At 35.2% G+C, this 72,089-nt stretch overlaps 3 protein-coding genes, 1 long non-coding RNA gene and 1 pseudogene across 4 annotated transcripts; 2 read left to right on the forward strand and 3 right to left on the reverse strand.

Annotated features, from left to right (window-relative positions):
• Positions 1–16,305: 16,305 nt before the first annotated feature.
• On the reverse strand, positions 16,306–17,511 carry LOC131597860 (uncharacterized; annotated as a pseudogene).
• Positions 17,512–21,786: 4,275 nt separating this feature from the next.
• Positions 21,787–29,476, forward strand: LOC131595212 (protein pleiotropic regulatory locus 1). Its single transcript, XM_058867511.1, has 18 exons — positions 21,787–21,936; positions 22,286–22,548; positions 22,638–22,662; positions 22,822–22,924; positions 23,687–23,765; positions 24,346–24,408; positions 24,575–24,659; positions 25,656–25,748; positions 26,229–26,292; positions 26,375–26,460; positions 26,568–26,669; positions 26,819–26,902; positions 27,199–27,259; positions 27,375–27,441; positions 27,576–27,653; positions 28,667–28,731; positions 28,881–28,958; positions 29,085–29,476. Exons 2-18 carry the CDS (start codon positions 22,430–22,432, stop codon positions 29,255–29,257), a joined length of 1,425 nt encoding a protein of 474 aa, XP_058723494.1. The 5' UTR covers positions 21,787–21,936; positions 22,286–22,429; the 3' UTR covers positions 29,258–29,476.
• A 64-nt stretch (positions 29,477–29,540) lies between these two features.
• On the reverse strand, positions 29,541–30,890 carry LOC131597861 (probable 3-ketoacyl-CoA synthase 21). Its single transcript, XM_058870523.1, has one exon. The coding sequence runs from the start codon at positions 30,888–30,890 to the stop codon at positions 29,541–29,543; it is 1,350 nt and encodes a 449-aa protein (XP_058726506.1).
• Positions 30,891–34,342: 3,452 nt separating this feature from the next.
• On the reverse strand, positions 34,343–36,537 carry LOC131599663 (pentatricopeptide repeat-containing protein At5g50990). The gene has a single exon (XM_058871948.1). The coding sequence runs from the start codon at positions 36,268–36,270 to the stop codon at positions 34,759–34,761; it is 1,512 nt and encodes a 503-aa protein (XP_058727931.1). The 5' UTR covers positions 36,271–36,537; the 3' UTR covers positions 34,343–34,758.
• A 7,802-nt stretch (positions 36,538–44,339) lies between these two features.
• LOC131599664 (uncharacterized) lies at positions 44,340–46,133 on the forward strand. The gene is made up of 2 exons (XR_009282879.1): positions 44,340–44,557; positions 45,902–46,133. It is a non-coding gene; the product is annotated as an uncharacterized LOC131599664 (long non-coding RNA).
• Positions 46,134–72,089: the final 25,956 nt, after the last annotated feature.

Below are 72,089 nucleotides of genomic sequence, written 5' to 3' on the forward strand. Positions count from 1 at the left end.
TTAAAAAAATTAATCAACTTTACCATCTAAATAAGAATAGAAATAAACTCTTAAATCTATAACAAACAAGTAATCATGAAAATACAATATTTGAAAAAAGTAAAATTAGAATGATAAAAAAGATTAAGAAAAAATCTAACAAATGAGAAAGATGAAAAAAAATTTGTTAAAGATTATAATAAAATAAATATTATAAATATAAAAATATATTATAATATTTTAAATTCATACAAAAATATGGTGGTAATATAAATTCTTTGAAATTTAAAACTGAAAAAAATCTTAATAGAAAACAATTATTTTTAAAAGTCAATTAATTCAATATAATTCTAAAAAGTCTTAAAATTTTAAAATTTGTTGTTGTTGTTAAAATAAGTTTTTTAAAATTTAAATCCAATACATAACAATTTACCATTCAATTCAACGGTAGATTTTATTATACGGATATCCCTTAAAGAGTTATCGAACGTGTGATATAATTAAGTTTGACACTTTGGTGTCATGTAATTAAGTTTGACACCTTTGTGTCATTTGATCATGAACCATATATAAAAATTATTTATAATAGAGAAGAAATAAAAAATATAAAAAACAATTTATATATATATATATATATATATATATATATATATATATATATATATATATATATATATTTATCATTTCTAAAATATAATTTAAAAAATCTCTCTCTTCCACATTTCAAATTTAAATAATAAATTTATATTTATATTTTAAATTATAATTTAAATATTAAGTTTAATATAGTTTCAGTAATTAGATTTTTATATTCATAAAATTATGTGATAAGATCCTTTATATAAATAATTTATAATAGAGAAGAAATTAAAAAAATTAAAAAATAAACAAATTATGCTAATTATAAATCTATTTCAAAAACTTTTCAATGTCTTTAATTCATGGAAGTTATGTAATAAAAAGATTACTAGGCTATTAAGTTCTTGGAAGTTACCCAATAAATGAATTATAAGAAACTTTTTAAAATTAAATGAATATAATTTTAAAAATATACTAAATATAAATTCATTTAAAAACTCTTCAATACTCATGGAAGTTACAAATAAAAATATTACTAGACTATTAATTTTTCTGCACCTTACATGATAAATGAGTTCTAAGTTTTTTAAAATTTAATAAATATAATTTCATAGTTAAATCTTTCTTTAGTATTTAATAATATTCTTTAGTTAATTAATCTTCCTTTTCTTTAATTTATATATTTTATATTATCATAATAATTTTTTTCTAATTTATGGTCCTTCATATTATAATTGCAAACATAATCTAAATGCCCTACAAGATAATTTTATATGTAAATAAAAAAATTAAATATAAATTATTATAAAAAATATAATTTTATATCTAACATACCGTGCGAAGCACGGGTAGACGATCTAGTATATATAAATCCAAGGTTGTCATGATGGCAACCCTAGCCACATGTCACCTTAGTAGTATCTCTAACCAAAATTTGGCCACATGTCACTTTCATAATAAATTTAAACAAAAATCAAATTTATCAAATAGATACTATATTAATAATTAATAATAATATAACTAAAAACAATATAATTTTATATCTACATTTTATATAATATAATATTTTATACAATTCATTATATAAATAAAAAATGTCAAATAATTTTTTATCTATTTTTTATTTTAAAAATTAGTAATAATATAATATTTAGATACGACTATTAAAAATAATTATAATAATACATATATTGTACAATTCTAAAATTTATGAAATTCTATATTTTAAATATTATAACTCATGTTATCATTAAATATTATAAAATTCTAAAATACTTTTTCTCTTTTATAAATTAGTAGTATTAATTATATAGTGTTCAACTACCACTTTTTTAAAAAATAAAATAATAATAATAAATTATACATCAATTATTGATAATAATAAGATTTTATACAATTATATATTCACCTTCCAATTTTTTTCTATAGTAATAGCTCAATATCATATTATTATTTTTCTAGATGTATAAAAAATATAACTAAAAACAATATAATTTTATATCTACATTTTATATAATATAATATTTTATACAATTCATTATATAAATAAAAAATGTCAAATAATTTTTTATCTATTTTTTTATTTTAAAAATTAGTAACAATATTAATAATATAATATTTAGACACGACTATTAAAAATAATTATAATAATACATATATTGTACAATTCTAAAATTTATGAAATTCTATATTTTAAATATTATAACTCATATTATCATTAAATATTATAAAATTCTAAAATACCCTTTTTCTAAAATACCGAGTTCGATTCCTCGCAGAAACAACGCTTGGCCAGTGCACGTGCCTCCGTAGCACGAGCCGGATTAGTCGATCTACTATGTAGGTCGGAACCGGTGCGAAAGCAAAAAAAAAATTAGTAGTATTAATTATATAATGTTCAACTACCACTTTTTTAAAAAATAAAATAAGAATAGTAAATTATACATCAATTATTGATAATAATAAGATTTTATACAATTATATATTCACCTTCCAATTTTTTTTATAGTAATAGCTCAATATCATATTATTATTTTTCTAGATGTATAAAAAAATTGGAAAGTGAATATAATGTATACAATGGAAACGCTTCAAAGTTTTTTGTTTTCATAACAATTATTACATTAAAATCTCTTCATTGTATTCATTTGAATGTAGACCTTTATATATATCCTAAACATTAACATGTAATTAAAATTGAATTTTAATATTATTAAAGAATTAATTTGCTTTAAATTAAAATTTGAGCGTTATGAAATTAAATTTTTTAATAAACTTTGAGCGTTATGAAATTAATTTTTTTAATAAACTATCTTTATGATATATTTATTCAGCATTTGTTTTTTATTCATTTCATAAGAATGTTTTCTTCAATCCCTAATTGTAGAAATATCGCGTTTATATGAAAAAAATAATATTTCATTCCATAAGAATGTTTTCCTCAACCCCTAATATTGCATTGATATGAAAAAAATAAACTTTGAAGCGTTTTCGGTGCTAGAAAAGTTATAGAGCAGTGATTAGTGCTTGAAACAACCTATTCTATAATTTATCACTACCGCCTGTGTCGGTTCATTTCCAAAAGACCGGCTAGAAGTCATTGTTTCAACATTGTATATTATGTAAGAAGAATTTCAACCATATTCTCTATCAATGTCTCACCCCTGTCATTCTCATGTGATGCTGTTATTTGATTCTACTATGTAAGAAGAATTTTAGCTCCATTCATCGTCAACATCTCACCGCGGTTGCCTTCATTCTCATGTGATGTGGCTCTTTGATTCCAATATGTTGGAAGAATTTAAACATCATTCGTCATCATCGTCATCATCGTCTCACCGTCGTCGCCGTCATTCTCATGTGATGCTGCAATTTGATTCCACTATATAGGAAGAATTTAATCCCATTCGCCGTCATCATCTCTCATTGTGGTCGTTGTCATTCTCATGTGATGTTGCTCTTTGATTCCCCTATGTAAGAAGAATTTTGAAAAAAGTATAATTGTTTTATTTCTAATGAGTAAATTATATTCATTCATTACCATCCAAACTTCCTCAAACCTGAGATGATTACTTTATGTCTTGCAAGCTTCACCATATTTGAATATTTTGATTTTTGTTGTACAATATTTTATTTTTTTTTGGCATTATTAGGTATTGAAATTTTACAATAATTTAAATATGAATTTAGTTCTATGACACCACAATAAAATATAATTACATTCAATTTTTTTATTTTAAAAAATAATTGGTTTTTCAGAGAGTGTAGTAAATTTGGTTCTAAATTTAAGTGCCACTAAACTATTAGTAATACTTAATTTGTTTTTTAATATTTCATATGATGTTTAAAAATCTATAAAGGTAGGGATTCAATGTAAATTGAGTTTAGAGGTGCATTTTTTTTTTTGTTGGTATTGTTACTAATGTTTGGTACATTTATTATTGATTATTTTGTTGGTATTCTATTATAAATAAATTGGTAGATGAATTTTTGGCATACTATATGATGAACAAGTACGTAGCAAAATAAAAAATGCCAGAAATATTTTTAAAAGAAGACAATTATAACTTTGTATTGTTGTTCTAAGATTAATAGATGATAAAAAGTTATCATTTTCTCTACTAAAATTTTGTTAATTTATAATAAAAGTAAAAGTCTTGGAATTAAGAATAAAAAACTCTTTTCACCAACATTATTCAATAATCTCATAGAATACATTGTTCCATATAAACATATTTTTATTTTATTCTCAAAGAATATTTTAATCCCCGCGCATCGCGCGGGTCACGTTCTAGTTTAATCAAATTGGACACTCGTTCATATACTCATCAATTAAATGTTTCATTTCTTAGCCAACATATCCACGTACCAATTGGTTTCTCTAAAAATATGCTCGATTCTAATTTCCTCAAAACCATTTTCAACTTCACGAATTTTCCTTATCAGATTAGTCATTAGGCTATTCGCCTTGTTTTGATCTTGAATATCGACCATCACCCTCTTTTTCAAGGTCGACCGTGGGCCAAGGCAAGCAGGCCCACAATCCAGGACCTCAAAAAAAATGGAGGCCTAAATTTTGGGGGTATAGTTAAAAAATTATAATACTGAAATTTTAAAATATATATTATTCAACGAAAATAATTAATGAATGGTTGGATGTAGCCTAGTGGTCAATCTTTGACAGCTTTCTAACTTTTTTACAAAAGAAGCACCAACCACATAAAATTTTAGAGACTATTTATAAATAATAATAATAAAATATATTTAAAATTTTAACATACAATCAACTCATCTACTATCAAATTTTTACGACGAAATCTAATCTATTAAATTTTTATAATGAAATCTAATCTATTATCATTTGTATATTGATTTATTATTTTTCTTTTGATTATAGAGAAGTATATTGCTAAAATTTATTTTATAACAATATATCAAAATTAAATAGATAATAAAAAATGAGTATATGTGAATTTCTTAATCGACCTAAGATGATTGTTTATGTATATTCCTCATTTATAAAAAGATATATTATCATATGTTATTTTATAATAATGTATTAAAAATTAACATTATAAGTATTATTTATAACTAAATGTTTTGATTAATTTTTCAATTTTTTGTTAGGTTTTTTTTTCGTCAGAGACCTCTAAAAAGTCAGGACCGACCTTGCTCTTGTTGTTAGTTTGGACAACAATCAGTATCTTCTATCACGCGCCATAGTAAAATTTATCCACACATTAATTTTGTGTGCTAAAACTAATATGTGTTTTAAGAGCTAAAACTAGTAACAAACCTGTGTGTTCGTACGTGTTCTGATTCGGAACGCGCATTTGTTTCAGATGTATATTTTTTAATAGAAAAAATGTATATTAAAAGTAATTAACATTTTGTGAAAAAAATAAGAATAATTAAGATTAAATTGTGTCTAAAAAAATATTTTGCTCAGTAACTTCGTTCCCGTTAATTTCAAAATATTTTGATTAGTAACTTCATGTTCTCGTTAATATTCAATATTTTAATCAATAACTTCAGGTTCCCGTTAATATTCAATATTGTAATTAGTAACTTCAGATTCACGTTAATATTCACTATTTTGATCAGCAACTTCATGTTCCCGTTAATATTCAATATTTTAATCAGTAACTTCAGGTTCCCGTTAATATTCAATATTGTGATCAGTAACTTCATGTTCCCGTTAATATTCAATATTTTAATCAATAACTTTAGATTCCCGTTAATATTCAATATTGTGATCAGTAACTTCATGTTCCCGTTAATATTCACTATTTTGTTCAGTAACTTCATGTTCCCGTTAATATTTAATATTTTGATCATTAACTTCATGTTTCCGTTAATATTCAATATTTTGATTAGTATTTCATGTTCCCGTTAATATTCAATATTTTAATCACTAACTTTAAGTTTCTGTTAATATTCAATATTATTGTACTATCATATCTATTCAACCACAACAATTCTAGTCATTTGATTGTCCTAGTGTAATATCATTGTGACCTAGTTAAAAAGAAAATGTCAAAAATTGTAAATTTGAACTTTCCCCAATAAATTGAATGCTTTTATTTTTTCAAAAGATCTGACCATTAACACTTGATACAATAAAATTAATGTTATAAATTATCATTAAATATATAGAATATTACCATTAATATGTCATTAAATATCCATTAATCTCAAATTTTTAATACTATTTTCTTATGAATTCAAAAGACATAGCCATCCTGCAAAAATAAAAGAAAGAATATATCAGTAAGAAAAAATAGATCAGAAAAAAATGAAGAAGTGAGAAGATCGGTGACCAGACCCATCCTTTAGAAGATATGTGACTTGACCCGTCTTTGAGAAGAAGTGAGAAGATCTGTAACTAGACCATCTTTGAGACTTGTTACTTGAATTCATAAAAACAGATATGTGACTTGATGTATGATTTCGTCACCTATTAAAATAAAATAAAAAACTGCAGTAACAATTTATGAGTATGGAAGAATATGCAAAAGAATATATGTCATATAAAATCAAATATTTGTTTAGAAATACATCGTTATACTTAATGTGTAATTTTTGTTTGGACCGAATCAACACATAATCCATAGATTAATTTGTTAATATTAATTTAAGAAGACTCATTTAGACTAAAATCAATATTAGAAATCAAACGAAAATGATGTTTTGTCTATGATGTATTTCATCAAATAGTTCAATCGATGTCATTGATACTCAATGATGTGAAATATTTTCATTTTTTTACTAATCACAAAAGTGGCAATTAAGATCTGGAGGTTTCGATTACAGATCTGTTGGTTTTGATTTTAGATCTGGTGATTTTGGTGGTTGTAATTTTAGATCTGGTGGTCTCGTCGAAAGTCATTTTAGATCCGAAAGATGAATAAGAAGAGAAATCTTTGGTGAAAAGTAATGAATAGCAACTGAAAATTAGAAAACGAAAAACTCAGTTAGTTAATCAAACATGCAAAATAAATAAAGGTTTAAATAAGAAACTTTACCCCATTGATGTTGAATGAACTGGTGAAGAAGATGATGTCTCCGTGTAATATCCCATATCGTCTAAGAATGTATATTTATACACTATGAAGGACAAAGAGAAGTTTGTAGAATTAAAGAGATATAGTTAGATTGGAACTACATGGCAAACCGGTAATTTTCATATAGTTGAGGGGTAATATGGTCATTGATCATGACATGAACCACTTAAGGGCTTGTTTGGATACAAACCTCATTCTTATGTGATGCAAAATCAGAATTTTAGAAGAGAGAAAGGAAGAGGAAACGTGAATCTTGGAGAAGAGGAGAGAAGTTCATCATCTTCATCAAGCTCTTGCATGTGTGGGAAGCTTTAACAACCATGGAAGAAGGACCATGATCAAGTGGTAGAGTCATCTTCTTCATCCTTCCAAACTCAGAATCAGTATCATCATCATCTCCATTATTCTACCATGCAAACCAGAATCTCCATGGCATGAGGTGAGTTCTATTAGATAGGAACTTTGGGTAGGAAATTGGGATTTTTGCATGTCAAGGGTTTAGTTGAGATAAACTTGTTGCATGAATAATCAATTGGTGTAAAATGTGTTCTTTTGGTGTCCTTGCATGTTCTGGTATGTCATTACATGTTAGGGTTTCAATTGGGGTGATTTGGGATGCAAAAAGTGGAGTAAAGAACCCAAATTCGTATTCTGCACTGTCAGGTTCGCTACAGCGAACTCTGTGTTCGCTGCAGCGAATGTCTGCAGACTGCACTTTTGTGTTTCACTAAAACGACCATAACTTGAGTTCTACAACTCGAAACGGAATGCCGTCAGAAGCGTTGGAAAGGTCTTTCAGTTCTCTATGTGATATTTCTTAGATAACATGACTTTGATGCATATATAAATTATGGCATATGATTAGGTGTTGCTTGGTTTTAGAATATGCACAATTTAGCCTTGAGTTTATGTCAATGAGATGTTATCCTTGGGTTGAACTTAGACTAGGATGTTACCCTAACTATTAGGTTGTATAATGTTATCCTAAATGAGTGTATGCATGTTTACTATAGCTTATTATTCGATCGTCAATGGCTGCATGTAGAAATTTGGGGCTTGGGGACCCCAAATGCGTTTCTGCATTTTGCTGATTTTGCAGAGTTCGCTGCAGCGAACTTTCATTCGCTGTAGCGAATGGTTCGCTGTAGCGAATGGTGTAGCGAATAAACCTGGGAGTTGAATTGATTTATTCGCTGTAGCGAACTTTCCTTCGCTGTAGCGAATCGGGGCTTCGCTGGAAGTTCGCTGTAGCGAACTAACCTGGATTGAAATAAGTTTGCTTCTGTTTGAGTTCGCTGTAGCGAACAGAAGTTCGCTGTAGCGAACTAGTTTGATGCAGAATTGATATTTCTCCCATTTGAGTGCAGTTTCGTTTCGTATCGGGAACGAAGGCCTGTTATGACTTGTATGGCATTCTAATATGTGTTTTAAGTGTATAAGACCATGATATGACTGAAATCCTTTGGATATGCTTGTATGTTGTGAAATACAAATTGTATGGATTATGTTGTGGCATAATTATTGATGTTTCCACTTGTTCCGGTTGAACACTTGGATGTGATTTCCTATGTGATGGTTGATACTGTGCTGTGTGATCTTGGTGATGTGTGTATGCTTGAATCGGAGTAAGCTTAAGCTACTAGGTGGTAAGGCCTGTTTATGGACTTAGTCCATCATTTACCGTTGCGGTGTGAAGGTGAGGGTCTTGAATGGCGTTTCCCACCTTGATGTGACACACATGCGTGCTCGGTATGTTTATGCACCTGAGCTACCATTGCAATATGAAGGTGAGGGTCTTGAAAGGCGTTTCCCACCTTGATGTAACATATTGGCGTGCTTGGTATGGTGGGGTCGTGATGCCATGTAGGCTACATCACTTCGGACTCACCTCTCGTGGTGCCACGTAGGCAATGCCACTAGGCTTTCGCCCGGTGGGCTTGTACTGTCATGTAGGCGTCTTCGCATTTGGATAACCACCTGCGTATATACATGATTGATGGGGTAGTGACACCACTTAGGAAGTCACTGCGGTAACTCATCACAGATGAGATTGTGTAGCCAAGTAGGTGTAATTCACATGGGATTCATCTGACTCATAGTGCGGTGGTCTTGTGCGAGTCTCTTGACGCGATGTACAGGAGTAACTCACCGAGGGTGTGGTTTGGCAACCTAGGTAGACAGGCAGATTCTACTCCTGGATTCCTCGTACATGGGTACGGGTCTGCATACTTGTTTGTGATGGCGTTGAGCTTGTTGTTGTTGCCTCATTGGATAGTTATGGGACTTCCAATGGTGGTGTTACCTTGTTTGTACTTGTACCCAGCCGTGAGGAAAACCCGGATTCTCGGTGAATCCGTTTGATTGCATGAACCTTGTAGAACTGAGTGAACCCATAAGATAGGGGAACTCACTGAGATTTAGTAATCTCACTCCAATTATATTAATATTTTTCAGGAACAGGTTAGAAGTAAACTGATTGCTTGAAAGATTGCTTTGAAGACTATGGACAAGCAAATGGCAGGAAGACCTCGTCAGATGTTATCTTTCTGCTGTGTATTATTGAAGACAAGTTGATTATATACATTTAGTAGGAAACTTGAATTGTATATGATTTTATATTCTTGTCTTTTTTCGCTTATGTATGTTTCTTGTACCATTTATAACATCACTGCATATTATTCTAGACATATATGTATGAGGTGTTACAGTTGGTATCAGAGCAGGTCGATTCTTGTCCCTGCCATGAGACATCACTAGCAATTCTCTTTTCCCTCACATGTGTGTGTTGCTAGCCCGATTTTTACTATCGTAGTATTCATTCGTTGAGCCTGGCCAGCTCACTGACTGTATATGCGATAGATAAGATCGTGGTAGAGCCACTACGAGGATGCGTAAGATCCGAAACGACTCGAGTTGAAGCAGTCAAAGCCAGTTGAGTAGAAGGGATGATGAGATTGTCCTCCATAAGAGGAGTGTTTGTCGAGGAACCTTGGACAACCCAACTATCGTAGTAAGGTTTGAGATGATTGGAAGTTCTAAGATTTTGATTGGACGGAGTGGACCTTCTCTGGATTCTTGTAGTGATGGGGGCAATTCACGTAGCGACTGAGTAGGAATGGAGTAAGTGAATTCTTTGATAAAGCTCAACTTATAAATTTGTTGCTCGATCATGGTGTCAGTAGCATACATGGACGGAGAAACGATTGAAGGGATGATGAGATTGTCCTCCATAAGAGGAGTGTTTGTCGAGGAACCTTGGACAACCCAACTATCGTAGTAAGGTTTGAGATGATTGGAAGTTCTAAGATTTTGATTGGACGGAGTGGACCTTCTCCGGATTCTTGTAGTGATGGGGGCAATTCACGTAGCGACTGAGTAGGAATGGAGTAAGTGAATTCTTTGATAAAGCTCAACTTATAAATTTGTTGCTCGATCATGGTGTCAGTAGCATACATGGATGGAGAAACGATTGAATGGAAGACTTTTGGGAGTTTGGACAGAGATGTTGGATCTTTTAGTTACTCTGTCCTAGGCAGTACTGGGATGGATAAGGTGCTACACTCTGACTCGTTCTGGTGTAACCCAAGTAGTAGGTACTTACCCATTGAAGGACTGATCGAACAAGTGGAAGTGGTGACCTCCAATTGGGAAAATTTCTTAGATGTCTGTTTTGGTGGAAGGAGATATTGCATCTCTATGCTCATTCTGAAATGCGTGAGTCCTAGAACTACGCTAGGTGTTGGGTACTTAGATGGATTGAACTAGTGGTTATCTGCAACATCGGCGGGTTGAACACATTTTGTGATTGTTGTTGTAGCCATGATATTCTGATATGGTGGGAGTTATCTGTAGAAATATTGTGTGTGTCCTGTGTGACTGAGTGCACACCTGGCATAAACCCGAACTGGAATCTTATTAAGTCAGATATAGCTTGTTACGTCTAGAGGAGGTTAACCCTGAACGTGTAACACTCTTAGGTTTCAGCATCCTAAGGAGTGTGACTAGAAGGACTCGAGGAGCAATTACCCCAGTGGGAGACCTGTCCAAGAATTGTCGACCGTGGCGATAGGATACGAATGGAGATCGTTATACACTACTGGGTAAGTTACTTGATTGCATGACCTCGGAGTTGGACCACCATGTTAGTACTACCAGACAAGTATAACGCCACAGTGTCGCTGTCGCGCACAGGATGCGTGAGTCATCTTTTCCATAGATATGGGGCAATGTTAATCTGAAACTCGAGGTAGGATCTTGATTTGGTACTCGTAAGCCACGAACCCGAAACTCTCATAAGGTAGGTGGGATAAGGATCCATATGTCGTGCTCAATGATTCAGGATTATGCGAGCGGATGATAATGAGGTGGATTTGATTCTAATGCTACGCTTATGAGGAGACCTTGGGTGGTCGTGGTCACGTGAGAATTTTAGGTTTCTACATTGTGGATGAAGTGTATCTTGGATTAGCTCGATGTGGGGGTATACCTAGAGGATTATCTGTAGATCCTCAGTGATGTGGACAATGCCGAACTTGGATAAGTAGAGGTACATCGGTTTTGGGAGCGTCGTGGAATTTTAAACAGGAATGTCTGAGGCACGGAGTATGATCTCTTGTTTTGTGACTAAACATTTGCAGTTAGAAATGTTGCATTGGGATAGCGCAACCAAAGAAGTCAGCTTTGTGTTAGCTTTAGAGACAAAAAGGCTTTAGACGACTACGTGATTGAATTGCGACTAAGAAGAGGTTATTACATAAATCAAGTCGCGTGAGTTATTAGAAGTATTGTCACACCAACAGTATGAAGTCGTATGGTTGGGAAGAGTTACCGTGGCAGCTGTGAGGTTTGGATATCGGTAAGATAAGGAAAACTCGTACTCAGAGAAAATATTTGGATTTGAGAGTTCTTGAACCAAGGCATGTTGACCGGGTTGTGTTCGAATGAACCTAATCCAGAATAATGGAAGATTTGGTGACTTGATTTTTGGGATCACTCAACCTTAGGGAGTAGTGGGCGATGGGTGTGTTTAAGATTCTGGCGTGTGGTGTATTTTGACGAGTGCCGAGGAGGAACTGTTGCTACTAAGAGACTAAGTATGGTGTAATAAAGGAACCAAGTGGACGATGGACAAAGTGTAAGTCAGAGGATTGTAAGAAGTGTATGACAGGTGGAGATCAGAGTAGCGCAACAGATAGGAAAGACCAGGTGATTATGTAGTGGGTATGGACGAACTACTTGTAGGATTTGTGTTGGGATAGAGATATCTTCCTAAGAGAATTCACTAGAGTAATGTTTTGGTTTGTTTCTATCTCTCAGTGATCTGCCACAATCTTGAGAGGTAATGTTGATGGATCGACTTAGAGGAGGCTTCATGATTGATGTGTGATCAGATGTTCCCCTGGTCGACGATCTGACTTGTGAGTATTGTGACCATTGAAATGATGAAGCCAAGTAAAGGATGCCACTTGACGGAGACTCGTTGGGGATATGTCTTTTGCACTTATGAGCGTGCGTGAAAACTTGGATGATGGTTGTAGGACTGCTGTTAGAGTTTACCCCTTTGTCAGTGGAACTTTATGGGAAATTGTCGGATATCAAGGTTGTAGTTGCAGGATTGTACACCCTTGTGGCTTGCAGTTGCAGTCGTGTCGTCTAAGGTTGAACCAAGGATTGAAGTAAAAAATTTGTCGTACCGAGACAGTAGACTTAGAGCAAGTCAATTTGAGCATCTGGGAATTAGAATTCGGGAATAAGGAACTCAACAAGTACTACGTGACACCTTATGGATTCGTTTGGAAGTGAATCTAGAATGTCGTCATTAGAAAGAGACAATATTGCAGGAATGTATGGACTCGAGATGATGAATGAGGCTAAGGGAAGGAAGTGTAAATTTTGTGACTTAAGTTGAGTAGGATTGGGCTTAGCAGACATTTCAGATGAGAATTGTCCAACTGGATGAATTACCAAGAATCTTAAAGCTACGCAGACTCGGTGCGAGAAGTAAGGTTGTGAACCTTGGAGGGATCATTCTGAAGTATGTTGATGCGGGGTATCATAAGAGATATGTTGTATGTGGGCTACAGTCCCAGTCAAGAGTGTTTGGACACAAGTGTATAGATGAGTTGTGTTTCTTGGGTGGAATGACTTTCAATGGAAGTCGTGAGGTTTATCCAAGGGAGGAATATGTAAGGAACGTTCATCCCCTCGTTGAAAGAAGATGGGAGAAGCTTGTTATCATGGTGATTGGAAGGAATTCGAGGGCGAATTCTATTTAAGGGGGGGAGAATGTAATATCCCATATCGTCTAAGAATGTATATTTATACACTATGAAGGACAAAGAGAAGTTTGTAGAATTAAAGAGATATAGTTAGATTGGAACTACATGGCAAACCGGTAATTTTCATATAGTTGAGGGGTAATATGGTCATTGATCATGACATGAACCACTTAAGGGCTTGTTTGGATACAAACCTCATTCTTATGTGATGCAAAATCAGAATTTTAGAAGAGAGAAAGGAAGAGGAAACGTGAATCTTGGAGAAGAGGAGAGAAGTTCATCATCTTCATCAAGCTCTTGCATGTGTGGGAAGCTTTAACAACCATGGAAGAAGGACCATGATCAAGTGGTAGAGTCATCTTCTTCATCCTTCCAAACTCAGAATCAGTATCATCATCATCTCCATTATTCTACCATGCAAACCAGAATCTCCATGGCATGAGGTGAGTTCCATTAGATAGGAACTTTGGGTAGGAAATTGGGATTTTTGCATGTCAAGGGTTTAGTTGAGATAAACTTGTTGCATGAATAATCAATTGGTGTAAAATGTGTTCTTTTGGTGTCCTTGCATGTTCTGGTATGTCATTACATGTTAGGGTTTCAATTGGGGTGATTTGGGATGCAAAAAGTGGAGTAAAGAACCCAAATTCGTATTCTGCACTGTCAGGTTCGCTACAGCGAACTCTGTGTTCGCTGCAGCGAATGTCTGCAGACTGCACTTTTGTGTTTCACTAAAACGACCATAACTTGAGTTCTACAACTCGAAACGGAATGCCGTCAGAAGCGTTGGAAAGGTCTTTCAGTTCTCTATGTGATATTGCTTAGATAACATGACTTTGATGCATATATAAATTATGGCATATGATTAGGTGTTGCTTGGTTTTAGAATATGCACAATTTAGCCTTGAGTTTATGTCAATGAGATGTTATCCTTGGGTTGAACTTAGACTAGGATGTTACCCTAACTATTAGGTTGTATAATGTTATCCTAAATGAGTGTATGCATATTTACTATAGCTTATTATTCGATCGTCAATGGCTGCATGTAGAAATTTGGGGCTTGGGGACCCCAAATGCGTTTCTGCATTTTGCTGATTTTGCAGAGTTCGCTGTAGCGAATGGTTCGCTGTAGCGAATGGTGTAGCGAATAAACCTGGGAGTTGAATTGATTTATTCGCTGTAGCGATCTTTCCTTCGCTGTAGCGAATCGGGGCTTCGCTGGAAGTTCGCTGTAGCGAACTAACCTGGATTGAAATAAGTTTGCTTCTGTTTGAGTTCGCTGTAGCGAACAGAAGTTCGCTGTAGCGAACTAGTCTGATGCAGAATTGATATTTCTCCCATTTGAGTGCAGTTTCGTTTCGTATCGGGAACGAAGGCCTGTTATGACTTGTATGGCATTCTAATATGTGTTTTAAGTGTATAAGACCATGATATGACTGAAATCCTTTGGATATGCTTGTATGTTGTGAAATACAAATTGTATGGATTATATTGTGGCATAATTATTGATGTTTCCACTTGTTCCGGTTGAACACTTGGATGTGATTTCCTATGTGATGGTTGATACTGTGCTGTGTGATCTTGGTGATGTGTGTATGCTTGAATCGGAGTAAGCTTAAGCTACTAGGTGGTAAGGCCTGTTTATGGACTTAGTCCATCATTTACCGTTGCGGTGTGAAGGTGAGGGTCTTGAATGGCGTTTCCCACCTTGATGTGACACACATGCGTGCTCGGTATGTTTATGCACCTGAGCTACCATTGCAATATGAAGGTGAGGGTCTTGAAAGGCGTTTCCCACCTTGATGTAACATATTGGCGTGCTTGGTATGGTGGGGTCGTGATGTCATGTAGGCTACATCACTTCGGACTCACCTCTCGTGGTGCCACGTAGGCAATGCCACTAGGCTTTCGCCCGGTGGGCTTGTACTGTCATGTAGGCGTCTTCGCATTTGGATAACCACCTGCGTATATACATGATTGATGGGGTAGTGACACCACTTAGGAAGTCACTGCGGTAACTCATCACAGATGAGATTGTGTAGCCAAGTAGGTGTAATTCACATGGGATTCATCTGACTCATAGTGCGGTGGTCTTGTGCGAGTCTCTTGACGCGATGTACAGGAGTAACTCACCGAGGGTGTGGTTTGGCAACCTAGGTAGACAGGCAGATTCTACTCCTGGATTCCTCGTACATGGGTACGGGTCTGCATACTTGTTTGTGATGGCGTTGAGCTTGTTGTTGTTGCCTCATTGGATAGTTATGGGACTTCCAATGGTGGTGTTACCTTGTTTGTACTTGTACCCAGCCGTGAGGAAAACCCGGATTCTCGGTGAATCCGTTTGATTGCATGAACCTTGTAGAACTGAGTGAACCCATAAGATAGGGGAACTCACTGAGATTTAGTAATCTCACTCCAATTATATTAATATTTTTCAGGAACAGGTTAGAAGTAAACTGATTGCTTGAAAGATTGCTTTGAAGACTATGGACAAGCAAATGGCAGGAAGACCTCGTCAGATGTTATCTTTCCGCTGTGTATTATTGAAGACAAGTTGATTATATACATTTAGTAGGAAACTTGAATTGTATATGATTTTATATTCTTGTCTTTTTTCGCTTATGTATGTTTCTTGTACCATTTATAACATCACTGCATATTATTCTAGACATATATGTATGAGGTGTTACAGTTGGTATCAGAGCAGGTCGATTCTTGTCCCTGCCATGAGACATCACTAGCAATTCTCTTTTCCCTCACATGTGTGTGTTGCTAGCCCGATTTTTACTATCGTAGTATTCATTCGTTGAGCCTGGCCAGCTCACTGACTGTATATGCGATAGATAAGATCGTGGTAGAGCCACTACGAGGATGCGTAAGATCCGAAACGACTCGAGTTGAAACAGTCAAAGCCAGTTGAGTAGAAGGGATGATGAGATTGTCCTCCATAAGAGGAGTGTTTGTCGAGGAACCTTGGACAACCCAACTATCGTAGTAAGGTTTGAGATGATTGGAAGTTCTAAGATTTTGATTGGACGGAGTGGACCTTCTCTGGATTCTTGTAGTGATGGGGGCAATTCACGTAGCGACTGAGTAGGAATGGAGTAAGTGAATTCTTTGATAAAGCTCAACTTATAAATTTGTTCCACATCCTTTCTAGCTGATTCTTGGTGTTGTGCAAATAGTTTTCTCTTTTCTCCTTGCGGCATTGAAATGGTCTTGACAAATGTAGCCCACTCAGGATATATACCATCCGCTAAATAATACCCCATATTATATGGAGTTCCATTGATTGTATATTGCACATCAGCAACACGTCCTTCCAAAATATCGTTAAACACATTGGATTGGTTTAGCATATTAATGTCATTGCTTAAACCTGCAATACCAAAAAATGCATGCCAAATCCATAAGTCTTGTGATGCCACTGCTTCAAGCATGATCGTGGGTTTACCATGATCACCTCGACAAAACTGTCCTTTCCATGCAACAAGATAATTATTCCATTCCCAATGCATACAATCAATGGAACCTAGCATGCTTGGAAATCCACGTGACTCCCCCATTTGTAAAAGATGCTCAACATAATTGTTATTAGGCCTTCTCAAATACTCGGCCCCAAATACCTCATTCACGCCCCTTACGAGTCTCAATAAGCACTTAATTGCAATGATTTCACCAATTCGAACATATTCGTCTACATTGTCAGCGGAAGATCCATATGCCAACATACGAATAGCAGAAGTACACTTCTGCAATGGTGAAAGACCCATTTTACCAGTTGCATCGACCCTCATTTGAAAATATTCATCATGATTTCCAAGGGTTTCTACAATTCAAAGAAACAAATGCCTATGCATTCTAAACCTTCTACGGAATTGGGCATCTGTGTATACTGGATTTTCTGAGAAGTAGTCATTGAATAATCGTATATTCCCTTCTTCACGATTCCAATGTATCACTAATCTTCTTTTTTTCTTTGAAGAATTTCCATATTGACGTTCCTTCTCGAGCATTGACAACAATAGTTCTTTATCTGTGTTGTCCATAAGTTCTTCTTCAATCACCTCCCAAAATAGTTTGTTGAGGTTGTATGAATTGTTTGAATCCATTGAAGTGAGAGAAAAGTGATAGAAAAATGATTGAAGAATGAGAGAAGGGTGATAGAAAAAATGATAGAAGAATGAGAGATGGTGGTAGAAAAGTGAGAAAAGAATGAAAGTATATATAAGGCTAGTTTGAATAACGGCTAGTTTGAATAACGGCTAGTTTGAATAACGGCTACTTTGAATAACGGCTAGTTTGAATAACGGCTAGTTTGAATAACGGATAATTTGAATAACGGCTAGTTTGAATAACAACTAGTTTAAATAATATTTAAATACAATAAATACTAGAACGTTGCATCTTATTACAATAGTTGTTGATACATAACAAGTACTACATAATTTTTAAATATAATAAATACTAGAATGTTGCATCTTATTACAATAGGTGTTGATACTACATAATATTTAAATATAATAAATACTAGAACATTGCATATTATTACCATCCATATTTTTCTTTTAGGTTATTACAACGTTTTTCATGAAATTCACGTTGACTATCGTTCACCTTAGAAGTGTCTAACATTATGAATTGCATTGCTTCAAACTCCATCTTTTCCTTGACTAATTTGTTTTCTTCCTCCTTAAGTCGTGCTTCAAACTCCATATTTTCCTTGACTAGTTTGTTTTCTTCCTCCTTAAGTCGTGCTAGGTTTTCCAGTATCAGAAATAACAATAGAAGGAGGTTCAGTTGCATTTGCATTTTCCTTTGCCTTAACTTTTCGTTTTGCCGCCTTTTGTCCCATTGGACCCTCCATTGGAGATGATGAGTTAAACTCATAACTTGAAGGTGTCTCTGAGTATGGCGATGCCGTGTATGCACCGCTAACAGAATTCTTTGTTCTCTTTGAAGAATTTTCGGTGGATGCTCCCATCCATTTAGGTTCATCTTTTAAAAGCCGCCATGCATACTCAAGATTGAATGGTGCACCTTCATCTTGTTCAAAAAAAGCATGTGCATTGACTAAGATATCTTTCTCTGATGCCCCACTTTTTTTTCACGAACAACTTGTTTGTAACACCCAACAAATTTTTGAACAAGGCCATTTATTCGATGCCATCGAGATTTTAATTGGCCTTGTAGCTTTTCTCGTGACTGCCCACGATATTGGTTATAATTATCGGTGATTCTTAACCAAAAGCTATCGACTTTTTGATCAACTCCCACAATTGGATCCTTTGAAATATTGATCCATGATTGCATAAGAAGTGTATCCTCTTCCCTTGTGAATACCTCTCGAGTTTTTTTTTAATAGTACGCCTTTGTTCTTTTTCAATTGTAATATTTTTAATACCAACTTGAGTTGAAAATTGTGGAACTTGGCGTTCAGACATAAACCCATTTGGTGTTTCGGGTTCATGATGAGAAAAATTCATCCCATGAGTATTTATCGTTGGTCTAAAATAAATATTTGGGTTGTTTGGTGGCGGAAAAAATACGGTAGAGTTTGTTGACGGTGAGGGAAATTGAAAATTTTGAGGATTAGAATTTTGCTGATTTTGCATGAGATGGAACATAGATTGTTGAAAATTATATTGATTAGGGTCCATTTGACCTTAACAATAATGATTTGAACAAAGAAGATGAAAAATTTGGTAAAATATATGCTCAATTGAAGGCTAATAAGATGAAATTGTGAGAGAAAAATTTAAAATACTAGGAGTAAGGAATAAATTTGTGTGATAAAATTTGACTAACATTTGCTTCTATTTATAACCAAATAAATTATTAAAATAAAAAAAATTAAAAAAAAAGCCAAAGAGGCGTTGCATAGCACATTATTAAAATTAAAAAAAAAGCAAAAGAGTCGTTGCATAGCACAGTTTCCAACTAATATTAATATTTTACTGTTTCCAACTTATATTAATATTTTATTTAAAATTACCGTTGCGATGCATTTGAACGTTGGCATGCGTGGTGGAACTTTAATTTTACCATTTGCTTCCAGCTGGCGTACGAAACGACAATTGTTTGCCGTTGGAGATGGCCTAAGTTTCTCACTATAATATGTTGTCATCATCTTCATCACTAGAGATGTCAATCGTGATAGAGAATGTTCGAAGGATTCTTTCTTATTCTCCATTTATCCGTCCAATCTTTCCGTCCTCATCCCCGATTTTCATTACAAAAAAAATATTTTTTTCTATCGCCATCCTCACAATTTCCATATAGATCCACAAAGATTAAATCTTCAAAAAATTTATATAATTTTTAGTTAAAACTATGACAATAGTATTTCGTTATATTTTCTTTAAAAAATTCACATATATTTTGCATATTTCTTTTTTAAAAAATAAAAATACATCTTACATTAATAACAAAAAAAAAAACATAAACATTGGTAATTGTTAATATCATTTTCTATATAAAAAAAATTCAACAAAACATGTTGCTATCACGCATAAACATATATTAATTAATCTTAATTTTTAATGTATTAAATTCTTTATTAAAAAAACATATAAAATTATATAATTAAATATTATATATATTGAAAAAACTTAGATATAATTTTTTAGGTGTGGTTTATACTTTTTTTTTAATAAAAATATGACAAGTGAATAATTTTCTCCTACACATATGCAATTTTCTCCTATATTTACTCTTTAAAGTATATTTAAATACATTTGTCATATTTTTATATGAGAATATGAAAATGAATCTGAACCATTAGATTTTAAAATAAATGATGGAGATTATGTGATTAATCTGCGGGGCGGATGATACTTTCTCAATCCTCGCTTCAAAGTGTCATCGGAGGACCTTTTCCCTCCAGTCTCATCCGCGCGGGAGAAAATTTCCTTACTTCAAATCTCCTTACTTCAAAGCTCTAAACAGATAATCTCCATACTTCAAAAAAATCTGGTGCATTTATACCGTGTTTGTTTAAAAATCTATTTTATTTACAGAATTTTTGGAAAATCCGGCAAAATTTTCGGATATATTAAAAGAAGTAGGAAATAATTGAATTTCTTAAAATTTTCGTATAACAAATTTTTAGCCCATTTTGTAAATTTTGGCAGTTCATTCAATATGTTTTCTTTGTGCGCTCATAAGGTGGATGGTTCCTCTATAGATTTTACATTGATTATGGATTGTGAGAGGAGGAAACTACAAGAAGAAGAATTCCTCTAAAAAACTTTTAGTATGAAAGTTAAATATATATATTTAAGCCGAGATTTGTGCCAAGTGATAGCGGTTGGAAGGTGATAGTTAGGAGTGGAATTCACAATCATGAACTAACTACGAATTTAGGTGATCATGACATGTTAGGTCGTTTAAAACATAATGAAATATAGTTTGTGAATGACATGACAAAATACAACACGACTCCAAAGTACATAGTTAATGCTTTTAAAGATAGAGATCTAAAAAATCTAACGAGTGTTACACATGTGTATAAGGCAAGATCTACATACAAAACGAGCAAGAGAGGTCCATTGACTGAAATGCAACATTTGTTGAGTCTAATTCATAATGAGAGATATATGTATTATACCAAAAACACTGACAAATCAAATGTTATTCATATATCTTTTGGACACATCACGTTTAAGTGAAGTTGTTGAACATGTTTCAATTAACGCTGATTTTTTATTATACATACAAAACAAAAAGGTCATAGTTTCCTAATTTCCCCCCCTTTATTTACATTGATGAATGCCATGGAAGTTGTGTTCCTATTATAAAATATTTGCACATACATATATATTTGCATACATTTGTTATTTCGTCAATTTTATTATTTAATGGTTGTATTATTGTATGAATATATTTTTATATGTACGTATATTTTTGTATGAATATTTTACAAAATATTTATTGATTTTATGATATAAAATGATAAATTTAAAATTTAAATATAGAAAACTCTATTTTACAACTAATTACATTTTTAAAATACATCACATTTTAAAAAAAAAGTTTCACTAAGTCACATATATTTTCTTGGAAGAATTTAACCTGTGATCTAAAATTAAAACTTGGTATCCAATATGTTACTTATTTTTTCTAAAGAATTTTTGATATCGGTTTGAGAGATTTAAAATTTGCATTTTGTGTGAATAAATTTTGAAAATGATAGAAACTTTGAGTAAGTTAAAGTCTCTTTTCTTCTATACCCAATTTTTGCTAGTCCATTTTGTGAAACTAATTGGGCTTATGTTCCAAAACTCGGCCCATTAAAACAAAAAGAGTTATTAGGGTTTGGGATTTATAATAGCTTTGTAATATCTACTACGTTAAATTTTGATTCAGGTTTGTCTCGCTTTTTTCATTCTCTTTCAAACTCAAAATACGTTTCTAATATCTACTACGTTATATTTTGATTCAGGTTTGTCTCGCTTTTTTCAAGGCTATTTCACAACAAACCTCAAGATGCAGAACGATGAAGGACAAATCACCGAGCTCTACATTCCTAGGAAGTGGTATATACACTTTGATCATTTTTAGTTCAGTTTTGAAATTTTAGGGTTAGTTTCGTTATTTGTTGTTAGGGTTAGGTTCGTTATTTGTTGTTAGGGTCATGGATTTTGAATCGTGTTTGTGGGCGGTTTAGCAGAAACCTATACTCAACTCAATTGAATTTCTTTGTTTTCGATTGGATTTTAAATAATAAAGAAAAAATGGTACTAATTTGTGTTTTAAGAAAATGCTAAAATAAAAAATACTAATAATTAAATAAAATAATATTTATATTTTTGGGAAACTAAATGCATATGTGTTTAAAAATATATCTTTAAAAGGGAAACTAATAAGGGCCTTATTCACAAACAGAAGCGGAAGATACGCAGCGTTCCGGTTGTAATTGTAACCATCGGAACCAAAACGCAGCGTTTTATTCCATTCCCATTATCACTTCACTGAATCAGCGAGTGTGAAAAAAACCCTAAACCAGAACACATCTTAAACGTCGTCGTAATGGAGGTAGAACCAGTAGAACCACAATCACTGAAGAAGCTAAGCTTCAAATCCCTCAAACGCGCCCTCGACCTCTTCTCCCCCGTTCACCAACAACTCGTTCCTCCCGATCTCCAAAGGTACTTTTTCTCCTCTTCTTTTATCAATTCTCCATCTTTTTATGCATCGTCTAGTTCACTTATGTTTTTCTGTCTTTGTTATCATGCAGCAAGCAAATTCGAATCAGTTACAAGGTTAGTTTCATATTTAGTTTAGTAATCTTAGAGCCATTGATTAAGCGTAGATGTGAATTGTGTACATTTTGGATTTGTATTAGGGTTATCAAGTTTTTTTGTTTGTGGGGTAATTATGAATAGATGCGGTTATGCTAACGTGGTTTGTGATTAAATTAGGTAAATGCTGAGTATGGTGGAATTAAAAACACTACTCAACCTCCCCAGCAGACAAAGGATAGCTCTCAACAAGCAGGGTCTTCTAACGCACTTGCTCTAGCAGGTATGAATATGAATATGATACTTATAATAATAGTTATCGTCTCGGTTTATTGATATGAATTATCTAGCTAGTGGTATAATGATGAATTGACTTGTGGGTTGATATGATACATTGCCGTTATTTTATTGTATCATTATGAGTGTAATATTGAGATAATATTAAGAAAGATCTCGAGATTAACGATTTGGATAAAAGCATGGTCTTCAATAGAACATTATGGTGAAAGTTAATCCATGTAGTCGACTCCACTTAGTAGTATAAAGCTTGTTTGTTGTTGGTTGTTGTTGTATGTAGCCGACCCCACTTAGTAGTATAAAGCTTGTTTGTTGTTGGTTGTTGTTGTATTATGAGTGTAATATTGGTTTTTTGTTGTTTATGGCATCAATGGTTTTTGGCAATAATTTTTGAGAATGCTAACTCTTGTTGTATGTTCCTTTTTTAGATAACTATTGAATTTTGAACTTATATTTTTCTTTTAATATACTATGATGTTATAAGAAAAACGGATTTGGATTTGGGTTTTTGATGTGTCGCCTTGTGGATTATGCCTTTCCTTGTAATTGTTTGTTTTAGGTTGGTTGATTTGATTCTCTTTGAAGTCCTGTCCTATCCCAAGTTTTTTCTCCCTTTTATTTGGAGTTTTGACATGGTATCTTATTTAGTATTTTTCATGTAATTATTCTTTAGAAATTAAGAAGACCTGGGTGTTTGTGCCTAAAATGTTGCTATTGTTTCTTATGCATTAGTGTATTAATATTGTAGGTCCTGGAAATCCAGATCTTCAGAAAGGAGAGCCCCAAAAAGCTTTGGTTGTTGGTCCAGCCATGCCATCCACTTCAACGTAAGAATATATATATATTTTTAAACTTTGTGCATATATGTTGGCTAGTGACAATTTTTACTTGCCAGTAATCTGTTTGAGTCATTGTTGTCAAATATTTGCTTCTTAATTCGACAATTATTATGTTTAAATTCTGATACATTAGCTTCTATAACAGTTAGGATTTGTATCATATGTTGTGCTTGCGAATGAATCACGTGGTGTTCAGCATTCTAAAATATTTTTATGACGAGTGTCTTTGGGTTTCATTATTTTATGAAACTGTTTATGACAAAATTAACAATTGCTAAAGTTGATGGAAGTTTGTGCCATTTTATTTGCAAAAGAAGAAAATAAAAGGATTCCATGCCTTGGGAAGTATTCTGTTGGATTTAACTTTTCTCGTGTTCTGATATTTTTTTCTGTATATTCTTAAATTTTACTACAGTATCTTGAAATTGATTTTCATTACTATTCCGTGCCGTTGTAGAAAGGAAAGCCATAGTTTCGGAATGAAACATAGATTCTGTCACACACATCATGCAATTTTTTTGAAAGGCTGTTAAATACTATTGGTTCTTATGTTTTTGTTTCTTTACAGGAATGGTCTCGGTTCTCAGGGAAAAAGTACAGTAGTTATTCCTTCCTCTGGCTCATCCGAAAGGTTCTGGCTTTCTCTCGATGCCTTTATCTTTTAAGAGCTTATCTCGATCCTCATTAACTTGGTTCTGCACACTGTTTTCTATGATCACTCAACATGAATGTATACAGGATGGATATTCTGTTGGTTTGACCTTTTTGACTAAACTGTTGTAGTTTCTGTATTACAGGAATTTCTCCACATCTGCTTTGATGGAAAGAATGCCAAGTAAATGGCCACGACCTGTGTGGCATGCACCATGGAAAAACTACAGGGTGAGAACTACTTGACCACTTTTTTTAACTACTTAATGATAGAGGGGGGCATTTGGGTTTGTTCTTTTTCACTCTCAGATTCTCTGACCCTAAACAAATGTAGCTGGAGATATCTGGTTCTCTAGCTTGTTGTTTAGCCAAGGAACCTGTTTTTACATTACACAAGGGTTTGTTCTGTTAATCACCAAAATTTTGTGCTCGATAATAACGAAAGATGTCTGTGTTGGTGTCCACTGTGCTGTTAAAAATATATATTTTTTGAAATCTATTTAAAGCAATAGTAGTGCTTTACAGCAAAGAAGAGTGCAACAGACCTCTCTTTGAGAGAGTAGTCGATAGCGGCGCTAACCCACTATAGCGAAGCTGAGGCTGGCCGCTATGGGAAGAGCCTTAGCCATATAGCGGCCCCAATTGGGTAAATAGCGTGTAGCGGGAGCAGAGCGGTTCTTGGTCCACAGCGGTTTTTGTCCCGCTATTCTTTTCCCCTCTGAAAAATCAAAATTACCCCTAATTTTAAACATTAAGGGTAATTTTGGGTTTTTCAATTAAATTTGAGTTGAGACTCAACCCTAACCTTCCTTCACCGACGTTTCTGCACTTCATCCGTTCAAAAGAAAAATCACAAATTCCTCCCTTACCTCTCTCACTTTGTATGTTTATAATTATTATTAATGTAATTTATCCAAAAAATGATCAAATAGCGGCCATACCACTATACTGTCCCTCTATCCCATTTTTGGGGTCGGCTGCTCTGGCTGCTCTCCGGGTTTGACTACTCTGCTGACAGTATGGTTCTACACCATTTCAACTGAAAACTTGGGTATTCATATGCTGATATGATATTGTATCCAGAATAATTGGTTTTTATGTTTGCAAATGTCTTAAAATTTTCATTCTAATCAGGCCTGGCGGACATAATTTTTCTGAAAACCCTTCAAATTATAATACTACTGACAACTTTAGCTGAGAAGTTTAACAATGATTTATTTTCTGTAGGTCATCAGTGGTCACTTAGGATGGGTGAGATCTGTTGCAGTTGATCCCAGTAATACATGGTTTGCCACTGGTTCTGCAGATCGAACTATCAAGGTATTTGATCACAAAATGCATGTCATAGTTGATTGTTATGAAAAGGCATGTTGGTAAAACGGAGAACTTGGTGACCCATGTTGATCTGTTTATTCTGTGGGTTACTTTATTTATTTGTAATTCAATCTAAAACCATTGTCTTTGTAAGTTGTAACTAGTACAGCAATCTGTGCCATACACGGTGTATGTTTTGCTTGTGAACTGCTTCACTATGCTTATGCCTTTTGTTAATTAATTTCTGATTTAAATTTTTAAACTGCTACTTTTTTTGTTAAATATTATCAATTAACTTTCTCTGTGTTTTTTTCTTAGAGTCATCTGGACACCACATGTCAATTGTTTATTAATTATAAATATTGGCTCATTAGTACCATATATTTGCTACTAACTGATTCTAGGAACTTTGAAATAGTTTATTAACTTATTCATGTCGAGTTTTTAAGCTTTGGATGTTTTTTGCTAATTTGTTCATTTGGGCAGATATGGGACCTGGCAAGTGGTGTTCTAAAACTCACATTAACGGGCCACATCGAACAAGTAAGAGGTGAGGAGCCAAGGTATAAATATTCAATAGTGGTAGTAGCTATTGTAAACTGAATTAGTATTAACAATGTGCTTTCTTGCAGGCCTTGCTATTAGCAGCAAACATACGTACATGTTTTCTGCTGGTGACGATAAACAAGTTAAATGTTGGGATCTTGAACAGAATAAGGTCAAATCCCCATTTCAGTATTTGTTTTTCTGGTAAATATTTCAGCAATTTACTGAACTCTATCAAATGTCTAACCCCACTAAATCATGTTATAATATGTTATTTAGGTTATTAGGTCTTATCATGGCCATCTTAGTGGTGTTTATTGCTTGGCTATTCATCCTACAATTGACATTTTGCTGACTGGGGGACGTGATTCTGTCTGCCGGGTATGGACTTTGTTGATATAGTTACTTGATAATATATTTAGATTTAGGTGGAAGCAATGTTTTCTGCTCATTCATTCCATTATTTACTTAAATATATTATAAAGGAAGTAGAATGTGATCATTATGCTTTGATGATACTAAATTTTCAGGTCTGGGACATACGTAGTAAAATGCAGATTCATGCTCTTTCAGGTCATGAGAACACCGTCTGCTCTGTGTTCACGCGGCCAACGGTATGTAGATTCTTCTGTTGTCTATATTTTTTATTTTGACAATCATAATGTTGTACGGTCAGTAGTCTACATGTCCCCAGTTCTGTCCTCTGACATGCCGATATCAGTAAGACTGGCATGTAGGTTATCTTCTGATTGGCTTAGTTCCACTACAAGCTCTTTAATATGATAAATGTGTACACATACTTCAGCATTCAAATTCAGCTTTGAGATATGTCCTAATATAGTTTTAAACTATTATGCCTTCTTTTTTTCCTTACTCTGGGGTCCTTATTCTGGCTCATTTTTGTTAATAGGACCCTCAAGTTGTCACTGGTTCTCATGACTCTACAATCAAGATGTGGGACCTTAGATATGGTAATTTATTGATGAATTTTCATATCTTGTTTTTCTCTGCTTGTGTTGTGATTATATGCACTTGAATGTTCCTGTGCGTGTTTTGTACTCAGTCTTACACAATGTGTTCATGCAGGTAAAACAATGTTAACTCTTACAAACCATAAAAAGTCTGTTCGAGCTATGGCTCCACATCCTAAAGAGTATGTCTTCAATATCAATTGGCTGTTATGTGTAGAATGATTAGCTACTTAACTATGGTTGATTTTCTTAAATATTTAAATTTGTTTTATTTTATTCTGTCTTCTAAGTCTTGCCCCTTCTTTTTTGGCTGCAGGCAAGCTTTTGCATCTGCATCGGCTGATAATATTAAAAAGTTCACCCTTCCAAAAGGAGAATTTTGTCACAATATGCTGTGAGTTCATTAACTTATTCTTATCAAACTTGTGCGATTAGGGGGATCATTAACTATTAGGTTTATCGTTTATGGTAGAGGAGCGAAAAATGAAGGTTGATTGTAATTGTATGGGGGCCATTGATGATTGAATCAAGGTTGTGATACCATTGGGTTTATGGTATAAGAGAGAAAATGAGAGTGAACTGGAATAGTTAACTGTTACTAAAATTCTCAGAATTTAATTTGGGCCTAACTCATCCCTTCAAAACAGTTTTGTAGGGACGAGTTAGGCCCAACTCAAATTCTGAGATGGTATCAGAGCCTATCCTAGATCTATTGTTGGGCTTCCTGCACACGCTCCGGGTTCATTGAGGCCCAAGCGTGAGGGGGTGTGTTGGACTTTACGCCTTAATTGCGGTTTGCCCCCAGTCGCCTTAATTGCGGCACTTTGGCTTGCATCATTGCACCCCTAACGCCTTCATTGTGTTGGCTTTGAAGGGGTAGATTTAGTCCCACGTTGCTTAGAGATATGGCCGCCTGTGTTGTGTTTATGTAAGTGGGGGGCAATCCTCACCCTACAAGCCGGTTTTGTAGGAATGAGTTAGGCCCAACTCAAATTCTGAGAAAAGTGAATCTTAAAAAAAAGATTACAATACAGTCTTGGGTATACATAGAGGCTGGAGACAGTGCAACTGATTTAATGATTAATGTAACTTACTGAACTCTAAGCTTCTAGCATAGAACTGAAATCATGCAAGCTGCAACTAATACAAATGCCAGAAAACAGAGAAGGCAAGATAATAAACGAGATATACTCATAGAAAAAGAATGGTATCAGTTTAGCATCTCCATACTCCACTATTACTAAAGAATCAGATAGTTTCCTGTGAGATAAATCACAAAACCTAGTACAATTTATTTGTTGTCTATAATTAATCTTCATGTTCAAGTTATACTGCTTCAAAGATATCAGTTGGAAAAAGACTGTTTTATAATAACTGACGTGTTTTCATTATTTGCTGTATGTGCAGTTCTCAACAGAAAACTATTATCAATGCAATGGCTGTCAATGAGGAGGGTGTTATGGTTACTGGAGGTATTCGCCTATAACTTAATAAAACTTTGCTGGGGATTGTTTGATAGAGTAAATCAGATAAATATCGTCCCGTTTTTTAGCGATCATGTGATAATCTTGACTTTTCATATGGAATTCAATTTTAAGCTTCTTACTTTTCCCTGTTTCAGGTGACAATGGCAGTATGTGGTTCTGGGATTGGAAGAGTGGTCACAATTTCCAGCAATCTCAAACAATTGTACAACCTGGTATGCATATTTGGCTCCTTTTACATGTTCATTTTGATGCTATAGTTAGTTCTACTACATACACTATGGTTTTGACAATAAATACTCATCTATTTTCATCTTTCCCCAACCTCCCCTCTTATACAGGTTCACTGGACAGTGAGGCTGGTATCTATGCTTTAACCTATGATGTCACCGGTACAAGGCTTATATCATGCGAAGCCGACAAGACCATAAAAATGTGGAAAGAAGATGACAATGCCACTCCAGAAACACACCCCCTTAACTTCAGGCCTCCCAAAGACATTCGTCGATTCTAGTTACACGTGCCTAATTTATTCGCTCAAGTAATGCAACTGACATAGACAAGGGATTTTGATTAGATGTGCTTTTACATGGGGATCTTGATGTACAATTATTTATTCATACTTCTGGAGCAGTTCATATGTAAAACTAAATCTAACAGCTTTGAACAAAAATTAGTACTTACATATTTTAGTTATATTACAATCTAAATGAGATAGGATATTCTGGTTTCACATTTATGCAAGTCAAACAAAGTTCAAGAACAATTAAATGTGTTCATAATTCATATCAAATTGTTCACAAAATATCTACTGGGTATGAGTGTATTGTGTCCCTCCAAGCAGTGGTGATATCAGGCTTAACATCACTTAGACATTTCCATACTGCACTGTTACACTTGAATCCACTTCCAAAGGCAATTTGCCACACCCTATCTCCACATTTCATCCTCCCTTTTGCTTCTATGTAGGACAACTCATACCAAATTGAAGCAGATGAAGTGTTTCCAAATCTATATAAAGTCATTTTTGATGGCTCCACATCCAGTTCTTTTAGCTTCAAGTTTCTTTCAATGGCTTGTATAACAGCTCTTCCTCCTGAATGTATGCAGAAATGCTCAAAAGCCCTGTTAAATTTTGGAGTATATATGCTTGTTCTTCTACTACATAGTTTGTAACAAAGAATCGAAATCACATACAGGAACTGCTCCCTCCATGGCAAAACCAATGGTCCTAATGTACCAATGTTCTTCTTCAACACATCACCACAAACATTAACTATATTCTTTGATATCGATACACCTTCCTTGTTCTCCGAATCCACATTCTGGTAGACACATGCATAAGATTGATCATCATATGCATTGATTGTTCTTACAATATGTTGTAGCTCATATTTCGCCTTATGCTTATCTTGAAGCCTACTAGACATCAATATAGCTGATCCTCCCATTCTGAATAAGCAATTAGTTAGTAGCATAGATGGAACTTTCCCTGTGTACCAATTTAAACTAAGTGTCTCTGTGCTTACTATTAAAGCCATTGAGTTCCTATGAACTCTCAACAAGTCTTTAGCAAGACTAACTGCTATAATTCCAGCACTGCATCCCATACCTGATAAATTGAAGCTCATGATGTCGCTTCTCATCATGAACTTGTTAACCACCATTGAACTAAGAGACGGCGTAGGACAGAAAATGCTACTGTTAGTTATCAAAATATCGATGGATTTCGGGTTGATTTTGTTTTTTGCTAAAAGATCTTTGACTGCTGTAAACATTATTGTTTCAGCTTCTTCGAGTGCAAATGTGAGAGCTTTAACTTTAGGTATTTGAGCAAGAGACGGAGGAATCGACGTTTCATCGCTGAATCCAGATTTCGCACTGATTTTACTTATGAAGTCAACGGCTTCTTGTTCCATTTCATCATAAGCATTATTCTCTTCAAACATTGCTTTAGGTAGTCTATAAGAACTTGGAGGACAATAGCAATTAAAATCTATCAAATAAATGTGTACTTTTCTTCTACATGCAAAGTAAAAGGTTGCTAAACCTATTACCAAAAGTACCATAACAATATGGTTAGATGAAACATCAATGTTCATAAACTTTGTAAGCATTTCCAACGATGAATAAGTGTAAGGTTCCATTTTTGACACAAGTTGAAGTTAATTTGTTTTGGCTAGCATTTTGTGTGTATGTGAGGTTGATATTTTATGTCATATGGTTATATGGAGTTAGAAAAGAGAGTCCAATGGGAAAAGAAAAGAGAAAAACGTGGAAGAAAATGAACATTCTTTTAGTGTTTTCCTAAATAGTAGCACCACACCCTTAAATGTATATTCTCACGCAAAGATTTGTCTTTTTTTAGTCTAAATTTTTTGTCATGTGAATTAGATTTTCTTCTTTTTTCTTTTGGTGCATAATTTTCTCATCTTTCTACTTTGGTTTATATTGAACTAATTGTAAAAAAGTTTATATAAATTGAAATAAAAGAGGGCTGATTTTTTACTATGAAACTTAATTTGTTTTAAATAAAAGAGGGCTGATTTTTTACTAATTTGTTTTAAAACGAGTTAGTATATATGTATAAAATAAACATAAATGTTGTTCTTCATGCCATCATGAATTTTTTTCTTCACTTTTTATCTTGTCTGGATTGTTGCTATTTGCATATTGTGTTATTTGTGTTTTGTTATTCCTTAAGCTTTGAATGAGCATCAATTATTTGTCCATAAGATGTGATGTTATGTGTTTAATTATTTGAATGACGTTTTGCATGTGTTCCTTTTAGAGAGTGTAACAATATAAACCATGATTTGATTGATAGTTTGACACATCTTACGGGTTTTCTTTGTTGGTAAGCTTTTTATTTTCGTTAATAGTACTGGTTCGAAGTATTTCTTAAAATCTTAACTGATGAAGAGAAAAAAAATATACTTTGAGATTTTAAAATTTAAAAAATTGTAAAAACAATTATAATGTCATCAGAAGGTGTCAGTATTGAAGGTAGGCGATGCGACACATGGCAGTCACTGGAAATTGGTAGCAAATGGCGACGCCAAAGCTGTGGTGTTGGCGGCGAGGAGGATCTTTAAGAGTGTCAGACAGCGGCGATCCTACGGTCGGACCTTAGGTTAGGAAGCGATGGAGCTAGAGCCGGCAAAACAGGCCGTACTATCTAGTCCGGCCCGAAAGCCCGTAAAAAATGTCGGAAACAGGGAAGAAGTGACGCTGGTCTTTCGAGATTGAATATGACTGAGAACTTTAAGAAGGTATCTAAGAACCCTTTTCTTTCCCAGAGTCCCATCCATGAGCCTACGGTCGGACCTTAGGTTAGGAAGCGATGGAGCTAGAGCCGGGAAAACAGGCCGTACTATCCGGTCCGGCCCGAAAGCCCGTAAAAAATGTCGGGCTTGAACACAAATATTTGAGTCCGTTTACTATTCGAGCTTTTAAGCCCGTTCCGTTAAAAGTCGAGCCCGTTACGGGTTAGCCCGACCGGGTTGCGGATAACCCACTTATTTAATTTAATTTTTATAAACATAAATTCTAACATACGTTATTTATTAGTTTATATAGATACAATATCCATTTGATTAACTTTAAATATTAATTCTTTTCTATATTTTATAATTAATAAGTTATTATGTACAAATTAATTTTATTAGAGTTTAATTTTTAAATCAAATAGGGTGAGTAGTTCTTTGCACTTGAATCTTAATTATTTGATTGAAATTGTATATTTATGTGATTGTTTATTTTAGATATTATGTATGTAGTTGAAATATATTATTTTTAATAGTCAATATTCATGTATATTTTAGTTTTATTATATGGTATATTAATTTTTTAATTTTAAAAATAAGTATTAAATATAATTTAGGTCGGTTCGAATAACCGAAACCCGTGAAAGGCTGAGCTTGGACAATTTAATTTTAGCCCGTTTAAATTCCAGGCTTTTAAGCCCGACCCACCAACGGCCCGATCCCATCACGGGCCGGGTAGCCCGAATTGTCAGCTCTAGCTGTTTGGGTTGGTATACAATGATTTGGGTTTTCAGTTATTATGTTAGCGAAATTCTGTTCCTGAGGGGACAAATGTTACACGATATTGGAACAACTGGTCCAACTTCTTAAACCATTATGATAGTAGAATAACAACAATAACATAATGCATAGAACAATAAAATAACACCAAAGATTGGTAATCAAGTTCGGTGAAACCATACCTACGACTGGAGGACACTCTACATAAGAAAGGAAATTCGCTACTTTGAATTAGTACAATTAGTCTTATAAAAACACCAACCCCATGATGTTCAATGTCTCTTTCTAATCCTAGCGATTTTCTATTTAGGACTCCCCCTAAATATGAGAACCCCTATCACTTTCTCTCGCTAATCCCAAGTGATCGACTTAGTCATTAACATAATGATTGAATTTACAACTCAACTAAGACAAATTAACAATTATGTCAAGTTACCGAAGCAATAGTGTGGTGTACACAAACAAGATCCAACACTAGTCCTTATGATGAAATTAACCTGGAATACAAGACTCAATAACCCTATATTTTGGCATTCTTGTTATTACAATCTTTTGTTATAATTTTAGAGAGGCATAGATAAATTCTCAAGAGTGTTCTTGAGTTTTGGGTAACTCTTAGAGATATGTAAGGGCACTTCTAAACACCTTTAATTTGTGTGGTTCATAAATAGAGAGTTGGAGAGATTGAGAAACACTTGGGGTAGAAAATAAAGTTTTTTTTCTTGAGAATTTTGGTGACTATTTTCTTGTAACATATTTGTAATACTTTGTAACAATTTTTGAAAGTATACTGAATTAGAGAGTCGCTTTCTCCTCTAGAGTATATTGTTTAAACAAACTGAGTAAACAAATTATTGTGTTTATTGTATTTACTTTATCTTCTTTTGTAAAGTTAAGTTGATGTCTTATTGCATAGAGTTAATTTTGCTGAAGACCATTTATTTTGGCTGTCACTATTCTTTACCCCTACATCAAATTTCTCGATATGATTGCATCTTTCAAGTTCACAACAAGTGGTGTCCACTGTGTGATAAAGGGATTTTGTTTACAAGTGAGCATTACGGGATTTTCGAAGAAAACGATTTTGGATTGTGGATAGTGAAGATGAAAGCAATCTTAACTCAAGAGAAGTGTATTAAAATATTGAAAGGTGAAACATCAACGCCTGCATGCGTAACAGAAGCAAAGAAGACCGAGATGGTGGATAAGACCAAAAGTGTCATTATCTAATGCCTTGGGAATAAAATTCTAAAGAAAGTCGTCAGGGAGAAAATTGCAGCTTAGATGTGGGAAAAAATTGAATCATTCCATATGATCAAGTTTTTGTCTTCTTGAATATCAACCATTATTATAGAAGTGTTTGATTTACGTAGATTTCGGCAAACAATCCTTTCAATTTCAAGATCAAAAGAAACTAAACTCTTATCCCACATAAACTATCAAACACCGTTATAATAACACAAAAGATAAAATAGAATATATCAAATATGAAGAGAAAAATTCACAAATTGACTCAAAATGATAATAATCACAAATAAGCTATAATTTCGTCATTCCACGGTAACAATATCATTTTATTGATCAATTTCCTCTCATTAAAGTATATAGAAGTGTTGTGAGTTGTTTAAGAAAAATCACAATGTAGTATCCACAAACAATGAGGAATATAAATTGTATATAATAATTACTATTTTGAATAGAAAAAGGGGTTTGTTTAAAGTGGTGTTTCGCTGTGTATTTGAGTTCACTTCAATAGCTGCTACCATTTTATCTTCTTATGGGTTTATTTCTCGTCCTTCTGTGTCACTTTTGATGTTTATAAAGAGAGCTGGTCATTCTTTTGGCGTCCATCCACCATCCCTTCCCTTTGCACATTTTGGATTTCTTTTAGCAACCTTATAATCAGAATGTCTAACAGCCAAAGGGTCAATCAACCATGCAACAAAGCATTAGATTAGATCTTATACAACTACCAGTAGTCTCCACAAGAGCAAATTCCACCTTCAAATTGATGAAAACGGATGCGATCTCTTACAATTATCTCTCTGTTTAATATTCTTGACACAATTTTAATCCAATTATGACAGTCTTGACATATACGCAGATTCTTGGAAATCATGATTTTTGTTCCCGGGCTACTTTTCAGAACACCGTATGCCAAAGCCAATTTCTCGCTATGAAACGATAAATTTACCTCCTTTTCCTCCTCCGACACATCCATCAAAACTAGATCCGTCAAGGGTGTGAATCCCTCCAGTTTAGCCCTCTGCATCAAACCTTCCAGCACCCTGTAAATTGCTTTCATTTCAGCATGTGACTGATCAGCAGCATTGAATTGGTGAATGCTGTTCCCAAATTCAATCCAACTCTTACCACGCTTTTTACGAACTCCTCCCTTTTTCATCATCTGCCTCACCCTCTCAGCACCATGCCAGTTTTTGAAAGAGCAATACATGTTTGACAGCAAGACAAAATCTCCGCTCTCAAGACGCGAAATATTCGCAATAGCAAATTCACCAAGTTCTTTCTTTCCGTGAATTCTACAAGCACTCAAAAGTGATCTCCAAATAACAACATCGGGCTCCACCGACATCACGTTAACCATGGAATACGCCTCTTCCAAATACCCTGCTCGTCCTAAGAGATCAACCATGGTTCCATAATGCTCAAGCTGTGGCTGAATAAAAAACCGATTCTGCATCATTTCAAAGTACTCGCGACCTACCTCAACTAACCCACAATGGCTACAAGCTTTCAAAATCCCAACAAAAGTAACAGAATCCGGCAAAACATTTTCAACCTCCATCCTTGAAAAAACCACAGTTGCATCCAAAGCAAGCCCGTGAACGGCCAAACCATTAATCATAGCATTCCAAACAGACACATGATCGCGCACCACACTTTCAAAAACCCGCTTCGAAACATCAATCCTACCACACTTAGCATACATATCAACCAACGCAGCACTGAGTATATAATTCAATTCAACCCTTTTCTCAACCATCAAACCATGCACCCATTTCGCATTGCAAAATGAACCAAGTCTTGCACATCCGGTAACCACAGAAGCAAAAGTAAACCCATCAGGCTCAACCTCAGCACTCATCATGCCGCGGAAAAAACTCAACGCATCAAGAAAGCGTGAGTTTTTAACATACCCTCCAATGATGGTGTTCCAAGTGACAACATCTCGAACAGGCGTTTTATCAAACATCTTCTTGGCAATATCACATTCTCCAGATTTCACTAAACTTTCAATCACCAAATTCACGTTGAACAAATTCATAACTCGGGAAAACACATGATGGGCTATGCGGGGTTGATGACAATGTGCATATGCTGATATTAGAGATGCTAGAAGAGATGGGTATGTGGCATAACCAAGTACAATGACCCTTGCGTGTGTTTTAGCAACGGTTTTGGAGTCCAAAGAAGTTTTACAACGTTTAAGAATTTGGAGAAGTACCCTACAATCTGACATGGGAATATAATGGAGGGAATCAGTGATTTAGTAATGTAAAAAAGCAGCTTTTTTTTGTTCTTTTAATGTGTGAATTTACAGAATATTGGTGGCACCATGAACAAAAGAGATGAGAAAGAAAGAATGCGAGGATGGATTGATAGTGGAGAAGCAAGATTCAAATATGGAACCAACTAACCAAACATGTTAGCTCCGTTTCTTCTAGTGTAACTTGATCACCCTCGTTGCTTCGTAGGTTGTTTTGTCTAGTTTTTTTTAAAGTTTAATTGCAATTTTCCCCTCTATTTTGCCAATTTCGAAGTTTTGACTCATATATATCTAGTTTTTTTTTTTTTTTTTAAAGTTTTATGATGATGATGGATGGCACATGTTTTTAGTTCATTGATCCTGAATTAAATGGGAGGATGTGTGCAAACATATGGATAAAGGTGAGATTAGGGCTGAGGAACCTCTAATTGGTTAATCTTGTCATTTTTGCAAAGTGGAGATGAAGGCAGATTACAAAAAATCATGGCCTCTAGAAAGATATTCTAGTAGCTAGATATGGAGCTCCAGCGGTTTTCTCTCCTCACAGAGGGAGGAAAGAGGGTTTCTGGTCTATTTCTTCTTGGTAGAAAATAATATGTCTTCTTGGGCCTAAACAGGACGATAACTTAGATTGGTTTGTGGATGGTGTTATTAGGAGAGTAGGGCCAATTAAGCAAACTTCGTTTTGGAAGGACCCCTGGTTAGGGTCCATTCCCCTATAGACTAAGTTTACTAGTTTGTTCTTGAATTCTGCCGAGTTATATGGGTTGGTGGGAGAGATAGGTTTGGTAGTTAAGGGGGTATTGATTTGGAATCTTAAGTGGCAAAGAACTTTCTTTCTTAGAGTGTGATAGAGAAGAGAAATTATTTAGATAAATAATTTAGTTATTTAAATCAATGTCTAATTTATATTAGTAGTACTTTTATTTGTATTGTTATGTAATTCGACTTTTTATAGTGTTTGAGCCTTCTAGTTAAGTATCCACTATGAGTACTATATATGTAATCTTTTGAGACTTTGAAGAGGAAGAATCAAATGAAAAAGTCTTTTATTTTCCTTTATTTTATTTAGTCAATTTTAATGTTCTCCCCCTTTTAGGGTTGGAATCCCGTTTCTTCACCGAATAACTTCAGAACATTATCCTCTACCTGCACTTATAGTGAATCGAGTGTTTACCTTGATTCAAAGGTAAGTTTTGGAGTTTGGTTTTTTTGGTGCTCGTATGATGGGATTTGACCTGTTGCTAGCAAGGTGGTTCTTATTACCAACTAAGGACTTGTATCTGCGCGGTCCTCTTGATTGGTAGTTTTCATTGAGTAGTTTTTTGTTGTTTGCTTCCTTATTTTGTTGTATTTTTTGCTTTTTTGGTTCATTTAGAACTCTTTGTGCTTGAAGGTAACATTTACTTTGGGATATATATATATACATATATATATATATATATATATATATATATATATATATATATATATATATATATATATATATATATAGTCAGGATCAAATGACACTAAACTGTCAAACTTAGCAACATGATACATCTGATAACTATTTATCACATATTCGTATAACAAAATCTACCATTGAATCGAAAACTATTATCATATAGATCATGTCTATAAAATTTAACATCACTCGAAAATTAATTGACATGTCAACGAGATACATAAAAACCAACATCTTATAAAACTTCACGAAAACCGTTAATTTTGATCCTTCTCTTTACATATCAAATTATTTTTTATTTATGTTAAGTTTTATAGACATTATCTATATTATATTAGTTTTCAATCCATTGGTGAATTTTGTTACACGAATATGTAATAAAGATTTATCAGAGGTGTCATGTTACTAAGTTTGACACCTTGATGTTCATACATTCTGACCCATATATATATATATATATATATATATATATATATATATATATATATATATATATATATATATATATATGAAAATTGAAGATAATTATATGGTTATATTCTTGTTTATCTCATTACCCAGATCCTTTAAGAACTTTAAGGATGTCCTTATTTATGGTAACAAAGATACTATTACTTTGTATAAAGTCTAGATGGTTGTGAAGACTTGAGTGTCTCAAGAGAAGAAAATGGGCGTAGAAGGATATCCAAATCAAAGAGGTTTGCCAATTCAAGGTTAAAATGTTTTATTTGTCCAAAATTCGGCGACCTTAAAAGGAACTATCTCAAGAGGAAGGACAATAAAGATTCAGTTCAAATTATTGTTGCCTCATATGAAAATAATTATGAGAGTGTTAATGTACTAGTGGTGTCGATTTTGGAGAAGCATCGAGTCTTGAAATTAGGTTGCTCTTATGACATGTGTCCAAGAAAAGAATACTTTGAGACTTTGAAGCTCGAGGAAGGTGGAGTAGTTCACCTTAGTGAAAATAAGGCTTGAAAAATTCAAGGCATTAGTACAATCAGACTTAAAATGTCCGATGATCTTGAGTTTCTTCTTTACAACATGAGGTATATTCTAGAGCTCGTGCAAAATCTATTGTCCATAAGCATGTTTGATGATCTATGCTGGTGTACTATAATTGAACATGATGTTTTGAAGATTTCACATGATGAAGTGATAATAGATAAATGGTCAAAAATATGTGACTTATATATTTTAGAAGGTTCCAATGTTGTTATTCATTTATCATCATCTAATGATTTTTTTTTTGAAAAGAATAAGCTATGAGATTTGAGCTTAAGCTATGATCACTGAGGTTTCATGAAGTTTCTAAGGTAAGGCTGATGCCAAAGCATATTACTTGATCGCCAGGTATTCATTTACAATAAATATACTCCCAAACACTTATGGACATTTTGTGTGCGTGTGTGTGATCTAGCGGTGAAACGTTCGGGTCCTGAGAGTGTGCTCCTCTCAAGGTCTCAGGTTCGAAACCCGCTAGGTTCAAATTGCTTATTAAAAAAAACGGACATTTTAATTAGGAACACTATAACTACTCTATTTTGAATTGTCATCAACACTTTTCTTATTGATCAAACCAAGTAAATTCAACTTGTTGGTAAAGTTGTGAGCTATGTCTTCAATGACTATCCAAAATTTAGGAAGAGTTATGAGATGTTGGGCGTGGAACCCAGAGGTTATAAGTTCATCAATAACATATATACTACTTTTAATGAGTTTTGTTAGGGGAAGAAGTGTAAAGACACATGGATGAAGATTTTGGAAACTATGGTGGAGAAAACTCAGTTTGAGGTTAAGATTCATACTATGGATACTAGTACTTTGGATCCATTTTTCTCGATTCACGTGCATTGTGCTTTGTTGTTTTGGTTTGTGGATCTGCTCGTTAATGGTTTATATTTTGACCTTATTATGGATATGTTGAGTTTCAATGATTATAAATATGTATCTCTATCATTCTTGTCTTTACAACCTTCAAAATTTTAGAGTTAAAGATAGAGAGAATGGTTTGAGAATCCTAGTGGTATAGTCATAGAGAGGCAAAGGTAAATTTCTAAGAGTGCATTCTTGAAATTTGAAAACCTCTCAGAGATATTGAAAGGGATTGGGAAACACTTATAAACACCTTGGCCCCGTGTGATTCATATATAGAGAGTTTGAGGGATTACGAAACACTTGGGTAGGAAAGATGGTTTGTTCTTGGAATCTTAGATGACTATTTTCTTGTAACTCAGTTGTAATCTTTTGTAACAACTCTTGAGAGTATAGTGAATCAGAGAGTTGTTGTCTCCTCCCCAAGTACATCGTTTGATTGAATTAGGTAAACAAGTTATTGTGTTACTTGTCTTTTATCATCTTCTATCAAATTTAGTTATTGTCTTATTGCATAGTTAGTTATTCTTGCTGAAGACCATTTAACTTCAACCTCGAGATTCATTTTTGTCTCTTAACTTAAAAGACCTCTATTGATCTTTTAACTTTTCAAAATGTAGCATGTTAGTCATTTTCATCTAATTAGCGACGAAAAAACTTACAAATTAGTTGCTAAATTTGTCGTTAATTAGAAGAAAAAGACTAACATAATAGATTTTGAAGATTTAAAAGACTAATATAAAGTATTTTTTGAAGTTAAGAAAACAAAATAAACTCTAATATTAGCATGAGACAAAAAATATTAAACCATTATTTTAATTGTCATTTATTTTTTCCACACATCAAAATCATTTTGATGTGATTGAACTTTTCAATTAATTAAAAAATATTTGACACAAAGAAAGTAGTCAAATTTCTAATTTACTATATAGGTCATGTTTTTAATAATTTTAGTAAGAATTTAATTGAAATTTACATAGTCAATTGGGAAAATTTTAACTTTTATTTTAAACACTTATAATTAATTATAGACAGTGATAATAATTAATTTATTTTAATAATATTATTACATATAAATTTATACGAAAAATAAAATGAATTAGTGGAAAACTTCAAGTTTGACAATTTTAATAAAAAGATATAATTGAGATATGTTGGACATGGAAAAATTATTTTAAAATATTAATAAAGTTTTATAGTTATTTTAAAAGTTCTCCAAAGACATTGGCCAATTTGCTGTTTTATTTATTTTAAAAAAAAAATCAGAAAAAATGACTTTGGGACGTGAAGTAAAGGAAAGAATGAACGGGCCAAAATAAACATGCAATGTAAAATTTTTACTTTACGTCTCCACTAAAATATAATGATGAACAAACCAGAGTGATGAACGGTGTAGAAACAAAGAGTACTACGAATTTTACTCTCTTCAAACATCACATGCCGTACACTTCACAGGAAAACGAATTTGCTCGTTTTAATATGCAAAATGGTGCTCATTACTTTTACTCAAAATGAGAAGAAAAAAAAAAATATTGTCAAATTTGGTACTTCCTTGTAGTATAAATTGTTTAGGTGTTTTGTTAAGTTGTTGCAATTAATCAATTCATTTGATTTGAGAACCATGATGACTATGAAATATTTAACTGCATTTCTCTTCATTGTTGCAATGACACTTCCTCAAAGAAATGCTCAGCTTGGTATTCTCAATGATCTTTTGGGTTCAGCTAATATCCAAGGAACTGTACTTTGCACTTCTAAGGATAATGATGCTCCAACCCCCGGTTTTTCAAGTAAGGCCAAAAATTGTGGTTAATCGTATTTTTTATCCGATACTTACATGATACTAATACACGTGACTATGTTGAATTAACCGTAAAATTTATTAATGAATTTTTATTAGTGTTAGTGTCATGTCAGGTGCCCGTGTATCTGTGTCAGTGTTTTATGATTTAAAGTTATATATATACTCATAAGTTAGTGTTATGAAAAGTAATTAGACATTAATTTACTTTGGAGGATGTTGGTATACCAGAAAAATATATCATCAAAGCAAAACTTTCTGTCAACATTGAAGACATTAGCAAGTTTATAATCGGCCAAAGCAAAACTTTCTGTCAACATTGAATGTTATATAGGTAAACCAGGAATAAATCCTATGGTTTCATAACTATTTCAAGGTACTATAAGTTACGTGGATAGAGGGATTTTCAATTTTTTTTAAATAACCAACATTTTTAATTTAAATATTTCAATAACCATCTTTTTTTCATTATTAACCAAAATATTCATGTTTCAAACAAAAAAATACACAGTAAAGAGAAGGCGACACTAGTAATGACACATACACTGAAAAATGCACAAAGGCGCCACAGCCCCTCGTATGCACTGTCAATCCGCCACTAGGGCTGATACATGAAATATAGGCCAAAAAGGAGGCAATGGTGCCTATGGAACTTGTTTTTTTCTTTTTATTTTGATAAATATTACAAGAGTTCATTGATCGGTAAAATAGCAAGTGTACTATTTTGCCTCTGTAGTAATAATAGGGAAATTCCCCGAATGTCGATCTCAAGGACTGCACGTTAATATCGAGTTTAAATAATGGTTCAATTAAACAAAAAAACTATATTTGGAGTTTTGTTTGCAAATTGTGACTAAAAATAATTAAATTAAGCAGAAAAGTAAATTGGCTTTTTGACAAATATGAGTATTATGCTAGGGTAAAGTGTGTGATAGTTCCTGTAATAACCTTGGATTTAGATCTCTTCAACAAGTTCATAACCTTTAATTACCGTCCTTTAGATTATTTCCCCCTAAGTCCTTAGTGGGAAAACCTTTGAACATTCATCCTAAATCCTAAGTCCTTAAAGAATTATGATGAAATCAAGCCTTTATGTTATCAAGAGTTAACCGGTAACTATAGGGTATCCCTAGTCCTAGGTGATATCTACTATAGTCTAATCGTACAAAAACCTTAACAACCGCTGTCCAGCTGGTTGTTAACCGTAAATCAATCTTGTTGGTCCGACAAAGAAAGCATAAAAACCTTGTACAATTAAATTAAATAAGAAAACAAATCTATTGATGAACTCAGGAATTCAAAATCATTACAGAATCAAATCAGGGACACCCCCTAGCATTAGGGTTTAATTACTCATATTGTTCAAAGAAAACAAAATATAAAATAGAGACATTACAAGAATTGAGATGAAAGTTGATCTTCAATCGCTTCCGTTCATGAAAACCTTCTTCTCTCCCAAACCCTTGTTTTCTCCAATCTTCAATCTTGTATCTTCTCTCGGTCAAAAAGTCCTCTAATTCATCGTTAAAACTCTTCTAAATAGTGCAGACTCACTTAGGTTGATTGGAAGTACCCAAAATGCCCCTTGGGTCAACACTTAATAAAAAATCACAAAAATCAGCAAAATCAGCGTTTTAACCAACACTGGCCGTGTCAGGCAACACGGGTGGCCGTGTTGGCCTCCTGAACTTAATTTTTCAAAATCACACTCAGCACTGCTAACACGGGTGGCCGTGTTTGGTAACACGGGCCGTGTTGGTCCTTAACTTCAGAATTTGGATTTGCGTTCTTCATGAAAGTTGTAGCCCTTTTCGTTAGCGAAATTTTTCCACCGGAACCGCGTCATTCCGAGTTACGAAGCTCCAGTTATGATCAAAATACTACACGCCTGTCACGATGAGAAACATGCTGAAAATTTCTAGATCTCACACTTGCTAACACGAGCCGTGTCAGCCCCGTGAATTTCATCTCTTTTGCATTTTCTTGGCCACGCTTCATCCTAATACGGCCAGTTTTAGGTGACACAGGTGGTCGTGTCAGACCTCATGTAGCTTGATTTTTCACTTCCTTCGAAACTCTCCTTTTTGTACTTTTTCGCATTGATTTGTCTCGATTTATTCCTTTGAGCCTCTAAACAGTAAAATACACAACCATAGCATAAAATGTAGAAGAATGAAGTAAAACACTTGACAATATAAAGCAAAGACGACTAAAATCAACGGTAAATAAACGTGTAAAAACCACTGATCAAACTCCCCCAAACTTAAACCGTTGCTTGACCTCAAGCGACAATTACAAAAGTTAATGAACTTCAAAGCACACGGTGTTCATACGTGAGATATCCGTCTGTATTGATCAAGAAACAGTTGGTTCGGCATTCACATGACGCGACGAGTTTCTGTTACCACATTAAACCTCAAGCTCCCGTTTCAGATACCTCTCCAACTATGCTTTGCACTTAAGTCTTTTTCCGATTTTCCTCCTCTTTCATTCGGACAATCATATTAAGGCACTGCATTTCTTATAATAATCATCACCTGCATGAGATGAATCGAGGCTTCTTATTTTCTTTTCTTGGCACCAAACTAGCAGCATTGGCTACTTTTTATTACCGATGAAATTTTCAAACTTTGCAGTTATATATTATCCTTTTGGACGACGTTTGTAACGCCCGGAAATTCGATTATTCGCTTACTTTAGACGTTTGGAATATTTAGTGAAATTTTTGTATTTTTGGACGATTTAGTCGGTATTAGTTTGGGATAGTGGATTGAAAATTAATCGAGATTTTTAATATATTTAGTATTAGAAATACTATTAGAGTGTCAGGTATTATTTTGGGAATTTCCAGAGAAAATTAAATTAGACCGTAATATATGAGGTGATAAGTAAATAGGGAGTTCAATAAAATAAAATTAATTGGGCTAAATGTTGTGTTGCCCATGTGAATTAGTTTAGCCCAAAGTAGGATTAGTGAGGTAATATCTTAGGTTTAGAAACAGTCAGTAAGGGCATAACTTTAGAAGAGGAAGCAGTTAGCAGAGAATTGGGAGAAACCAGTGCACGTGAGATTTGCCTAGCAGAGGAATTTTTGGGGATTTTGATCGGGACGATTTAGAGCAACCTTCGATCCAAAGGTAAGGGTGGGGTTCTTGCTCTATAAATAGAGACATGATGGATTGTATTTGGGTTTGGGGAATTTATTGTCTTGTGCTTTCGATTGATAATTCTGCTATGTATGAATGACTTGTGTGCATACTGTATTGAGACTTTGTGTTGAGACTGTTTTACGAATTATTGGAATGATACTGTGATGATTGTTGCCTCTGTGAAAATTATGCGGATTTGAGGCTTTGAATCGTAGCTGATAGCAGAAACTGGAAAACTGAAACACACCACAAGTGACGAACATCACTGAACATAAGGAATGCTTGCAAATGTGCCGATCGACACATCTTATGTGGAGGGGAGTATGACGTTAGGCATACATGCTGTTAGGAGCACTTTTATCTTTTCTTTTCCTGGTTGCCACGTAGTAATTATATAATGTAATTATATAATTAGTTCAATTAAGTGATAATTAGTGATATGCATGATAAATTAATTAGTGATATGCATGATAAATTAATTAGTTCAATTAAGTGATAGTATATATGTTTAGTAGAAGTTTAAGTAGTAGAATTATTTTGTTGCAGCTAGTGTATGTATGTATCTAGCACTAGAAAAATAGTAGAGTAACATAAGTTAGTCGCAGTTGGTTTTAGTAACAGTGAATCAAATAATTAGAAATGTTTAGTAGGGTGATAAAAAAAATAGAAAGCAATGTGAATTAGTAGTAATAATGTTTAATGAAAAATTGTACCAATTAACCAAATTAGTAGATTTAAGCGGTATAATTAGTTGTCCGGAATTAATTGAAAATTTGTCGGATTCGGTCGTGTATATTGGTAGATATTATTGGTTGAATTGTTTTGAATAATTATGTTGTTTATTGCGAAGTATTTGCTATTTTCTGTTGACTATTGTGAAGTTGCAGGAAGTTTTGTGACGAGGAATACCTCTATTTATTGGTATAGCGACGATATAGGCTTATGCCTTTGTGACGATGATGTTGTTGTTGTTGTTGTATGTGGTTGTTGCATTCATATACATATGCATTTTTGGCGATGGCCTGGATTGGCAAATTAGCGACGAAGGCTTATGCCTTGATGCCTCGGTTTAACTGGCAATTGGCGATGGGGGCTGAAGCCCTGGGTACCACATGCATGATGCATTAGTCGTGTCTCATCCATTTGCTTTATTGCGACGTTGTGCGTGATTATGTGATTTTGATTTTTGAATTGTTTGTGATTGAAATTGAGACGTGAGATATATATTATGACTTGAACCGTAATATACTCTTTATCATGACTTTATTTATATTGTTTGATATCTCACCCTTTGCTTGTTTTCGCCGTTGCCTTTATACTGGTAACGTGCAGGTGATGCTAGTGAGTGAAGGATTAGCTGTCGCGAGTTGAGTCGGTTGTCGCTCTGATACGTAGCACTCGGGGGGATAAAACGATTGTTTTTAGTATTGTTTTAATTGCTGAATTTTATTTGGTTTGATTTGAATTGTAACTTAAAGTTACCGTGCAAAGATGCTACGACTTGATTTAAATAGTTATGAAGTTTGTTGATTCCGCTGCGAGTTAATTATTGAATTTAAACAAAGTGATTTTTTTGTAATGATTTGATTATCGTTTTAAATTCTTGTGCTATGTATCTATATGAAGGCAAGTAAGCCGTAAATGTTTTTGAGATGACGAATATGTGATACCTCAAATGAAATTGTTTGAAATTTATACTCTGATTTTATTATATTTTTCGGGTAGAAATTGTGGTGTTACATTAGTGGTATCAGAGCAGGTCGGTCCGTCCGACCAAGTTGTCTAATATTGTTTATTCCTCTATACGCGACAAGTGTGTGAAACACTGTCGGTACTTGTTGCTTTCTGGTTGTTGCAGGAATTAGTTTGAGCGAGGTGGGGGAGAAGCTTTGCTTCTCGGATGTGGTTCAGTTGTAAGTTTGCAAAGAGGATTGTTGTCTTGGTGTTTCGAAAACTGAATTTCGACGAAAGAATGTGTCTCTCGAGTTATAAAAAGTTTGGGAGTGAGGAGATATGTTAAGAGTTTTTTTGGAATATGTTTAAGTTGAAGAAAAGCAGGTTTTGGAGTGAAATTTTCGTAAGCAAAACGCAGGAAATTGCTGAATTTGTTGTGAAACTTCAAAAATTCATAACTGGAGTTCTGGGTATCCGATTCGAGTCCCGTTTGAAGCGTTGGAAAGCTAATGAGAAGAAATTTATTTAAAAAATGGTTCCATCAGCTTTAATAGAATTATTTGTAACAAGATGATGTTGGAAAGAGATGAAGTTTGCGGTTACGCTTGTCCTTGGGACCAGACTTGTGCGTTGGTGTCGCGCTGAACGTTAGTCTCAGAGTTGAGTGAATTGAAGGAGTAATTAAAGGGTTTGTTTAGAATGAAATTTTAAGAATTAAGTGTCCCATTTGAGAAGTTTTGGAGATACCGTAAAGAGTGTCGCGGCATGGCGTCGATGTTCGCATTTTCAAATGGCGTTGGAATAGTTAACAAGTTAGTAACAGTTATGTTGAAGAAGTACCGGAATGGTCGACATATGTGTAGTCGATTTGAGATGTGTTAATTGGTTGTTATGTTGGATGGTTGGACGTGGAAGTGAAGTTGATGATGGTTGTATCGGATGAATTTTCGAGGACGAAAATCTTTTAAGTGGGGGAGAGTTGTAACGCCCGGAAATTCGATTATTCGCTTACTTTAGACGTTTGGAATATTTAGTGAAATTTTTGTATTTTTGGACGATTTAGTCGGTATTAGTTTGGGATAGTGGATTGAAAATTAATCGAGATTTTTAATATATTTAGTATTAGAAATATTATTAGAGTGTCAGGTATTATTTTGGGAATTTCCAGAGAAAATTAAATTAGACCGTAATATATGAGGTGATAAGTAAATAGGGAGTTCAATAAAATAAAATTAATTGGGCTAAATGTTGTGTTGCCCATGTGAATTAGTTTAGCCCAAAGTAGGATTAGTGAGGTAATATCTTAGGTTTAGAAACAGTCAGTAAGGGCATAACTTTAGAAGAGGAAGCAGTTAGCAGAGAATTGGGAGAAACCAGTGCACGTGAGATTTGCCTAGCAGAGGAATTTTTGGGGATTTTGATCGGGACGATTTAGAGCAACCTTCGATCCAAAGGTAAGGGTGGGGTTCTTGCTCTATAAATAGGGACATGATGGATTGTATTTGGGTTTGGGGAATTTATTGTCTTGTGCTTTCGATTGATAATTCTGCTATGTATGAATGACTTGTGAATACAAGATTACACTCAAAGATGTTTTTGATTCATGGCAAACTCAAATAAGCATTCAAACAACAAGACGGAAGCAGAAAACTTAAAGAAAAGCAAGCATTGATCACTCATAGGTCAACCCATTATGTTTATATGTTTATAGGTTGCCTCAACACAAGCAAAACAAGAAGAATGCAGAAAAACAGCAGTTAGGTCGACCTACCATCAACCCAGGTCGACCTAAAATGGAGAAAAATTCATATATCCCTGCTAGGTCGACTCACACATCATTTAGGTCGACCTAAATTGATGAATTCTACATACCAGCCTGTTAGGTCGACCTACACATCAACTAGGTCGACCTAATCTGTGAAAATGTCCCCAGAATGCATCAGAAGAGGATTCTGGTCGACCTACTCCTTCAACAGGTCGACCTAACTGGGAGCAAAATTCTGCAAGCTCTGTTAGGTCGACCTAAGCACTACAAGTGGTCGACCTAACTGATCAAGAAAGTTCAAAAATCAGTTTTTCTTGGTTCTAACTGTTATGCAATCATATATATTGTGCAAGGGTAATTATTCAAGTAACACCAACGACTGAAAGATACACAAACGCTTATCATCTTCGTTCTTCATCATCTCCAACACAATTACACATAATCATTCTTGCGTTGCGGGTTAGTGATGAGTTCGATAACGTCCATGGAACGGAATTGAAGATTCCTAGTGGGTGAAGGTTTGTGGGGTTTGTTGGTGAATAAAATCTGCGGGTTTTGTCCTCCACGACGGGTGGTTCTTGGGGGTTTTTATCAAGAGGCGTTCATTGAGGATTCGGCTGAGTGTAACGATTGAGGAACGGGGAGTTCAAGGAATCAAGACACTGCAGAAGGGAATCAAAGTGAAGCTCTTGGATAACCTTGATCTGGCTCAAGATTAAGGGGGAAGAAGATTCAAAGGATCGACATAATTGGTTTATCGTTTATCGCTTTGTTATCTTCTTTGTATATACTACTTTCAACATTAATGAAAGATTACCCAATTTCAATTTGGAATTGGGGGCAGACGTAGTCGTAGCGAGGACGATCGACGAACTGCCTAAACAAATATCGTGTTCTTGTCGCTTTTACTTTCTCTTTTACTTTCTGTTCATAATTGGTTATAAGTGCAAAATTGATCAACGATTCAAGTGTTAAAATTGTGAATTAAAGTTCTGCACAAACATCACAATTCACCACAACTTGAATCACTATCAATTTGAACGTATCACCAAGTGTTTGTGTTTTTGCTTAATCCAATCTTACTGCATTGCAAATCAAAGTTGTCAATCTAGAAGTTAATTGGTTTTCAGTTGTTAAACGTATTGGTTAGCCATCATATTACTTCACCATCAATTCCACTTACTTTTTGGTTTTGAAACACATACGACCTTTGCAATAGCGGTCCGGAATAGACGCAAGTCGATTCAGAACCGCTTTCGCTCGAGTCAGTAGAAAAATCCGTAAAAACTTAGTGAGATCTATTCACCCCCCCTCTAGATCTTTAGGCCAGCGTCTAACAAGTGGTATCAGAGCCTGGTTTATTCCGTGCTACGTGAAACACTTATTGGAAAGATGGCTTCCGGACCTAAAGGGGCTCATAATAGAGCTCCAGTTTTCAACGGCGAAAACTACGGCTATTGGAAGGATTGTATGTGTGTCCATATCAATGCAATTGATAGGAACATCTGAACAGCTATTGTCAATGGTCCATTTCAGATCACCATGACAAATGCAGCTGGTGCAGTTGTTCCAAAACCAGAAGATACTTGGAATGCTGAAGATGAAAAGAAATATGCATACGATTGGAAAGCGAGAAACATTCTAATCTCAGCTCTAGGAGTTGATGAATACTATCGCGTTTCCCATTGTAGATCAGCTAAAGCTATGTGGGACACATTGCAAGTTGCCCACGAGGGAACGGATGATGTCAAACTAGCTAGGATCAATACGTTAACTCAAGAGTTCGAACTTTTCCACATGGAAGATGGTGAAACCATCGAAAGCATGCAGAAAAGATCCGTTCACCTGAAAAATCGATTAAATTCTCTTGATAGACCTGTTTCCAATGCAGTTGCTACTAAAAAAATCTTAAGGTGTTTGAACAGGGAATGGCAGCCCAAAGTTACAGCAATTAAGGAAGCAAATGATCTCAACACTTTAGACATTACCACTCTCTTTGGTAAACTAGAGGAACATGAACAGCATCTTAAATGCCTTGATATGCATGAGAAGAGGACAAAGAAAGAAAAGAACATGGAGAAAGAGGTAGAGAAGAAGTCAATAGCTCTAAAAGCTTCGAGCTCCAAGACCTCAAAACGAGAGCCAAAGGATAGTGACACAAGTGATGACGAAGACTCCGATGATGAGGAAATGGGACTGTTTGTGCGAAGATACAACAAATATCTAAAGAAAAATGGAGCAAAACATTCCGACAAAGGATTGATCAACTATAGAAAGCAATCAAACATGTTCAAACAAGATGACGACAACAAAGGAAAGATCAAAGGTCTTTGCTTCAATTGTGGGAAAGCCGGTCACTACAAACCGGATTGTCCATACCTTAAGAAAGAAAAGGAGAAGAACCAAAGCAAAGGTCATAACAAATCTAAAAGAGCTTACATATCATGGGAAAGTGATTCATCTAGTGAAAGCTCGTCAAGCGATGAAGAAGAATCAGCAAACCTATGTTTCATGGCTCATCAAAACAAGAAAAAGAAAGCTGAAAAGTGTCTTGACATTGCCGAAAGGTTGTGGTTCCTTGATAGCGGATGTTCAAGACACATGACTGGAGACCTATCTCTTTTCGTTGAGTTTCAAGCAAAGAAAAAGGGGTATGTCACCTATGGAGATAACAATCGGGGAGCCATACTTGGTAAAGGAAGTGTAGGTAACCCTTCTACCACTACTATAACTGATGTGCTGCTAGTAGAAGGTCTTAAACATAATCTTTTAAGTATAAGTCAATTGTGCGACAAAGATTTTAAAGTAATGTTTACAAATTCTGGATGCACAATAGAACATACTAAGAAAAGAGACATTATGTTTAAGGGCTTAAGAGTAAACAACATCTACATGCTAAACTTGGATGAGGTATCTAAGTCTAGTACCAAATGTCTAGTTGCTCTAGGCGATGACTCATGGCTTTGGCATAGACGTCTCGCCCACATAAATTTTGACTTACTAAATAAAGTTGTCTCAAAAGATTTAGTAATCGGCTTACCCAAAATGAAGTTTTCAAAAGATCATCTATGTGATGCTTGTCAAAAGGGAAAGCAAACAAAAATCTCTTTTAAATCAAAGAACGTGGTTTCAACATCACGCCCTCTTGAACTACTTCACATGGATCTCTTTGGCCCTTCAAGGACTAAAAGCATAGGTGGAAACACCTATGGTTTTGTCATTGTCGATGATTACTCGAGATTTTGTTGGACAATCTTTTTACCTAGTAAGGATCAAACTTTTCCAGCCTTTACACAATTTGCAAGATTATGTCAAAACAAAATGAACAACAAAATAGTTGCAATTCGAAGTGATCACGATGGAGAATTTGAAAACATTCTTTTTGAAAAATACTGTGATAAACATGGAATTGAGCATAACTTTTCAGCTCCTAGAACACCTCAACAAAACGGAGTAGTTGAACGTAAAAATCGAGTTCTAGAGGAGCTGGCAAGAACAATGCTGAATGAGGGTAATCTACCAAAGTATTTCTGGGCTGACGCGATTAGTACAGCATGTTATGTTTTGAATAGGATAACAATACGTCCTATACTGAACAAAACTCCCTATGAATTACTAAAGGGTAGAAAACCAAATGTATCTCATCTCCATGTATTCGGTTGCAAGTGTTTTGTTTTGAACAATGGTAAGGATAATCTTGGCAAATTCGATGCTAAAGCTGATGAGGGCATATTCCTTGGTTACTCACAATCTAGCAAAGCATATCGAATATATAATAAGAGATTACTTATAGTGGAAGAGTCAGTACACGTTTCTTTTGATGAATCTTATGCAAAATATGTCGAGAAAGGTCTTTCATTTAATGGTGCAGGCCCATCCACTGAAGACATTGTCAAGGATAAGGAAGATGAGGATGAAAGTATTGTAAAGAAAGATGCTGAGAGAGAGAAAGATGAGTCTCACAATGAAAATGAAAAAGAAAGCATCTCAAACAATGAAGAACTTCCCAAGGCCTGGACAAACGTGAAAGACCATCCAATTGACAATATAATAGGAGACATCTCAAGGGGCGTTACAACACGCTCAAAGATAAGTAACTTCTGCCATCATTTTGCTTTTGTTTCACAAGTTGAGCCGAAAAACGCTAAGGATGCATTACTTGATGAGCATTGGCTAATGGCCATGCAAGAAGAATTAAACCAATTTAAACGGAATGATGTTTGGGACTTAGTCCCTCATCCGGGAGATCATCAAGTAATAGACACTAGATGGGTTTTTCGTAACAAACTTGATGAAAACGGTGTTATTACTAGAAACAAAGCTAGATTAGTTGCCCAAGGTTACAATCAAGAGGAAGGTATTGATTATGAAGAGACATACGCTCCTGTAGCACGTCTCGAAGCTATTCGCCTCTTACTTGCTTATGCTTGTTCTAAAGACTTCAAACTATTCCAAATGGATGTTAAGAGTGCCTTTCTAAATGGCTATATAAATGAAGAAGTCTATGTTGCTCAGCCACCCGGCTTTGAGAATTACATGTATCCAACTCATGTTTATAAGCTGAAACGTGCTCTATACGGTCTTAAACAAGCCCCTCGGGCTTGGTACGAACGTTTGAGCAAATTTCTCCTTAGTCAAGGGTACTCTAGAGGTAAAGTTGATACTACTCTCTTTATTAAAAGAAAAGATAAGGATATTCTCTTAGTCCAAATTTATGTAGATGATATTATATTTGGGTCCACTAATGCAAAACTTGTCAAAGACTTTTCTAAGCTTATGCAGAGTGAATTTGAGATGAGTCTCATGGGTGAGCTAAATTTCTTCCTTGGCCTACAAATCAAGCAACTCAGTCATGGAACGTTTGTGAATCAAACTAAATATTGTACGGAGCTGCTCAAAAGATTTGGAATGAGTGAAGCAAAGGAAATTGACACACCTATGGCAACAAATACAAATCTAGACAAAGATGAGAAAGGTAAAGAGGTTGACGTGAAATTATACCGAGGTATGATAGGTTCACTATTGTATCTTACTGCCTCAAGACCAGACATTATGTTTAGTGTGTGTATGTGTGCAAGATATCAATCTTGTCCAAAAGAATCTCACTTGAAAGCCGTCAAAAGAATTCTGCGATACTTACGTGGAACTACTACATATGGCCTATGGTATCCAAAAGGAAATGAGTGTCATTTGGTAGGATTCTCCGATTCAGATTTTGCTGGCTGCAAATCCGATAGAAAAAGCACTAGTGGAACGTGTCATCTATTCTCAAACTCATTAATAAGTTGGCATAGTAAGAAACAAGTATCGGTTGCATTATCCACTGCTGAGGCAGAATATGTAGCTGCTGGAAGCTGCTGTGCACAAATATTATGGCTCAAGCAACAACTTCTTGACTTTGGTATTAAGCTTGATCACATACCTATCATGTGCGACAACACAAGCGCCATAAACTTGAGTAAAAATCCTGTCTTACACTCACGTACCAAACATATTGAAATAAGGCATCACTTTCTACGAGATCATGTAGAGAAAGGAGACGTTACTTTTGAACATGTAGAAAGCAAGAAGCAACTAGCTGACATCTTCACCAAACCTCTAGCAACGGAGCAATATTTCAACATTCGTAGGGAATTAGGGATACTCGATATCTCTAATTTGGGCTAATTACGTTTGTTTTCTCTTAATATTATTTCTTTACTTTATGTATATATCTATTTGTCTTGCTAACATTTTTCTTAGCGTAAAGGTAGTTCATCATCAAGCCAGGCGTCATATTGAAAAAGCGGTAACGTAATTGTTGTTCACTTCCAAAAATATTATTGATACTATAATATGCTATCAACTAACATGCTTATAGTGACTTCATGCATAAAAACTGCTCCTGCTCACATATGTGTCTCATTCTATCATTAACTACCTTTTACCTACTATACTGTACATGCTAGCATTATTATCTATGGTTCTCTTGTTACTCTCCTATTCTCCTGTTTTCTCTTTTTGATGTTGACAAAGGGGGAGATAGATGCTGGATGTACGGGGGAGCTTTGTTGAGAGATTGCCCTGTTGAGAGATAGATGCTGGATGTACGGGGGAGCTCTGTTGAGTCTTTATCATTTACTACCAAAGCTTAGACGAATGGTTTGCCATCATCAAAAAGGGGGAGTATGTGAATACAAGATTACACTCAAAGATGTTTTTGATTCATGGCAAACTCAAATAAGCATTCAAACAACAAGACGGAAGCAGAAAACTTAAAGAAAAGCAAGCATTGATCACTCATAGGTCAACCCATTATGTTTATATGTTTATAGGTTGCCTCAACACAAGCAAAACAAGAAGAATGCAGAAAAACAGCAGTTAGGTCGACCTACCATCAACCCAGGTCGACCTAAAATGGAGAAAAATTCATATATCCCTGCTAGGTCGACTCACACATCATTTAGGTCGACCTAAATTGATGAATTCTACATACCAGCCTGTTAGGTCGACCTACACATCAACTAGGTCGACCTAATCTGTGAAAATGTCCCCAGAATGCATCAGAAGAGGATTCTGGTCGACCTACTCCTTCAACAGGTCGACCTAACTGGGAGCAAAATTCTGCAAGCTCTGTTAGGTCGACCTAAGCACTACAAGTGGTCGACCTAACTGATCAAGAAAGTTCAAAAATCAGTTTTTCTTGGTTCTAACTGTTATGCAATCATATATATTGTGCAAGGGTAATTATTCAAGTAACACCAACGACTGAAAGATACACAAACGCTTCTCATCTTCGTTCTTCATCATCTCCAACACAATTACACATAATCATTCTTGCGTTGCGGGTTAGTGATGAGTTCGATAACGTCCATGGAACGGAATTGAAGATTCCTAGTGGGTGAAGGTTTGTGGGGTTTGTTGGTGAATAAAATCTGCGGGTTTTGTCCTCCACGACGGGTGGTTCTTGGGGGTTTTTATCAAGAGGCGTTCATTGAGGATTCGGCTGAGTGTAACGATTGAGGAACGGGGAGTTCAAGGAATCAAGACACTGCAGAAGGGAATCAAAGTGAAGCTCTTGGATAACCTTGATCTGGCTCAAGATTAAGGGGGAAGAAGATTCAAAGGATCGACATAATTGGTTTATCGTTTATCGCTTTGTTATCTTCTTTGTATATACTACTTTCAACATTAATGAAAGATTACCCAATTTCAATTTGGAATTGGGGGCAGACGTAGTCGTAGCGAGGACGATCGACGAACTGCCTAAACAAATATCGTGTTCTTGTCGCTTTTACTTTCTCTTTTACTTTCTGTTCATAATTGGTTATAAGTGCAAAATTGATCAACGATTCAAGTGTTAAAATTGTGAATTAAAGTTCTGCACAAACATCACAATTCACCACAACTTGAATCACTATCAATTTGAACGTATCACCAAGTGTTTGTGTTTTTGCTTAATCCAATCTTACTGCATTGCAAATCAAAGTTGTCAATCTAGAAGTTAATTGGTTTTCAGTTGTTAAACGTATTGGTTAGCCATCATATTACTTCACCATCAATTCCACTTACTTTTTGGTTTTGAAACACATACGACCTTTGCAATAGCGGTCCGGAATAGACGCAAGTCGATTCAGAACCGCTTTCGCTCGAGTCAGTAGAAAAATCCGTAAAAACTTAGTGAGATCTATTCACCCCCCCTCTAGATCTTTAGGCCAGCGTCTAACATGACTTGTGTGCATACTGTATTGAGACTTTGTGTTGAGACTGTTTTACGAATTATTGGAATGATACTGTGATGATTGTTGCCTCTGTGAAAATTATGCGGATTTGAGGCTTTGAATCGTAGCTGATAGCAGAAACTGGAAAACTGAAACACACCACAAGTGACGAACATCACTGAACATAAGGCATGCTTGCAAATGTGCCGATCGACACATCTTATGTGGAGGGGAGTATGACGTTAGGCATACATGCTGTTAGGAGCACTTTTATCTTTTCTTTTCCTGGTTGCCACGTAGTAATTATATAATGTAATTATATAATTAGTTCAATTAAGTGATAATTAGTGATATGCATGATAAATTAATTAGTGATATGCATGATAAATTAATTAGTTCAATTAAGTGATAGTATATATGTTTAGTAGAAGTTTAAGTAGTAGAATTATTTTGTTGCAGCTAGTGTATGTATGTATCTAGCACTAGAAAAATAGTAGAGTAACATAAGTTAGTCGCAGTTGGTTTTAGTAACAGTGAATCAAATAATTAGAAATGTTTAGTAGGGTGATAAAAAAAATAGAAAGCAATGTGAATTAGTAGTAATTGTAACACCCCTCTAATAACCCGCGGCAATTAAACAATTAATAAATCAGAGTAGACATGCAAGGGGTATCACAATTCATAAATAATAAAACACACGTCGGTACCTGTCATGCATTCACTGAAAACAACTGAATTTATAACTCATTAAACAAGATCATGTTTTACACAGCGGAATTAAAAACACAAAGAGTCCACATTCATCATTAATGTGTCTGACTCAATCAACAACCAAACAGAGTTATAATCAAACTCATACACAAACGTGTTCCCAGTGTTACATCTACCAGAGCATGACACCGACACTAAAACCAAAAACAGACTTGTGAGCTAATCCTCATCAAGTCACGCCGCTATCCTCAATCTGAAAAATGACAACAAGTAAGGGTGAGTCTCATCACAGTTAACCAATGTTATCACATCATAAATAATAACATATCATAGTTATATCATTCACCCAACCGTTTCATATTCAGACAATCCCCAATCATATGTCCACAGACAAACAAACAATCAACACATAACATACATAATCATATTATAGCAAATCATGCACATGTATGAAACTGACACTATGCATGTGGTACCAATCATCACCAGTGGAATCATCCACCGACCGATCTATCATCAATTCAGAAACGGTCCTGCCAGCACCAATTCCACACAATGGGAATTCTGCCCCTCGATGAATCCTCTCATCATATAGGATTCAACTCATGTTTATGAATGCATGTAACATATATATAACATACTTTCATCATTACCAATCTGTGAGTAGCATCAACTATACTCATTTCACCATCATCATCATCAATAACAAGCATGTTCGTATATATATCACATCATTCAACATAATCAATCATCAGTAAACCACAGAATCACATCACAAGGTTTACACAGTACTAAACAGTACACAAACAGGCATACCAATCGAAAGTTACACATCATCGAACTTTCCAGAAAAATCACAAAAACAGAAATTTCACACATAGCACGCCATACGCGTATCACTATGCCTCATACGCATCCATACGCGTTTCAACACGCCTCATACGCGTATCATACGCAATCCACCAGAACACAAAATGGCCTAGAGACCAACCCATACGCGTATCAGCTTGTCATACGCGTATCATCAGAGCCATTTTCCTCTTTCCAAAGTTCCATACGCGTATCAGCCTTGCCATACGCGTATCACCAGAATAATTTTCCTCTTTAATTATTCCCATACGCGTATGAGCATCCTCATACGCTCTCATACGCAACTCACTTGTACATGGTTCTTGGGACAGGGCAACTGCGTATCATACGCGTATAGCCCCTTGGGAGTGTCCCCCATACGCGTATCAGCCTCATGCCATACGCGTATGGCACTGTTTCATACGCGAAACACCGGAAATGCCCAGCAACCTGCAGAATTCGACACAGTCCAAAAACCCATTCGTTCCCACTCATACCAGTCCACGAAATTGAGTCCAAAAACCAGAAAAATGCATCTAACAGTGTACGAATTCATCCACAAACAATAGCATATGATTCTCTAACCAATTCTATTCATCATACCCTAAATCTATCAATTGTTAGGGATTAACAGTTCAATCCCAATGATGAACACAGATGAATTTTTTCAGAAATTAGAATCAATCAACCAAACAATATTCCTAATCAACATTACTACTCATAACACGATAATAGAGATTAAATGGAGAGTCCCCCCTTACCTCAGATACTTGATCTTGATCTTTGGTCTCTCCCTCTACAGATCTCCTTCAGCTCTTCGTGTTCTCAGTCCCTTTGCTCTTTCACGTTCTTTCTTCTTCCCAAATCCCAAATGCTTATGAAAATAATAATATTTTAGTAAAAAGGATTATAAAACCACCCTCCCTCTTTTACTAATTACTCATATGACCCAAATGCCATAAACCATCATTTAATCATTATTTTCACAAAATCCCTAATAATTCTAATTATTAATTCAATAATCCAATTAAATTAATATTAAAATTATACGGGTGTTACAACTCTCCCCCACTAAAAGAGTTTTCGTCCTCGAAAACATACCTTAGATAAAGAGCTCTGGATAAGAATCCTTCATCTGACTCTCTAACTCCCAGGTAACATTGCCTTCAGCTGGTCCTCCCCAAGCTACTCTGACCAAAGCTATTTCCTTGCCACGCAATAAATCCTCTAACGACTGAATCGTCCTCTCAGTCTGTCCATCAGTCTGCGGATGATAAGCAGAACTCAATCTCAGCTTAGTACCCAAAGCTTTCTGCAAACCTTCCCAGAATTTAGATGTAAACCTCGGATCTCTGTCCGACACAATACTCGAAGGAATACCATGAAGACTAACTATCTTCTCAATATACAACTGAGCTAGCTTCTCCATCGGATAATCCATTCTTACCGGTATAAAATGTGCAGACTTCGTCAACCTATCTACCACAACCCAGATAGCTTCACAATTTCTGACAGTTCTCGGCAAACCCGAAACAAAATCCATGGATATGCTATCCCATTTCCACTCAGGAATAAACATCGGTTGCATAAACCCAGATGGTTTCTGATGCTCAATCTTCGACTTCTGGCAAGTCAAACAAGAATACACAAATTCAGCAATTTCTCTCTTCATTCCCGGCCACCAAAACAACTTTTTCAAATCATGATACATTTTAGTAGCACCAGGATGAATACTCAACCCACTACGGTGTCCTTCTTCCAAAATACGCTTTCGGAGTTCATCAACATCAGGAACACAAACTCTGTCACCAAACTTTAGTATACCATTCTCGTCAACTCTGAATTCATTAGTCTTGCCTTGATTAACCAAAGTCAACTTATCAATCAATCCAACATCAGCTTTCTGACCTTCTCTGATTTCTTCAAGAATACCACTAGTCAACTTCAGCATACCCAATTTAACACTAGTAGGAGTACCTTCACACACTAAACTCAAGTCTCTGAACTGTTCAATCAAATCCAATTCCTTCACCATTAACATAGACATATGCAAAGTCTTCCTACTCAATGCATCAGCCACGACGTTTGCCTTACCCGGATGATAATTCAAACCAAAATCGTAATCCTTCAGAAATTCTAACCACCTTCTCTGTCTCATATTCAGCTCTTTCTGATCAAAGAGGTACTTCAAGCTCTTGTGATCACTGAACACCTCAAATCTCGAACCATACAAATAGTGTCGCCACAACTTCAAAACAAACACCACAGCTGCCAACTCCAAATCATGAGTCGGATAATTCCTTTCATGCACTTTGAGTTGTCTTGACGCATAAGCGACCACTTGTTGATTCTGCATCAATACACCACCTAAACCCATCAGTGATGCGTCACAATAGACCACAAATGATTCTGTCGGATTCGGCAAAATCAATATAGGAGCACTAGTCAACCTCCTCTTAAGCTCTTGGAATCCTTCTTCACACTTGGCATCCCAAATAAAGGCTTGTCCCTTCCTGGTCAGTTTAGTTAACGGCAATGCTAACTTTGAAAATCCCTCAATGAACTTTCTGTAATAACCTGCAAGACCAAGAAAACTACGAATCTCTGATACTGACTTCGGAGCTTCCCACTGAGATACAACTTCTATCTTTGTAGGATCCACAGCAATACCATCTTTAGAAATCACATGTCCAAGAAAACTAACTTCTTCCAACCAGAATTCACACTTCGACAGTTTGGCAAAAAGTTGCTTTTCTTTCAACAATTCTAACACAGTTCTGAGATGCTCTGAGTGTTCTTCCTCATTCTTAGAATATACCAGGATGTCATCTATAAATACCACCACGAACTTATCGAGATAAGGATGAAAGATCCTGTTCATATATTCCATAAAAACACCAGGTGCATTAGTAACCCCAAACGGCATTACAGAATACTCATAGTGTCCATACCTCGTTCTAAAAGCAGTCTTCTGAATATCGTCATCTTTCACACGTATCTGATGATACCCAGACCTCAGATCAATCTTACTAAATACACGTGCTCCAACCAGTTGATCCATCAAATCATCGATTCTCGGTAGTGGATACCGATTCTTGATAGTGACCTTGTTCAATTGTCTGTAATCTACACACAACCTCATTGAACCCTCTTTCTTCTTTACCAATAACACAGGCGCACCCCACGGCGAAACACTAGGACGAATAAATTTCTTCTCAAGCAATTCCTCTAACTGCTTCTTCAGTTCAGCCAATTCAGACGGCGACATACGGTACGGTGCCATCGACACTGGACTAGTTCCCGGAACCAATTCAATAGAAAACTCCACTTCTCTTTCCGGTGGTAATTCATTCACATCTTCTGGAAAGACTTCTGGAAACTCACACACCACAGGCAATTCGCCACTCGCCACTTTCTCTTTCACATTCATCAATGCAAACAACATAAACACTGCTGCACCATCACCGATAGCCTCATTCACCTGCCTAGCGGTCATCTCCAGATTACCATGACTAACCTCTTCAGGAAAAATTACCGTCTTGGTATAACAGTTGATATGAACGCGGTTGAACTCCAACCAGTTCATTCCCAGGATTACATCAAGTTCTTTCAACGGAAGGCACACTAGGTCCATCCCGAATTCTCTACCAAAAATGTCAACCGGACAATTCAAGCATGCAGACGAAGTAGTTACTGAACCCGACGCAGGAGTGTCAATAACCATACTTCCATTTATATCAGATATCTCTAGATTCAATCTCATAGCACAATCCAAAGAAATAAAAGAATGAGTTGCCCCAGTATCAATAATTGCAACTAAAGGTGTGCCATGAATGAAACACGTACCTTTAATCAACCTGTCCTCTGGAGTAGTTTCTGATCCGGTCAAAGCAAAAACCTTTCCTCCGGACTGGTTCTTCTTTGGCTTAGGACAATTAGGACTGATGTGACCTTCTTCTCCACAGTTGAAACAGGTCACAATCCTTTTCTTGCAGTCAGCAGCAATATGACCCACTTGGTCACACTTGTAACACTTCCTCTGATCAACCTTGCATTCATTCCTACGATGTCCCATCTCGCCACAATTGTAACACCTGATACGGGCACTGGAATCTCCCCCACTGGGTTTCTTCCAATCCACAGGTTTACCCCTACCATATGGCTTACCTCTATCCATAGGCTTCTTACCCTTTCTGTCAACCAACTCGCGAGAGTGAGATGACTTCAGCTTGATATTATCTTCCTCAAAAATCCTGCTACAATCCACCAGGTCAACAAACTTCCGGATCCTCTGGTACCTGATACCTTGCTTGATCTCGTCACGAAGACCATTCTCAAATTTGACACATTTCGAGAACTCACTGGCTTCGTCCTCATTATAGTGCACATAGTACCTTGCCAATTCCACAAACTTGGCAGCATACTCCGGCACCGACATATTGCCTTGCACCAGTGCCAGAAATTCAACTTCTTTTCTTCCCCTGACATCCTCAGGAAAATACCTCCTCAGAAATTCTCTCCTGAATACAGTCCAGGTAATTGCCGTATCACCAGCATCCAGCTCAGCCTTAGTTGACAACCACCAGTCGTCAGCTTCCTCAGATAACATGTGAGTGCCAAACCTCACCTTGAGGTTCTCAGCGCAGTCAATGACTCGGAAAATTCTCTCGACCTCCTTGAGCCATTTCTGAGCTCCTTCTGGATCATGCGTGCCTTTGAACATTGGAGGATTGTTTCTCTGAAAATTCCCCAGTTGCCTATCAGCACCAATCCCTGCTCCTACAGTCCCACCTCCAAGCACACCAGCAATCATGCCCAGAGCCTCAGCGAGTGCATCATCGTTTCTTCCTCTTCCAGCCATTGTTCTGCTTAACCACAAATAACCCAGTCAGAACAAAAGTATCGACAATAACTCGTATTAGTCGCATACACAAAAGACTGACACAAGACTCTGGTCACAACGACCGACTATGCTCTGATACCACTATTGTAACACCCCTCTAATAACCCGCGGCAATTAAACAATTAATAAATCAGAGTAGACATGCAAGGGGTATCACAATTCATAAATAATAAAACACACGTCGGTACCTGTCATGCATTCACTGAAAACAACTGAATTTATAACTCATTAAACAAGATCATGTTTTACACAGCGGAATTAAAAACACAAAGAGTCCACATTCATCATTAATGTGTCTGACTCAATCAACAACCAAACAGAGTTATAATCAAACTCATACACAAACGTGTTCCCAGTGTTACATCTACCAGAGCATGACACCGACACTAAAACCAAAAACAGACTTGTGAGCTAATCCTCATCAAGTCACGCCGCTATCCTCAATCTGAAAAATGACAACAAGTAAGGGTGAGTCTCATCACAGTTAACCAATGTTATCACATCATAAATAATAACATATCATAGTTATATCATTCACCCAACCGTTTCATATTCAGACAATCCCCAATCATATGTCCACAGACAAACAAACAATCAACACATAACATACATAATCATATTATAGCAAATCATGCACATGTATGAAACTGACACTATGCATGTGGTACCAATCATCACCAGTGGAATCATCCACCGACCGATCTATCATCAATTCAGAAACGGTCCTGCCAGCACCAATTCCACACAATGGGAATTCTGCCCCTCGATGAATCCTCTCATCATATAGGATTCAACTCATGTTTATGAATGCATGTAACATATATATAACATACTTTCATCATTACCAATCTGTGAGTAGCATCAACTATACTCATTTCACCATCATCATCATCAATAACAAGCATGTTCGTATATATATCACATCATTCAACATAATCAATCATCAGTAAACCACAGAATCACATCACAAGGTTTACACAGTACTAAACAGTACACAAACAGGCATACCAATCGAAAGTTACACATCATCGAACTTTCCAGAAAAATCACAAAAACAGAAATTTCACACATAGCACGCCATACGCGTATCACTATGCCTCATACGCATCCATACGCGTTTCAACACGCCTCATACGCGTATCATACGCAATCCACCAGAACACAAAATGGCCTAGAGACCAACCCATACGCGTATCAGCTTGTCATACGCGTATCATCAGAGCCATTTTCCTCTTTCCAAAGTTCCATACGCGTATCAGCCTTGCCATACGCGTATCACCAGAATAATTTTCCTCTTTAATTATTCCCATACGCGTATGAGCATCCTCATACGCTCTCATACGCAACTCACTTGTACATGGTTCTTGGGACAGGGCAACTGCGTATCATACGCGTATAGCCCCTTGGGAGTGTCCCCCATACGCGTATCAGCCTCATGCCATACGCGTATGGCACTGTTTCATACGCGAAACACCGGAAATGCCCAGCAACCTGCAGAATTCGACACAGTCCAAAAACCCATTCGTTCCCACTCATACCAGTCCACGAAATTGAGTCCAAAAACCAGAAAAATGCATCTAACAGTGTACGAATTCATCCACAAACAATAGCATATGATTCTCTAACCAATTCTATTCATCATACCCTAAATCTATCAATTGTTAGGGATTAACAGTTCAATCCCAATGATGAACACAGATGAATTTTTTTAGAAATTAGAATCAATCAACCAAACAATATTCCTAATCAACATTACTACTCATAACACGATAATAGAGATTAAATGGAGAGTCCCCCCTTACCTCAGATACTTGATCTTGATCTTTGGTCTCTCCCTCTACAGATCTCCTTCAGCTCTTCGTGTTCTCAGTCCCTTTGCTCTTTCACGTTCTTTCTTCTTCCCAAATCCCAAATGCTTATGAAAATAATAATATTTTAGTAAAAAGGATTATAAAACCACCCTCCCTCTTTTACTAATTACTCATATGACCCAAATGCCATAAACCATCATTTAATCATTATTTTCACAAAATCCCTAATAATTCTAATTATTAATTCAATAATCCAATTAAATTAATATTAAAATTATACGGGTGTTACAGTAATAATGTTTAATGAAAAATTGTACCAATTAACCAAATTAGTAGATTTAAGCGGTATAATTAGTTGTCCGGAATTAATTGAAAATTTGTCGGATTCGGTCGTGTATATTGGTAGATATTATTGGTTGAATTGTTTTGAATAATTATGTTGTTTATTGCGAAGTATTTGCTATTTTCTGTTGACTATTGTGAAGTTGCAGGAAGTTTTGTGACGAGGAATACCTCTATTTATTGGTATAGCGACGATATAGGCTTATGCCTTTGTGACGATGATGTTGTTGTTGTTGTATGTGGTTGTTGCATTCATATACATATGCATTTTTGGCGATGGCCTGGATTGGCAAATTAGCGACGAAGGCTTATGCCTTGATGCCTCGGTTTAACTGGCAATTGGCGATGGGGGCTGAAGCCCTGGGTACCACATGCATGATGCATTAGTCGTGTCTCATCCATTTGCTTTATTGCGACGTTGTGCGTGATTATGTGATTTTGATTTTTGAATTGTTTGTGATTGAAATTGAGACGTGAGATATATATTATGACTTGAACCGTAATATACTCTTTATCATGACTTTATTTATATTGTTTGATATCTCACCCTTTGCTTGTTTTCGCCGTTGCCTTTATACTGGTAACGTGCAGGTGATGCTAGTGAGTGAAGGATTAGCTGTCGCGAGTTGAGTCGGTTGTCGCTCTGATACGTAGCACTCGGGGGGATAAAACGATTGTTTTTAGTATTGTTTTAATTGCTGAATTTTATTTAGTTTGATTTAAATTGTAACTTAAAGTTACCGTGCAAAGATGCTACGACTTGATTTAAATATTTATGAAGTTTGATGGTTCCGCTGCGAAGTAAATTATTTGATGAGGTGTTTTGAGGATTAAATTAATGTTATGATTTGTCCGCTTTCGTTTAAGTGCTATGTATCTATGTGGAGGCGTAATTGCCGTAAGTGAATTAAATGACGAATGTGACATCCTATTTCATCGTATGAATTTTTTTAAAATACTCTGATTTTCTGTATAAAATATCGGGTAGATTTGGGGTGTTACAACGTTTGGGGATCAATCTCCTTTGGGCTGAATAACCGGGTGAGGGTTACCCAACTTAGCGAGCCGATTGCCTTTTACCGCCTTTTCATCATTTGGTGCCAACTTTATATCTCTTTTTTTTTCAACCAGTCATCATGCAAGTGAATCTGAATTATGCCAGACTGTATCAATAAACTACTCGAGAAGTACTTCTCAAGAGACAAGTACTATGGTGCAAATCTACACGTTAAACTCGTATAGCTTTTAGGGAATCAAGGGTGTTTAAACAAACCTCTTCTTGTCACATTATTCCGAACTTCCTGTCCTCAAACAATCCTCACTTCATCTCTATATACTATTCCTGATCGCTCTTTAGGATCACAAACTCTTCAACAAAAATTAAAATTTCGGTCAAAATTTGGGAAGAACTCAATGTTTGGTTTTACGCATCATAACAAAAACATAAAAATAAAAATACAAGAGTAAATCCTCCCCCAAAATTGAACTAAACATTGTCCGCAATGTTTAAGAACAAGCCCGAGAGGGGTGACTCACAGAGGGTACTTCACTTCAGCTGACGCTTTCTAGCTTTCACCCGAAATTCCCCTTTTATTTCCTGAAAAACAAAACAAACACAAAAAGAAATTACGTTATTAAAAGCGTGGGTTGCCTCCCACGAAGCGCTTCGTTTAACGTCGCATGGCTCGACGGTCCATTCCCCTTGTTAGGGTGGCATATATGACACAAAGAACACATCATCTTTTTTCTTTCTTTTGTTTGGTAGCAATCTCATGAACTTAAAGTACTGATGATGTTGCTGCCAAATCCTTTTTAGCTTGATTTTATTGAACAAGGCATAAATGTCTTCCAATACTTTGTCAATTTCTTGTCTTTCATCTGCCATGTTGTAAAAATAGTTCTTAGGGATACTCTTTTGTTGAAGATTTTCTTGTTGGATAACCACATCTTCACAGATTGTTAAATTTGTGGTTTCATCCAAAACTAGATCATCTTCAAGTTTCCTTATGTCTTCTTCCCCATATTTCTTTTTTACCTCAAAATCTTCTATTCTTACTGCATCCTCTTCATCTGATGTTATGCATTTTTCTTCTGGTTCCACATACTCTTCTTCCAAGTCTAACTTTCTCCAAATAAACCTATCTGGATAAAAGTTAGCTTCCTTACATTCATTCATAAGGATTCTTACCTCTCTCTTATATGCTTTAAAAATTTCAGTCGCCTCTTCCAAGGTGACTCCTGAACCAGGCGACCAACATGCAGGAGATACAGGTGGCAATGTATCAAAACAATACATAGCTACAAAACTCAGACAATTTGTTAGTAGCAAAGTATAGAAGAATTCATGAAGCAAAAATAATCTAACTTTATTTTTTTATTTTTTTTTATAATAAAATCAAATTCAAATAAATAAAAACTGAAAACAAAATTTTAGTTGACAAGCAACAAAATTTCAATTGAACTAAAATTAAAACTCTATATTTTGGCAGTCCCCGACAACGGCGCCAAAAACTTGATCGGTAAAATAGCAAGTGTACTATTTTGCCTCTGTAGTAATAATAGGGAAATTCCCCGAATGTCGATCTCAAGGACTGCACGTTAATATCGAGTTTAAATAATGGTTCAATTAAACAAAAAAACTATATTTGGAGTTTTGTTTGCAAATTGTGACTAAAAATAATTAAATTAAGCAGAAAAGTAAATTGGCTTTTTGACAAATATGAGTATTATGCTAGGGTAAAGTGTGTGATAGTTCCTGTAATAACCTTGGATTTAGATCTCTTCAACAAGTTCATAACCTTTAATTACCGTCCTTTAGATTATTTTCCCCTAAGTCCTTAGTGGGAAAACCTTTGAACATTCATCCTAAATCCTAAGTCCTTAGAGAATTATGATGAAATCAAGCCTTTATGTTATCAAGAGTTAACCGGTAACTATAGGGTATCCCTAGTCCTAGGTGATATCTACTATAGTCTAATCGTACAAAAACCTTAACAACCGCTGTCCAGCTGGTTGTTAACCGTAAATCAATCTTGTTGGTCCGACAAAGAAAGCATAAAAACCTTGTACAATTAAATTAAATAAGAAAACAAATCTATTGATGAACTCAGGAATTCAAAATCATTACAGAATCAAATCAGGGACACCCCCTAGCATTAGGGTTTAGTTACTCATATTGTTCAAAGAAAACAAAATATAAAATAGAGACATTACAAGAATTGAGATGAAAGTTGATCTTCAATCGCTTCCGTTCATGAAAACCTTCTTCTCTCCCAAACCCTTGTTTTCTCCAATCTTCAATCTTGTATCTTCTCTCGGTCAAAAAGTCCTCTAATTCATCGTTAAAACTCTTCTAAATAGTGCAGACTCACTTAGGTTGATTGGAAGTACCCAAAATGCCCCTTGGGTCAACACTTAATAAAAAATCACAAAAATCAGCAAAATTAGCGTTTTAACCAACACTGGCCGTGTCAGGCAACACGGGTGGCCGTGTTGGCCTCCTGAACTTAATTTTTCAAAATCACACTCAGCACTGGTAACACGGGTGGCCGTGTTTGGTAACACGGGCCGTGTTGGTCCTTAACTTCAGAATTTGGATTTGCGTTCTTCATGAAAGTTGTAGCCCTTTTCGTTAGCGAAATTTTGCCACCAGAACCGCGTCATTCCGAGTTACGAAGCTCCAGTTATGATCAAAATACTACACACCTGTCACGATGAGAAACATGCTGAAAATTTCTAGATCTCACACTTGCTAACACGAGCCGTGTCAGCCCCGTGAATTTCATCTCTTTTGCATTTTCTTGGCCACGCTTCATCCTAATACGGCCAGTTTTAGGTGACACAGGTGGTCGTGTCAGACCTCATGTAGCTTGATTTTTCACTTCCTTCGAAACTCTCCTTTTTGTACTTTTTCGCATTGATTTGTCTCGATTTATTCCTTTGAGCCTGCAAACAGTAAAATACACAACCATAGCATAAAATGTAGAAGAATGAAGTAAAACACTTGACAATATAAAGCAAAGACGACTAAAATCAACGGTAAATAAACGTGTAAAAACCACTGATCATTCATACAACCACTAATCCATAATAATGGTGAGAAAAATAAATATCCTATCTGGATCTTGACTTGTATACAACGTAATATCAAACTCTTTTATGTAATCTTTATGTGATTCACGCTTCTTGAATCTTCTAGCTTCACAAACATGCTTCAAGCCTTTGGAGATTTGAGAAGAACTCCACTTTGTTCGTAGCCTTTCACACAGTCACTGCCAAGGTGATTTGGAGAGAAGAACCTCCTTCTCTTCACTGGAACTTGTCAGCACCAATGACAACAACCTTAATCTTGCAAGCTACATAAAAATCTCAACAAAATATTCAAGAGCGGTTACTTTCAAGAAGACGCCTCCCTCAATCAATTATAAATCTCTTATTATCAAGATTTGAAACCAATCTAGAGGCTGAAGATGAAAGAATTTCGTTGCAAGAATTTTTGAACTTAAAAAAATGCTAGGGTGTTGATTTCACAAAACCACAATGCAAAATGTTGTAAAGTCGCGTAAGGTTGTGTATGAAAAAGGATGACAAATTTTTTTTATATGTGCTTGAGATTAGGCACAAAATGGATGGAAAAATTTAGTTAGATTCGAATCGAAATCATTTCATGGTCTTAGTCAAATGGGCAAGTGAAGTGAAATAAAAAATCATAAATATTTTTGAATAATTTCTCTTCTAATTCGAATCAAGTGTAAAATGTGATTCGAATAAAAAAGCGCGTAATTTGAATCAAGTGTAAAATCATATTCGAATCAATTCAAGTAGAGCTAAAAGAGAGATGTGAGAAAAACTGACTGATTTGTATCAGGTGTAAAGTTTGATTCGAATCAAATGAAGTAGAGGTGACTTTAATTTGTCTAATTCGAATCAAGTGTAAAGTCTTATTCAAATTTAGGTGTTTGAAAAACTTGGGTTTGTCTCTGTTCAATTTGATTGGAGTTAGGATATGTTCTTGATTCGAATCAAACACACAAAATCTCAAATTTTTATTATTTTCAAGATACTTTGAGATTTTTCTTTCCACCTAACTTAAACCAATAATACAAATGGTTATTATTCGTCTGACTTATGAAATTGACTAAAATCATCATGATCAAGCTCAAATATAACCATTGATTTATGCATGCTAAAATGAATTGATTCAAAGATGTACAATCTTGAAGGAGACTCGACAACTGATAATAAATAAAAGCGATAAGACAAGCAACAAAATAAGCGTATTGTGGATGCTCCCCTGAATATATTAGGGACATGCAACTTTAGTCCCCCTGGGGATATACAACTTCAGATTGATCCCTTTACAAGAATGTAAAGGAAAAATGAAAATCTAGACTAAAGAAGTGCATTTATGAAGTTTAAGGGGTACTTAAAGCAAAATCCAAGTCCAATTTTATGTCAAGACCCAAAAGGAGCAAAAGAAGTTGAAAACTGCCTAAATAATCGATTAGATCAAATTTTAATTTCAAATTTTAAAATCATGGTCAACATAATCAATTAACTCTGAGGTATAATCGATTATGACATATATTAGAGTGTGCCGCCTGCAATCAAATAATGAGAAAATATCCAATTTAATGCCCTAATCAATTATTAGGGTAGATAATCAATTAGAGGTAGAGAATATAAATAGGTATTGCCTCCTTTATTTTTATCATCTATCTCTTGCATTATTTTTATTATGTCTTCTTGTTCTCTCTATTTTTGTTTTGTTGCAAAATCTATTGCAATATTCATCATTATTTTTATTTTTATCTTTTTTTCTTGCCTTTCCGAGTTTTTCAAAGAAGGAGAAATATACTTTTAAGTAATATATTTGTTAGAGAGATTTTAACCATTCCAAGTTATCACCTTTGTTTCTTTGTTTTGTCCACCTCCTTGAGATATTGGTTGTCATCATCAAAAATGGGGAGAATATAAACCGATGTTCTAACAGGTAAGATGTCTGCAACAATTTGTTTGATTTTGATGTTGAGAATGCTTTTAAGAAAAGTCTTTATCAGAAGTGTCGATCAAGACTTTTGATTTGGATGATGACAAGTAAAGTTATCACTTGATGTGATCAAGTGGTATTACTTGAAGATCAAGGTGTCATCTGATATGATGATCAAGTGGTTGTGATTGTCTCTCTTCTCTTAACTCTTTTTTCCCAGTTATTTTGTTCCGCTGCATTTCCATATATATATATATATATATATATATATATATATAAAGTTTGAGATTAATCTATATGATAGTATGTTTCAATCTAACGGTTGATTTCAAAAAACATTTATCCGATGTGAAGTTATTAAGCGAGTGTAACTCATAGTGTAACTCTTCGGATGTAATTTGATCCCTCCTCATATATGATAGTATGTGTTTTTCTTATTTCCGTTGCTTTTATCTTGTTTGTTTTACAAATTTATTTCTTAGGTGAGGTAACAAAGGGCGACATGAAAAGCTAGCACTTAACACCTCGGTGTTTTAAAAACTTAGGTTATAATTTAAAAGGTCATAAGTTTAATCCATAGGAACTACATATTTTTATTTTCTAATTTTTGTTGCGCGCGTCATACCTTTCGGTTTTATTTAAAATCTGAGGTAATAAGGTATCCATTTACCTCAGTTTTATGTAATAACCGAGAGGTTAAATCTCATTTTTTGCTGTATTGTATCAATTTCATTGGCCTGTATAATTTTCATGGGCCTGTATCATATCATTATAAATCTATTAACTTGCATGTATCATTTTTTTACACAGAAACTATAAAATATATAACATAATTGAAATATATGACATCATTTTTAATCAAATGTGCAAATTTTAACATGCGCGTCTAAGAGGCATGTCTTCTTGTTCAGAGAGGGGACTAGTGACTTGTCCCAAGATCAAAGAGGGGGCTTGGAGCTCAGAGAGGGAGCTCATGGGTTCAAAGAGGGGACCCATTTCCTAAGAGAACCAAATGTTGGATTGGTACCACATGCATGTGCATTGAGTTGCATTACATATATTAGTTGTATGCATTTTATCTGTGGTGTGATTGTTGAGTTGAGTGTGAGAATGTATTGTGTAATATTATAAGTGATTATCTGTGAAATGTGTATGTATTAATATCCTACCTTGCATTATATGCCTGTTATTATTGAATGTGATTTCTCATTTCTTCTATTTGAATGTTGCCTTTACTTGGGCATCATACAGATACTCAAGAGTAGGATTGGTTGAAGTAAGTGGAAGATAACTCTTGGAGTGACTTCCATTAGTTTGTCATTTTATTAGTATGGTCTTGTTCAGGTCATATAATATCGGACTCAGAACGTTCACTTCTTATTTGCTTGGTTTTGTTTTGTTAGTTTTTCTGATTTTTTTCGTTGAGATCTCAAAATACTTAGAGTTGAATAATATAGCTCCTTTTGTTTATGTTATAAAAGTTGAAATGGAATCTATGAGACTAAATGCTATAAGTGATATATGTTTTTGTATAGTTTTAATTATGATTTTGCTGCGAAGATATCAAATGAGTTGGATGTCATGTTTACATCCTAGGTACATATCAGATAAGTTGGAAATCGTGTAAAACTTAAAAACAAGGGTGCCACAATTAAAATAAATCAATTTATCATAGGTCAATTGTCATGCTACACTTAGGAATAAATCATCAAATTATCATAATCATGTTTCTACACTGCGGAACATTCTTCAACAGATAAGCATAACATCGTATAT

The sequence above is a fragment of the Vicia villosa genome, linkage group LG4, assembly GCF_029867415.1.
Source record: "Vicia villosa cultivar HV-30 ecotype Madison, WI linkage group LG4, Vvil1.0, whole genome shotgun sequence".
Classification (NCBI taxonomy): domain Eukaryota; kingdom Viridiplantae; phylum Streptophyta; class Magnoliopsida; order Fabales; family Fabaceae; genus Vicia; species Vicia villosa.

Bases quoted from the DNA above. Each gene is read 5' to 3' on its own strand.
- LOC131595212 (XM_058867511.1), top strand. From the start codon at position 22,430: ATGGAGGTAGAACCAGTAGAACCACAATCACTGAAGAAGCTAAGCTTC. The intron at 27,260-27,374 runs GTAATTTATTGA...GTGTTCATGCAG, and splicing joins GATGTGGGACCTTAGATATG to GTAAAACAATGTTAACTCTT. The intron at 28,959-29,084 runs GTATGCATATTT...CCTCTTATACAG, and splicing joins TCAAACAATTGTACAACCTG to GTTCACTGGACAGTGAGGCT.
- LOC131597861 (XM_058870523.1), bottom strand. From the start codon at position 30,890: ATGGAACCTTACACTTATTCATCGTTGGAAATGCTTACAAAGTTTATG.
- LOC131599663 (XM_058871948.1), bottom strand. From the start codon at position 36,270: ATGTCAGATTGTAGGGTACTTCTCCAAATTCTTAAACGTTGTAAAACT.